The 72,089-nt window shown below is 37.0% G+C and overlaps 1 protein-coding gene and 1 pseudogene across 1 annotated transcript in view; both read right to left on the reverse strand.

Annotated features, from left to right (window-relative positions):
- Positions 1 to 23,112: 23,112 nt before the first annotated feature.
- LOC145128713 (pentatricopeptide repeat-containing protein At3g12770 pseudogene) lies at positions 23,113 to 25,317 on the reverse strand (annotated as a pseudogene).
- A 43,891-nt stretch (positions 25,318 to 69,208) lies between these two features.
- LOC145132539 (kinesin-like protein KIN-5C) overlaps positions 69,209 to 72,089 on the reverse strand; it is a 5,672-nt gene continuing 2,791 nt past the window's right edge. The window contains exons 11-22 of the mRNA XM_079067352.1: positions 71,930 to 72,041; positions 71,755 to 71,841; positions 71,509 to 71,684; positions 71,268 to 71,429; positions 71,059 to 71,166; positions 70,815 to 70,973; positions 70,644 to 70,727; positions 70,354 to 70,559; positions 70,156 to 70,257; positions 69,962 to 70,071; positions 69,730 to 69,881; positions 69,209 to 69,622 (exon numbers count right to left, since the gene is read on the reverse strand). Of these exons, the coding sequence (XP_078923478.1) occupies positions 69,425 to 69,622; positions 69,730 to 69,881; positions 69,962 to 70,071; positions 70,156 to 70,257; positions 70,354 to 70,559; positions 70,644 to 70,727; positions 70,815 to 70,973; positions 71,059 to 71,166; positions 71,268 to 71,429; positions 71,509 to 71,684; positions 71,755 to 71,841; positions 71,930 to 72,041 (1,656 nt within the window). The 3' untranslated portion in view covers positions 69,209 to 69,424. The remainder of the gene's footprint in view (positions 69,623 to 69,729; positions 69,882 to 69,961; positions 70,072 to 70,155; positions 70,258 to 70,353; positions 70,560 to 70,643; positions 70,728 to 70,814; positions 70,974 to 71,058; positions 71,167 to 71,267; positions 71,430 to 71,508; positions 71,685 to 71,754; positions 71,842 to 71,929; positions 72,042 to 72,089) is intronic.

Here is a 72,089-nt window from a genome sequence, read left to right on the forward strand (position 1 = left end):
TCGAGCTCAAGTAAGTTCTCCCAAATTACCCATACATGTTTTTTATGATATGATATGATTATTAGTACTGCATGCTAGATTAGGGCTAATGATCTAGGAAGGATGCCTTATATGTCTGATGTATGTGTATAAGAACTGCATGTTAGATTAAGGCTAAGAATCTAGGAAGGATGCCTTGTATTCCAACTATATGAGCTTATTGAATTACATGATAGTACTGATTAGTCAATGATATGATGGCCTGAGTAGGATATGCTTGGTTTTGGTTACTCTATGCTCGAATGCTGCTTGCTTTGTCCTTTTAGGAGTTCTAGTTATCTTTGACTAGCTAGTAAACGAATATGTTAAGTTACATATTATGAGGACTAAATAATTTCAGAAGGTTAGGTTTAGCCCTATTTCGCAGCTCTCGTCTGAGTCTACCGTTGTAGGGAGTGACCTCTCATTTGAAGAATTATCTGGTCTTAGTAATATGTAATGGTATTCGCGAGCTAGTTAGGGAAAGGTAACAGGGACTTCTTATGTAGTTGGTGGCAGAGAGTGGGACGGAGATTACCCTAGGGCAAGCCTATGATGAGATTAGCAGAGAGCAGTAGTAGTGAAAGGGACTTGGTGGAGTCAAGGCAGTTCTTGAGGAAAGTACGGATAGATGTGGAAGGCAGTATGGGCCCATACTACTGAAAGCAGAGGATTTGTACTCAAGTCAAGGAGGGATGAGATAAAACCATGGAACTTGCGTGTGTGATCCCTCGAGTTATGATGAGTATTCTGATGATTGTTATAGTATATTTTCAGTATGGTGACACTACGTACTAGACCAGTTGGCAGTTCTGGCGCAGGCGAGGGATCAGGCTCGGGCTCTGGAGCCGGGAAGTTCAATGATCAGATGAGATAGTTCATTTCATCTGAGATCATGCGTAGTATCATGGACCAGACTCCTGTGATCTTTGGGACGGTCAAGGAGGGAATTTCGGAGATTCTTGATGGGAGGTTGGGTGCATTTCGTACCGAGATGGCAGCCATGATGGGGGGGCGCACGATGACATTCAGGGAGTTCCGAGCTTGTGCAGGTGGTGGGCGGATGTCGCCAATGCCTTTCGCACCAGCTGTTGTCTCGAGGGAGACAAGGTCCGACTTGCTTCCTACCTCCTGAAGGACAGGGCGTGGGATTGGTGGGAGGAGGTTGGACGAGCTATTGGAGATGATACCGTTATCGATGCAATGACCTGGAGTGATTTCTCGACCAGGTTCAGGGTCGAGTTCACACCTGTGATTGAGGTGCAGCAGCTTGCGCGGGAGTTCCAGGATCTCCAGCAGACGACTAAGACGGTGACTGAGATCACCGCCAAGTTCAGGGAGAGGGCCCATCTTATTCCGCAGTATGTGTCGGGCGAGGAGATGAAAAAGGTCTAATACCATGATATGTTGAGGAGCGACATTCGGCAGTTTGTGAGCCGATCCAGCTGCAAGACACTAGAGGACATGATAGCCAGGGCTCGAGAGAGGGAGATTGATTTAGAGATGGAGAGAAAGAGGAAACCAGATACGGCGTTTGGTGTGGAGGGTTCGGGAAAGAATCCCAAGGTGGATTCCCGAGGGAAGAGCCAGTAGGGTCTAGGCCGTTGCGGCAAGTGTGGGAGGACGCACGAGGGGACATGCAGGGCGGGTAGTTTGGGCTGCTTTAAGTGTGGTCGAACTGGTCATGTCAGCAGGGATGAACTGCTACCACCACCACCATAGTATCTGATCTGATTTGCTTCCAGTGCAATCAGAGGGGCCACAAGAGGTCCTAGTGTCCGATTTTAGTAGTAGCAGGATAGGTGGCGGCACCCACTCCTGCTACATTGAGGATTACCAATGGCCGTCAGAGCTAGACAGAGGCGCCTGTGGCGAAGAGCAGAGCCTTCCAGCTGACCGAAGAGGAGGCACGTGAAGCTCCCGATGTTGTGACGGGATCGTTCTTATTGAACGGTATATCTGTTCTGGTATTATTCGATTCAGGGGCTACCCGATCTTTTGTATCGCTCACGCTTAGCAAGTGATTTTTTGGAGATCCAGGAGAGCTGGACTGTCCACTTGATGTAGAGATAGCAGTTGATAGGACCGTTCGGGCTGCGAGGGTTCATCGAGGATATACATTGAAGTTATTCGATGAGCGATTTTCCGTGGATTTAGTCCCTATTACCCTGCGAGGGAATAAGGTTATCGTGGGTATGAACTGGTTGAACCCCAATGGGGCAGTGATCGACTGCGAGCAGCAGCTGGTACGAGTTAGGACCCCAAGTGGGGGAGGGTTGGTGATTCAGCAGTGTGGACCGACTTTGTGTTCAGCAGCAAGAGTTAGGCGCTATTTTCAGCAGTGTTACGCAGTTTATGTCGCCTATATTATAGATACCGGGGACAAAGGTAAGGCGACAGTGCATGATGTATCGATCGTACAGGAGTACCCGGACGTATTCCCAGAGGATTTGCCTGGGGTGCCTCCGAAGACGTAGGTAGAGTTCAGGATTGACCTAGTTCCTGGTGCGGCTCCGATATCCAAGGCACCATTTTGGTTGGCTCCTCCCGAGATGCAGGAGTTGTCTACACAGCTGTGGGAGCTGTTAGACAAGGGATTTATCAGGCCGAGCAGTTCGCTATGGGGATCCCTGATTCTATTTGTGAAGAAAAAGGATGGGTCACATCGGATGTGTATAGATTACCGAGAGTTGAATAAGGTAACGGTGAAGAACCGTTATCCCCTCCCGAGGATTGATGACTTATTCGACCAGCTTCAGGGAGCATCTTGGTTTTCCAAGATTGACCTACGATCAGGCTGCCATCATATGAGAGTCAGAGATGAGGATGTACAGAAGACTGCTTTCCGGACTCGCTATCTATGGCCACTATGAGTTCGTGGTGATGCCATTTAGGCTCACCAATGCTCCTGCCGCGTTCATGGATCTCATGAATCGCGTATGCAGACCGATGTTGGAGCGGTCAGTGATAGTCTTTATTTATGATATCTTGGTTTATTCCAAGACCCAGGAGCAGCATGAGGAGCACCTGAGGGAGGTTCTGGAGACACTGAAGAAGGAGAGACTTTTCGTAAAGTTCTCTAAGTGCGAGTTTTGGTTGCGTGAGGTGCAGTTTCAGGGACACCTCGTCAACTAGAGCGGGATACTGGTCAATCCGGCCAACGTAGAGGTTGTGATGAAGTGGGAGGTTCTGAGGTCTCCAACTGAGATTCGAAGTTTTCTTGGTTTAGCGGGTTATTATCGGAGATTCATCCAGGATTTCTCCAAGATAGCGGTTCCTTTGACCCGACTAACCAAGAAGTCGATGACATTTCGCTGGGGTCCTGAGCAGCAGGCAGCTTTCAAGACTCTCAGACAACGGTTGTGTGAAGCACCGATTCTGACTTTGCCAGAGGGCATCGACGATTTTGTAGTTTACTGTGACGCTTCGATCACGGGCATGGGTGTAGTGCTAATGCAGCGGGGTCGCATGATTGCGTACGCTTCGAGGCAGTTGAAGCCTCATGAGGCGAATTACCCAACGCACGATTTGGAGTTGGGGGATGTGGTTTTCGCCCTCAATATTGGGTGGCACTACCTCTATGGGGTTCGTTGTACCATTTACACGGACCACAAGAGCCTGAGGTATTTGATGGACCAGCCAAATCTGAATATGAGACAGCATCGTTGGTTAGATGTGGTGAAGAACTATGATTGTGAGATCCTCTACCACCCGGGAAAGGCCAATATGTTGGTCGATGCTCTCAGCCGTAAGGCGGTTGCAGCTCCGATACGAGATATATGCTTGAGGATGACAGTGATTACTCCGTTGTTGGAACGGATTCGGGAAGCTCAAGTTGAGGGTATGAAGGAAGAGCGCCAGAAGTGTGAGCGGATCATAGGTCAGGTGGCTTCATTCGATTATGACAGTCGTGGGTTGTTGAACCTACATCGTAGGGTTTGGTTTCCTTACTGGGGGGTGTATGCCAGGTCCTGATGGAGGAGGCTCACAAGTCGAGATTCTCCATTCATCCCGGGGCGACGAAGATGTATCGAGATCTTCGCCCTGATTATTGGTGGCCCTGCATGAAGAGGTACATATCTTGGTATGTGGAGTGGTGCTTGACTGGTAGGAAAGTCAAGGCCGAGCACCAGCGACCTCATGGAAAGATGCAGCCGTTGGAGATTCCCGTGTGGAAATGGGAAGACATCACTATGGATTTCATCACAAAGCTTCCCTGGACCGCACGTAGAGTGGATTCTATTTGGTTCATCATGGATCGGTTGACCAACAGTGCACATTTTATCCCGATCCAGGAGAGTATATCGTCTGAGAAGCTAGCCAATATCTACATCCGCGAGGTGGTGGCACATCATGGAGTGCCGGTATCGGTTGTGTCAGACCGATATGTTCGCTTTACTTCCAGATTCTGGAAGTGGTTTCATGACGAGATGGGTACTCGTCTCCACTTCTTTACAGTTTTTCACCCTCAAACGGATGGGCAGAGTGAGAGGACGATTCAGACTCTGGAGGATATGATACGCGCATGCGTATTGGATTTTGGTGGGAGTTGGGATACGTATCTTCCGTTAGCGGAATTTTCGTATAACAACAGTTACCAGGCTAGCACAGATCGACCTCCCTTCGAGATGCTCTATGGAAGAAAATGTAGGACCCCAATTTGTTGGGGCGAGGTCGGTCAGAGAGTCATGGGGAGTACCGAAGTGGTACTCAAGACTACGTAGATGATCCAACAGGTTTGGAGCAGGCTCCAGACAGCACAGAGTCGGCAGAAGAGCTATGCCGACAAGCAGCGATCGGATTTAGAGTTCCATGTGGAAGATATGGTTCTCCTGAAGGTGTCACCTTGGAAACATGTCATCTGGTTCAGGAAGTGGGGCAAGCTGGGTCCCAGGTACATCGGTTCGTTCAATGTTTTGGCTCGGGTGGGCCGGGTTGCGTATCGACTGGATCTACCAGCCGAGCTTAGTCAGATCCACAGTACTTTTCATGTCTCCCAATTACGAAAGTGCGTAGTGGACGATTCCGCAGTTGTGCCTTTGGAGGATATTCAGGTGGAGTGTGTGTAAGTGTAAAGAGTGTTTGTGTGAGTGTAAAGAGTGTTTTCTTTGGTGCTTTCTTAAAGGAGCTTGAAGTTTGGTGTTGCTTAGTTGGAGGGAGAAGCTTTGTATCCAGGAATTCCTCAGTTGTGGCAGCCATAATAAGGGATTGAGTAGAGCCAATATCGGGACAGAGACGTTTCAACTATCATCCGACATTTGAGGTGAGTTTCCTCCTGGTTTGTATGGGTCAAAGGCACCAATGTCGGCCCGTGTATGTTATGTGTGCTAATTAGTAGCTAAGACTGGGCAGGGCCCGTATCTTAGCATTACCTGAGTATGGATATGGAATGGATTGGTAGATTTGGTTATACTTGTTTTCTGTGTGATACTTGTATGTGTTTCTTAGTTAGATGAGTGTGGGCGGGGCCCGAATCTCTCTATTAGCCGAGTGTGGGCGGGGCCCGTAACTCCTAGTTAGCCGAGTGTGGGTGGGGCCCGTATCTCCTGGTTAGCCGAGTGTGGGCGAGGCCTGTATCTCCTAGACAGCTGAGTGTGGGCGAGGCCCGTATCTCACTAAGCGTAGGTGGGGCCCATATTTCATAGGGTGGGGCCCGTTATTCGAGTGTGGGCGAGGCCAGTATCTCCTTGAGTGTGGGCAGGGCCCGTACCTCCTAGTTTCATATTATGTGTATGGTATGTGTTAGTTTGGGGGAAATTCACTAAGCTTTGTGCTTACGGATTTCATTTTTGGTTTCAGGTACTTCTGGTAGCAAAGGGAAGAGATCGGGATAACTGTAGTGCACACACCATTATGTTTAGCTTGGGATGATTACTCTGATGTTTTCATTTTGAAACTATGATAATAATGTTTTGAGATATTTTGACTCATATTCTGATGAAATGTTTTGATAATTATGGTTTCATTTAGTAATTAAAAATGAAATTTTTAGACCGTGATTTATGGGTGTTTCACAATGGGCCTAGCCCCATCATACAAATGAAAAAGTCATAAAGACAGTTAAAAAAGATTAAAGATGCCCATTTAAGAACAAGAAAATAACATCGTGATTTGGATTGAATCGCGATGAAAGAATCCATCAATGAGAAGTTAATTGGATAAGTTTAATGAATTGTTTTTTGATATTATACGTTAATAAGGAAAGGATGACAAACTCGTGTTTAGTGAAAAATAAAAGAAAATCCTTTTTTATAAGTTAGAAGGAACTTGCTATGACCTACATAACATACAATGGGCCTAGCCCTCCTGATCCATGGGCATAGCCCAACATACAAATGGGCCTAGCCTGACATATGATGGGCCTAGCCCCACATACAATGGGCCTAGCCCAACGTACCATACAAAAGGTCACAAAGACAGCTAGCATAACAGAACTTAGTGGGCCAGAATTGGTGCCTTCGACCCACAAGTACGGTGAGGAGACTCACCTCAATCCGTTGATAATCAAATAACTGCTCGGGTCGTTGAACCAGATAACCTCGCGCCAACTAACAATAAATACAATCTTAATCAATAATTATCCCGATAACCTAAAATCCGAGGCCCGCTCATAAACCAACTTCCTAAAGGGTAAAATACCATTTTACCCTTTACTTACTTGTTCCATAACCAAGGCCCAGCCCAAATGCACAAAAGCCCAACATGGCAACCCAAAGCCCAATATAGCCCAACTTCCTAACTGGTCCCAAATACTATTATGGGACCAATACCAAGAAAGCCTACAGTCTAACCATGGCCCAAAGTCAAAAGTCCAATGGCCCAACAAGGCCCAAAATAACCATTCTGGGGAGTACTCCCTGCGTACTCGAGACGTACGCCTCGCGTACTCAGACGTGAAGCATGATCTACAAACGGTTGATGCATAAATCTAGCATTACGTTGAGCGTACCCCCACGTACGCCCAACATACTCATCAGAAGCCCAAAACCAACTTTAAGCTCTTAATAGGTTAATCCAAGATGTCCAAAACATAGATATGATCCATAGGCAAGGTCTTAAACAATAAAGTTGCCAACTTTACTCTCCTACAAGTCTTAATGGGTCTCAACACTCAAAAAGGAGCTTAATAAGGATCTTAGTAATTGTATGAACCAAAATCTTGCATAAAGTTTGCATTTTTATGAACAATGGACCTTATTGGAGCTTAGATCTAGCATCCACTACTTCTGGAGTAGATTAAAAGCTCATCTTTACTTCAAGGGACTCAAAAATGCCAAAGAAACACCATAAAGTAGATCCAACCTAAATTACCATCAAGGTATAAGCTTTTTACCTTAGAAAGCTTGCAAATGAGAAGATACTCCTGGATCTACAAGCTCAAGCCACTCTTCAAAGTGTTCACAAAACACCCACAAATCACTTTTCAAGCTTAAAAATACCAAATGTACTTAACGTTTGAATCTAGGGTTTAAAAGGGATGGAGGCTGAAGATATTAGGGTTTGGTGTTGAGTTAAGGAGCTTAAATAGGATCCAAGACCCTAAATTAGGGTTTGCATGAAACCGGAGTACGTCATGCGTACTCCTCAAAGGTGTTGTGATCCTTCTCCCTAGTACGCCAACGTACTCCCTATGTACGCCCCGCGTACTAGGGTTAGCCTTAAACCCTACCAACTTCCAAAGGCCATAACTTCTTCATTATAAGTCCATTTCTGACGATCCTTATATCCACGGAAAGGTAATGAGAAGCTCTATGCTTCTATCAACTCATACTCACCTTAAAACTTCCTGAACTAAAAATCCAATTTCTATAAAAGCCCGAACTATCACTTTACCAATATACCCCTTGGCTCCAAAACACAAACCGAACTCTCGGATCATCTAAATTACATTACCCACACCCAAATAGGTCTAAATCTCTCTTCCCCCAGAGGTCCTAAGCCTTATGATAACCGATCTTTGGGTCACATCCCCGAATTAGGAAACAATTCGGAACAGGGTGTTACACCTGACAAACACCAAATCCATGACTCCCCACTTTTAGTTTTCCCAACTCCAAATGCAATAAGGAGGATTTGGTTATTACCATCCATGCATATTTCTAGGAACATGGTGCCCAAGTATTTCCCTTTAAGGTGTGCTCCGTCAATGATAATAATAGGACGTAAACTTGTTTGAAACGCTCAAACCTAAAAGGCATTTACTATGACATCATTAAATTGAACACGCGTGTAACAACATTAAATATAACGAAGTCATTATATAAGAAATAATATCGCGCAGCCGATAGCCATGAAAAAGTATTCAAATTTGTTGTCATAACTCGTCTTTATATGTGTAACCGTACCTGGATTCTTCTTCTCCAAGTTGTAACAATATAAAGGTAGTCTTTGAAAACTTTCTTAGGGGTCCCTCTTAAAAAATTTAGAGCATACATTTTATCACTCCATGTTTGTCAGTATGAAATATGTACACTAAGACTGTCATTTAAGTTTGTATTCGTTTCCCCCGCAACATATTACTTGTACTGTCAGTCAATATGCACTTCAACAAGTGACCCAATACCTTTTTGTTGGCTTGCCGGTGATGGGGACATAGATGTGTGTTTGAGAAAGTGTGTTTCTCTGATAGTTTAACCACTTGAAATGTAGCAGTAGTATCATGTTTTGTTGCATGTATCCGCCAGTCACAATTATCCATAAAGAAAACAGGTTCAAACCTGTCTTTTGTGGAATTTTTCACTTTATAGTGGAAGCCTTCAATAACACTTTTTAATCCTAACTTAATCTTAAGTTTTTCTTTGCTTTTAAAGAGTTAGAATAACTTCACATAGGAACTATAATTATGGGATGTGGCACATTTACGTTTTTGTTGAGTTAGTTCAGGCAATGGTAAAGGTTGAGGCATAACCCAATGGGTGGTTCGTGTTTCTTCAGAATTGGAAAAATAAAAAGGAAACTTTTCCTGTTGTGATTTCTGGGGTTGTAAGGGCTCAGTTTTCTCCTCTTCACCTTCAATATATTCCCCATAAAATTCAGTGTAAGTCTAAAAATGTTCAATTGGCTCTCCATGTGGAATTATATTACCATCATCAACCAACATCATTATTTTTGCATTATCATTTAAAGATTCATCAACATCAACTGTAGGAGAAGCATCAACAACAGCCTTATCTTTATTCCTATAATTACCCCCATCTATAGGGTCATTATAAGAAGGAAAATGGTCGTTTTTCATAGGCAATAAATTACACATTTGGTTACTTCCAGCACCAGAATACCCATTTCCACCATAACGATTTCCCCAGCAAATCGATGAATACCACTTTCCATAACGTTACTAACAACAAATAGTTTTATTGTGTTGGGAGGCATACTACTAACAAAACTAAGAAAATAGCTAACATCACTATCGTCTAGAATTTGCATAACTATATTTGTTCAAGGACATTGAAAATATAGACGTATTTTGTTAGTGTGTAACCTGAACTTGGAAGCAACTAACGTAATTAACCCGAAGAAGTTGATATCATAGTTTATATCTACATCAAATCATGTGTAGTCTGGAGCAATATATTACATGCATCCTTCGATATGGTGTCATTTTCCTCCACTAGAAACTGACACTCAAAAAAATCTCGTATACATATCATTCTGGAACGTATAATGAAGGTATCAAAAACACTAATATATTGAATATATGAAAATATATGGAACATAAACACACAATACCCTAATTTTATCATTCTGGAACATACCTCCAGAATGTACGGCCATTCCGGAATACAGTCCAAAATACACTTTTTCAGTCTGGATTGTATGGGGTGTCAGATTCCGGACCTAATGCCTACCAACAACCCACAGCTCCGGAACAGCAATAAATGCTCCGGAATATCGTATCCTGCAATATGTTGCCCGAGTCAAGTCCGGATTGTTTTTACGTGCTCATGAAATGGTTATTCCGGAGTAAGTGGTCATTTCTAAAAAAAATAGTTATTTTTATTAATAAAATCGTTTATAAGGGTTCGTTTACTCAATTTTCCTATTCATTTCTATACTACAAAGTTTAACCAAATTTCATTACCATATGTGGTAAATGATAATAAATACAAATCTTGTAAAGATAATTAATGACATTAAAGATTAAAAAGAAATGGCATTGGTCCCATGTATCACGCCTTAAGGTTTGCCCTTGGGCATACGTTACTAATTCAGTTTCTAATGTTTTAAAATATAACATTTTTTTGTCTAGTTATTCTATTGGTTGAAGTAGGCTCGAACAATAAATTACAAAATAATGAAATCAGTAATTGTATTGATTTATATTTTGGTTGATAATGTTATGTGGAAGGTTAATTATAGAATATTAGTAACTAGGTGTGAAACCCGTGTATTACACAGATTTATTAAAAGGTCAAAAAGTAAAGGTGTGAGCAAAAAAATGATCATTCATGCAAGTTTTGATAACCATAAGGACCATGTTCATAAAAAAAATAAATAATGTCAAAAAGTAAAGCTGTGAGCAAAAAAAGGATCATTCACGCAAGTTTTGGTAACCATAAGGACCATGTTCATAAAAAAAACAAATAACAACTGAATTTGTGACATTTGGCAAATCGCATGAACCATTTATGTAATTTCATTTTAATTAATCTATATATTAATAAATTACTTAATATGAATTCACAAATGGGAGTTATTATCTGCATTAATATACATATATATTAACTAATATATTAATAGAAAGAGGAATTCACAAATAGAAAGTTATTATGTATATTAATTGATATATTAATAAAATCTACTCTAATAAATGAAGATCCATTTTGCTACATGTCAATCTCTTATAAGTTTTGACACTTGTCATTTTGTGGTATTTTTGAAATTATTAATATCTACATGTCAATTTCTAGGTTTTTTTAATTTTTAAAATTAAAAAGCTACATAATACATATAGCTATATAAGTAAAGTATTAAATGTAATAAATATGATCTTAAATTGCAATAAATATGTTTTTTTCCTTTCTTATTTTAAAATTTAATTTTAAAAAAATACTTAATTTTTACATTTTGATATTTAATTATTTTTTTAATTAACCCATGTAATACATGAGTCTCACACCTAGTTAATTAATATGAGATAACATTTAATTAGTGGAATTTGAATAAAAAAGATAAAAACTATAAAAATGACAAGTTGATATTAAATAATTAAAAAAATCTAGAAAATGACAAGTGTCAAAATAAAGAAGATGACATGTGTCAAAATCATTCTTATTTATGATGGTAGATATATTGTGTCAAGATTTGAATCATGGATCTCCTATTTTGATTTTTACTCTTCAACCGTTGGACTCTAATCGTTAGGCTATTTGGATTGGTTTTGATTCTTAATAAGTTTGGTCCTAAACTATACTACGAATCACACATAGATTTGAGGTTATCTAACTTTAAAAATATGTAAATATAAACAAGTTGTTATAAATTTGAAATGTATTAATTTTCTTAAAAAACAATGGACCAACAGACCAAACTAGACCAATATTCAAACCAGATAAAACAGGTAAATATCTGTTTTTTTCCAGTTTATAATAGTAATATTTTCTTACTTTCTTGTTAGTCAAAAGTTCACAGCTTTAGAAGTCCCTTGTTTATTTAGTTACCCATTAGTAATTATTATAAGTTTAATTTAGTTACATAAGTTTATAGAGTATCTTTGACATCTCACTAGTAATAAAATTATTATTAAAATTATTATTAAATCACATAGCAAGTTGAATATTATATTTATATCAGAATCATATACATTAGAAGTTGCCTATTATATTAAAAATCTAAAATAATTATAAAATCACCGTCCACTTCTTTTTCTTACGTGTCCATTTCTCATCTTTTCAATTTCTCAAAATATGTTTTAAAAGTCAAAGATCAAAAGTCAAACTCTAGATCTCGTATAATTATTTTTATTTATAACGGAAAGAAGAAAAACAATATTCAACTCTACGCCTACGTAGTAAAAGCATGTTGGGTCGTTTGGCTGGTTGGCTGCAATTTGGGGGTATGGTACAAATTACACATTTATGTTTCAAATTTAGTCAACTTAAAAAAGTTTATATTTATTTTTTATTTTATTTCATTTATCTGTTAAAATTATAACTTTTTTCTTAATATAATTGCAACCGAATCATATATGATGTGATCAAATATCACATGATTGCCATATGATTTTGAGAGTCGCTAGTCAAAACTGAAACTATCTTGATTCGAACGACTTGATCAAAGCATTAATCATCAATAATCAATCGAGGCAAAGAAACTCAACCAACATGACCCATTGTTTATTCCAAGAGCTGAATTTGCTTGTATATTCATTTTTTTTTTTTAAATTCATTTTTTTTTATTTTGTATCTCTTAAGCTTTTTACGTTGCTAAAAGCATTATGGTATATATCAAATTGATGTTATAACTAATTATCTTGAAACTCAAGCTTCTACCGAATTAAACCAATACAACTTTATTTTACTTAAAAATGTTATTTTTGGAACAGGCGGAATTTTATTTAAGCCTAAGAAGGTGCTAGGCAATTAAGAGTATTACTGTATGACATAAGTTTTATGGCATTTAATGGATTTTGAAGCCACTCAATTCAATTGATTTTAAGCTTCTTATTCTGATTATAAAACTAATAATAAAACTGAGTAACCATAAAATCTAAGATAGTCTCCTTTTTGGTTTCTTCGTTCCAAAGATTACTAAGGTATAATGATGAGGAAGGATGACACCTATGTAAACTGATAACAAAATACTTAAAGAGACTATTGTTAGAGTTTATTATTGAAAAGGAAAAAAAGTGAATTACAATGAAAATGAATGACAACTATACATAAGAAAGTTAATTACAGTTAACATAACTAAATGGCTAAATAAAGACCTAATACAAAATAGAGATAAGTCACCACAATAGAATTTAGCACGCTCAAAATAGTGTTGGTGTTATGCAATTTGCCCCAATATTAGAGGTGTGGACTGTTACTTTGTCATTTTCAGTACTTCCACTTTTATTTTTTCATTCTTCTTAAACACTAGTCTCATATATCGACAAGATAAATGATCAATAATTCGACACAAGTTAGATATTCTTTCCAAGTGAAAACTGACATTCCTAAGTATTATTTCAACAAAACTCATCTAATTTAGCTTCAATAAGAATGATTTCATCCAATAAGTTTGTAAAAAAAAAAAAAAAAAAAAAAAAAAAAAAAAAAAACTATGTAAACTCACTATTTAAATTGTCTTAACAATCTCGTAAACAAAAGGGATAGATAAGTGATTATATGAAAGAAAAAACTCACTGTCTTATTGTATTTAAGTCAATAATAATTCATATATGTATGTGTACACAAAACGCATGTGAGACTAATGGACTCAATTACGATTTGTATAGATGTTCATAAAGTCATGTTTTCAACTTATGTTAAATGACAATTATTAGTCAACTAGTTTCTAACCCGTGGAAACCACGGGTTATAAAATTAATTAAACTTTCATAATAAAAATTTATAATTATTAATCATTTATTTTAAATAAATTATTAATTAGAGATGTATCAAATTTTTAAAGTTATTATAACTTCAAATTTAACATATAATTAGAAAATGTAATATTTGAATTTTGAAATGAGTTATCTAATATATATCTACATAACACATGAGATAATATTAATGAGGAGTTGTATTAGAGTGACATTTGGCAAAAGGAGATTAAAACTATTCATTTATTAGAATTAGAATAAGGATTAGATCTAAGGATTGAAATTATTTTGAATCTTCAATAATCATCAATGTATATATATTTTTTTTTAAACGGCGGAAAATATATTAGCCCCTGCCTAAAAGAAAATTTACAATTCCCGAATTTACCCCTATAATTCATCCAATTAAACACCAAAGTGATAGTATTATCCGCCAAAACCATTGAGAAGATCTTCGTGTTATTTGAAATCTCATCATTTAGTTCCAGGCGCACAAAAGGAAACCATAAATGATAGCAACGAGAATTTTACGTTTTTTAGGACACCGACCCCATTGGGTAGCAAAACTCACCAATTTAGTCTTAGAATTATGAGAGAATAAGTTGTTGAGACTTGAGTGTGACTCGGTTTACTTTTCATGATATATAAAAGTCATGAAACAGCAAACATTTTACTAGAATTGTAGCATCAAAATCAATCCGGTCAAATTTGGTGAAACTCTTTATTCTCAATTTAATATTTGGTTCTCATTTATTCGGTTTAAATAATTTGTAATTGTACTTTGTTTATGTAAATGTTTTTTAATAATCGTATTTTTTTCATTTTGATTTTGATTTATAAAATTTTTAATTTTATTCAAAAACCTTTTTTTATTTGATCGGTAATTAAATTACATGATAAACTCTAGCGGAACTCTATTGGGGTTAGAGGGGGCCATGGCCCCTCCGGTTATTAACACTAAATATAGTACCCGGATTAATCTGTCGAAAAATTGAAATACATAGAGTTCGTAAGAAATTATATATATATATATATATATATATATATATATATATATATATCCTCTAATCTAATAAATAAGTACCAAATTGCCACGAATTTCTCAGCCTCCCCCAAATTATTTTTCCCGCTCAAAATGTCTAAGTGGTATTCCGAAATTGCCCTTTTGGTCATTTCAACTCACAATGCATAAAATCAGGAACGTGATCTTCCAAAAAAATTCAAACTCAATTAAATTAAAATGGAAACTTGATTCGTCTACCCGTATTCTCTGCAATTGCCTGATTTCTCTCGATATTTCTCAATTCCAAATCATTCTCTTCTTGATATTATCGCACACTCCTCCTCCTACTATCTCTCAAAATCCTTTCTCGCTCCATTTATCTCTCAAAACACTAATTGAAGACGAGAAGCACCGATGATTCTTCAAGACGCTGTGATTCTCACATGTAAAGTTTGTTATGCACTCTTCTTCTTCTTCATCATCATTTAGTGAGATTAGGTGGAAATCATTATCGACCCTCCCGTTGATTCAACAATCGGTCACATCCTCTCTACGGTAATCAGTCTTAATTCTTAGTTTTCATATTCCTAACGACCATCAATATTGTTAACATAATATATATTCAACTCTACTTGATATTGATGTTGAAGGTCAACGAGTGGCATAACCCTAAGCTTCAATTTTTTTCTCTTATTGATTCTTTTATTTCATTCCTTATATTCGTGTGTTGTCTTTTTTATTATTATTATTATTGCTTTGATTTTATTTAATTGACTTATGTATGTATGTGTCTTTAACTTGATTCTAATTGACTGATAATTTGATTAGGATATATAAATTGAATGATAAATCGATCGGGAACATTCTTCCACATTTATATTTAGAATTGGCTTATTGAATGATATAGAAGTAATATGATGGAACAAAAAATGTGGTAATATGATTACCTGATATAGAATCCAATGCTAATAAATCATAATCTGATACAACCCCAACCTCTTCACACAATACAACTATAAGATGGAATAAAAAAACTATGGAAAAGAGAATAGTTCAAATGGGAATGCAATAATGTTGGATGAAATTAAAATTGATATTGATACTGTTGCTGATAATAGCTTATTCAAATCAAGGAAACATTTGGTTGATTTTGTGGTTGAGAAACAACAAAAAATAGAAAAAATAACGAACTTGTGAGTTCTGAAATTGACCTGCAACTTTTTTTCAAAGATCCCTATTTACCATGCAGTTTTGAGCGATCGTTTTTATTGTGTAAGTGTTATTTCAGCTTCATAGTGAGTAAGGGTTCAACAATTTATCTTGCAAAAATTTAAAGAATTTTTTTTACATAAAATTTGAGTTATAGATCCAATGAATGTTTTATTTCTAATTTTGTTGGAAATTTTAATTTGTCGTTGGGTTCAGGTGTTAGTGGTGGCCGGTTGTGGGTTATAGAGTGGTATGATTGAGGGTGTTTGTGACAATTTCTTCAAATGCATTGATTTTAAGGTCATCTTGATTGTATCTTTGGAGCAGCTATTGGAGGTATGTGTTTGTAAATTCACATTATTTACTATTTAATGTAGCTTTTATGTTGTTTATGAATTAAAATTACAATTTAAAAAAAAAAGAATGAGCTCATCTGTTTCAGTTTTGTATGGAGTTTTCTTTTCAGCTCCTCATCTTATAAAACAGTCAATATATGGTCCTTCAAGGTATGCATCTTGATACATCAAAAGCATTTTTAAACTAGATAATGTCAATCAAGGTTTTGGGAGCCACTTAAAGCAGGCGACCTTCATACAAAAACATGTGAAGCTCAAAAATTGAACATCAAACTGACTTTTCAAGTAAAGAAAGCCAAATTGAAAGAAATGCATCAAACTATCAACATTTTGGAATAACTATGTGGATGTGTTGATTTATGCATTCCCAAATCAAAATAACAAATAAATTTGTAGCTATGTGTGGGTTTATAAATAAACTGTACGTTTTATCAAGGTTTTGGAATAACTATGTGGTTGTGGCGGGTAATAAATGTTGAAACGTGTCTTAATACTTCAATTGTAAATCATGCATGCACACATTATTCATCTACACGTACCATCCTTATTTTGTTAGTTGTGTATAAAAATAAAGATTTATAAATAAGAAGTGATATTTGGCAACCAAAAGCAAGAAGAATAATATAATTTTTTTGATCTGATTCTTCTTTGTAGTGTGTAGAGACCGAACAAACACAAACTGATGCACCAAGAGATGAATATGACGACATGCTTCATGCCCTAAGTCCCTGGCATTAGAAAGGATTCAGATTTAGAAAGCCATGGGTTTTGCATTAGATAACACAGATACTGCTGGAGAGGTAAATATTCCAGTTTCTGTTTCGCATCTGATAGGGGTAAAGCGGTCAGTTATATAAAACCAATGTTTTAATGTATTAGTGTTCCTTTATTTCTTAATCAGCTTTATTAGTTAATGATGTATTTCCAAACAAACATCAATAAATTAGATTTCCCTCTAAATGCTTATTTTTTTTTTCTAACACCTAAAACATAAATTTATTTTGATGGGACAACATGAACACCTGGTGACCTTTTACCTTATAGAAATATAATAATATTATAGAATAAAAATAAAAATAGTAAATATTTATTAAAAAGGGCAATATATTCATTATACTTGAATAGGAACCCAAATTTCTGTAAATCACTTAAACAATGACCAAAATGGAAACTTTTGGAGCTTTTTTATGTTGTTTGACTTCTTCTTGAAAAATAGACCAAGAACCAAAGTTAAAAGTGGTAAAAACAAAAAATAAATTTACAACTTGCTTAAAGCTACTTATGTCATTAACCCCATATAGTTTTTTTACTCGTGGTATAATTTTTTGCTCGGTATGCTAAATAAGGTTTTTTTTTATTTCCTGGTGCAGCTTTTTTGCCTCATTTTGAGGATGTTTTATCCCCAGGTGCATTTTGTTCATTAGCTCAATATGGTTTATCCCACTCCCCCGGTTACATTTTGCATTTTTGGACCATTTTCCATATGTTTTATATAAGATTGTTACTTTCAAATGCAAGATATAGCAATGTACATTCATTTATTGTTTTTAATGTTGCATCCTACTTTTATTTCTTCCTATTGTAGCATTGTACTTTGAAACGATCTACCTCATTATTTCAAATTGCAATTCCTTAAATAAAAGTTGAAAGTAGAATGATGTAATTAATATTAAATAATGTGTATGAACGTATTTATATCTATTTTTAAGTATTATATAGATGTTTTTGCCCAAAATACCCCAGCAAGTGTTGTTGTTTCTGTTTGTGGATTTGTGTAATATATCATCATACTTCATATTTAATGTTATCATCAAACTCACATTGGTTTTTTTTATGGAATTATCTAATAAAAACAAAAACTGTGTTGGTATTATTGGTTGAAAACGCAAGTATGATGCTATTATGGTATAAAAACGAAATTATTATGCTATTATGTGATAAAAATAAAAGTATGATGCTATTATGGGATGAAAATGAAAGTGCGATGATATTATGTGATACAAATGAAAGCATGTTGTTATCATCGGCTAAAAATGCAAATATGATGTCGTGTCCATTCATAAATATAAGTAAGTTTTTATTTTGTTGAAAATTAGAAATATGTTCCTAGATATATGTTAAAACTATTAATTTTAATATGTTAACAGTGTAGTGGTAGAATGGTAAAATTTTTAAAAGGGTAGAATGGTTTTTTTAGTTGTTCTACTATGGGATAAAAATGAAAGTACAATGCTATTATCTGATACAAATGCAAAAATGTTGCTATTAAGTGATAAAAATGCAAATATGATGTCGTGTCCTGAATAAATTAGAATCCTTTTCTACCACTTGTGTTGTAATAAAATTCAAAATTGCTAACAAAGTATTACATTAAAAATTGCTTAATGTTTACAACTTGATATTAATTTTTTTTAAACTCGTGTAGTATACGGGTCTCACACCTAGTATGTGTGTGTGTATATATATATATATATATATATATATATATATATATATATAAATAAATTTTTTATTTTTTCTTAAAAGTATATCAATATGGATGTCTATTTGTAGAGAATAAAAAATCATGAATTTTGGTATATTTAAAATCATTTTTCGATAAAAATAGCTTCTTAAAAATTAAAAAAACGAAAAAAAACTATGATTTTGTATATATTAAGGTAATGATTAGCATAATTTAAGGAAACATGTTTTGTTGGCTGAGAATGATTCCCCCATTTTCAACCTTTTTTATTTTCTCAAATGAACTTATATATATATATATATATATATATATATATATATATATATATATATATATATATATATATATATATATATATATATATATATATATATATATATATGAGAGTTCAATTGAGAAAAAAAAAGATTGAGAATGGGGGAATCATTCTCAGCCACACATTTATTTTGCCGCAAAACACTTAGGCGTACCGTCAGAAATAGATAACGGATAAACATGTGTTTTCTAACCAAACATGTTTCCTTAAACTATGCTAATCATTACATTAATATACACAAAAACATTATTTTTTCGTTTTTTTATTTTTAGAAAGCCATTATTATCGAAAAATTATTTTAAATATATCAAAATTCATAATTTTTTATTCTCTATAAATAGACATCCATATTGATATACTTTTAAGATAAAATAAAAAATTTATTTTTTTTAGAGTTTCAGCTCTCGTTATTCATAAGTGAATAAAAAAATCTATCAGATTTTTATTACAGTATATTCGTTATTCACTTATGAATAAAACGTATGCGTAATTTTTTTTATAGTTTAAGTATCGTTCATATATGAATATGACACGTAATAAAGTTTTCTTACTTAAAATATATTTTTTACATCATCTTTCATCATATATTATATTTATATATGAATAAAACGTGTATTAGTTGTCGTCATATTTTATATTCATATATGAATAAAACATTTATCAGATTTTTGTTACAGTTAATTTGTTATTCATATATGAATAAGTAGTATAGATGATACTTAAACTGTAAAAAAAATTAATTATATATTTTTATTCATAAGTGAATAACGAATGTACTTTAGCAAAAATCTGATGCATTTTTATTCACTTATGAATAACGATAGCTGAAAATATAAAAAAAAAATTATTTTATCTTAAAAGTATATCAATATGGATGTCTATTTGTAGAGAATAAAAAATCATGAATTTTGGTATATTTAAAATCATTTTTCGATATAAATAGCTTCTTAAAAATTAAAAAAAAAAAAAAAAAACTATGTTTTGTATATATTAAGGTAATGATTAGCATAGTTTAAGGAAACATGTTTTGTTGGAAACACATGTGTATTCTTTATCCATTTCCGCTGGTACAACAAAGGCTTTTGCGGCAAAAATAAATGAGTGGCTGAGAACGATTCCCTCATTCTCAACCTTTTTTATTTTCTCAATTGAACTTTTATATATATATATATATATATATATATATATATATATATATATATATATATATATATATATATATATATATATATATATAACCAAAAAACCAATCTAGATATCTATTTCGAAACATAATAACTTAATCTTTAAAAAAAATTACAAAATCCCTAAAAAGATATCGACATATCACCGCGCGGCAGCTCACCACCGGACCACCCCAGTAAACCAGTTCTTCTTGAAGTCTCATCAATCCTCAACGGTCCTCTTCGTCATCTCTATTTTCTTCTTTTGCTTCTGTTTGACGCAGAGAAAATAAGGAAGAAAAAAGGTTTTGTTAGCTTTTTCTTTGACTGGTGCGATGGACATGAAATAATCCATCTTTTAATTTGTTTCTAAAACCAATGCTATATAGATGCAATCGTGAAAGAGAGTAATCTTTCTCTTCTGTAAAGTACTGTTGAGATTAAATGTCAAAAAATTACCTCCATTTTGCTTGTGACTTTACTGGAAAGAGAAGCTAAGATTACTAGCCTTATTTTATTTGTTTTTAATTAATTTTATTTTGCTTATATATCGTTGTTAATTATCTGTTATTTGCCAAATACATTTTAACTTTTAATTATTTAAGATGAATCTAAGGTTGCAATTCTAAAAGGCTACAAAACAATTAAAAAAAAAACATTCACTTGTATACTATTATTAGAATTAAAAATAGTATTTGTTAACACATAACTTGTTGTATTATAAAGAAATCTATTTGTTATTTGTCAAACACATTTTAACTTTTAATTATTTAAGATGAATCTAAGGTTGCAATTCTAAAAGGCTACAAAACAATTAAACAAAAAAAACATTCACTTGTATACTATTATTAGAATTAAAAATATATTTGTTAACCCATAATTTGTTGTATTATAAAGAAATCTATTTGTTATTTGTTATTTTATTTTTTATGTTAATTGTTAGTTAATTTTATTATGTTATACATATTAACATGAAAACAATCTATTGTTGAGGAAATTACTTAATTGACATATAAGTCTTCCTAAGCCATTGTAAATTGTTTTGGATGAAAAACATCCCTAAATCATTGTCTTCGAGTTAATGATAATTGATCCAATAAGAAATTTTATTTATGTTTGTTTGAAGTTTTCATCGGGCACCCTTTAGTTTCGTACTCATGTTCCGCCCCTGAACTCAGAGTAATACTTGTAAATTGTAATTGTCCTTTTTAAATATATTCATAAAATTCACCTATTATAAATTATGAAATAGATATAAAAACAACCATTTTTGTTGTTTTTTGTTTTATTCACCGTCTTCAACCTGCATACTAATAAGACTAAGTGTAAGACCCGTCACTGGTTTATTAATAATAAAAGTTTAATATAAAATTATAAGCATTATGCAATTTTTAAAGCAATAATTTTACATAAATACAAATGATATAATAAATAAAGTAATTAATTTAATATATATTCTAGGAGATTTGAAACAAGAAGAAAAGAAACAAGAACATTTATTTCGATATTTAATATAATACCTTACATATATAAACTTTACTAAAATTTGGATTTTAAATTTAAAAAAATAAAAAAATTCAAAAAATAACAAATCAAAAAAAAATCAAAAAATATCAGAAAATAATATGTGTCAAATTAACATCACATTTTGGCAAAAATGATTTTCTTTAAAGTTTAAACTTTGATGTTTTGTTATTAGGCTTGGGCTGTTGGGCGTATTGTTATTGGGCTCAAACTATATGTTTATAGGCTAGAATAGTTTGGACCTCTTCAAAGGCCTTTTTATAGAACATGAACGGTACTGATACTATTTTGTGATACTTTTTAAACTAATACAAAATTAGAATTTACAATAATTATTTAACTACAATCAAATATATATTTGTAATATATTTTATTATAAATAAAAATAAAAGTAAAAAATATGACAACAATTACAAAAAGGGAAAATACTATATTTGTGACGTTGTTTAGGTCGTCGTTGATATTGTCTTCGCTTATTTCATTTAGATTTATTGTTCATCATTGTTTAGGCCGTTGTTGTATTGGTCTTTTCTCATTAATTAATATCTGTCATGTTTCTTCTTCTTTTTCTTCTTGTTGTTGTGTATTTCTTCTTAACTTTTTTCAATTTCACTTTCAAGTGTAAATATATATTTGTTTCCGCTTCACAACATCTAAATAACCGTTCAAACAAACGCATACTTCCATTGATTGGAGTTTTTTTCTCTATGACAATATTATTGCACCACTAACATAAAAAAGTAGATTTTATAATTTTTATAGAAACTTGCACGTAGGTTATGACAACTAGAATGGGGAAATTGTGAGAAATTAAATTGCCTCCTATTTTTTATGTCTACAAATATTCCTACCCACTAACATTATAACACGTGTCATCATCCAACATTCAATTTAATTTGATTTGGTATATTTCTAATATACTCTTAATGAGATAGTTAAAAAAATATGGAATGATGACACTTGTAATAATGTTAGTGGGTAGTAATATTTGTAGGTATAAAATGTAGGAATCAATTTAATTTCTTAGAAATTATGGTTTATTTTCTTTTACCCAAATCAAAATATCCGGATCCAAACCTGTTTTGAATTGAGGTTTTCAAGTTGGTTTTGCAAATCCAATTATAAAGCACTTCCTAACGCTATATCCTTGAATCGGGAATGCCCGGTCGAACCAATCCTTAAAATCCAGTATTCATCCAAATCGGTTCCGGATCGGTTGTGGGTCCAAATAGGATAACAAGAGATTTAACACCCACATATAGGTCAAACGTCAATACATATTTATAGACTTTTATACATTTGTGTATTTTAGCATCATATCTCCATATCTATCTATTAAAACATCATTACTCGATTCATTTATAACATTGTGTTTTCAATATTTTTCGAATTATAGCAGCTAAAAACTTAAAACTACTTCGTATTAATCGCAATATAATTTGGCATGGTTTTCCAAAGTGTTTTTCTTTTGGAAAACAAGACTTTAGAAGTTCTACCCGGTGATTAGGAATAAACAAAAGTAAGATGCTAATGTAAATAAATCAATGATAATTCATTGATATTTCTTTCATTTAACCCTAAACAAGTAGTGCGTTTGACATGTGTATTTGACAAAAACCGACATAGAGTGATGTCAATGGGACAAAAACTGTGTACACAGAGTGATTGTAAATCTTTGTCCCAACCAAAAAAGTTGGAATAGGATTCGCTTTAAATCTCTCATATGTAAAAAATACATAAATACTCTCATCATCAACAACCAGAACCAACATTCTTTACCAATAGTCACCACACGAACAAACACCTTCCCTAACATGATGAAACCGCTTTGCATCACGGACAATTATCTCCCTCCCTTCAACACGCGATACAACCTTAATAAACGTGTGACAATCACCACAAACCCTAAGATTTTTCGTGACACGAATCGGATTTCCCTCGGGTACACTCATAAGCCCGTATGCAATCGCAAGTTTCTCACTATGTGCAAACAAATTTCCCAATTTAACCTCCTCACTAACATCATGCAACACAAAATCCGTATCCGGAACATACCCATTAACTTCTAATTTCCCAATCAACCCCTCAAGTTTCTCATATATAGCGTTTGATTCACAATGAGTACGATCACCACTACTAAATTTATAAAACGTGTTATGTGCCTCGACCCATGTCAAACCGGGTGTCTTTTTTACGTTTTTTCCATTCATTTGAACACGGATTTTTGCCACGTCATCCCATTTGAATGCTTTTGCGTATATGTTTGAAAGCATGATGTAATGGCTTGGATTGTGGGGATTGATTTCAAGAAGTGATTCGGCTGCTTTTTGTGCCATTTCAACTTGATTATAAACACGACAAGCTGCAAGAAATGCAGACCATAAACCTTCATCTTTTTCAACTTTCATGTTCTTGATCATGGTGAATGCTTCATTAAGTCTTCCTGCACGGCCTAAAAGGTCAACCATGCATGTGTAGTGCTTCACGTCTGGTTTTATGAAGTATTCTTCTTGCATCTGTGAGAAGATTTGAAGACCATCTTTGACTAAACCGGAGTGACTACAAGCATATAGAAGTGAAAGAAAGGTGATTTTGTTTGGTGTGATTTTGTTTTTGCACATGATGGGGAACAATTCGAGTGCTTTTTGACCTTGCCCGTGATACCCATAAGCTGAAATCATTGTGCTCCATGTTATAACGTTTCTTTGTGGCATTTCATCGAACACCTGGCGTGCAGTATCTATGCTTCCACATTTTGCATACATGTCTATCATTGCGGTTCCTAGAATCACGTCAGGTGACCGGTATTGTGTTCGTATAAGGTCATGGATGAGTTTAGCTTTATGCATGGCGCCTAATTTTGCACAAGCATTGACGATTGTCACCATGGAGACCTTATCTGGCACTAAGCCGGATTCTCGCATCTGATCAAATAAAACCAAAGACTCGTTGGCGTTTCCGCTAGCAGCACACGCACCGATCATGACAGTCCATGTTGTAAGGTCTCTCTGTGGCATTATATCGAACAACTTCTGAGCGTCGTCTATGATCCCACATTTTGCGTACATGTCAACAAGTGCTACACAAACGAAAGTGTTCTTATGCAATCCGAACTTATGCGCGATGTGATGAACCAATCTACCCATTTTGAGATCTTTTCTATCCCGACAAACTCTTATTACAGAAGGCAGGGTGTAAACATCAAGATGTTCCCCAGACTTGATATACTCCCTAAACGTCTCAAAGCAATTGGTATAATTACCAGCCTTAGCGAATCCTCCGATCATAACACTCCAAGAAGCCGGGTTTCTTTCAGGCATTTTATCAAACAGACTATAGGCATCGTCCAGAGCATTGTAGCGTACGTACATATACAAAAGTTTGTTAATTAAAAGAAGGTCACTGAGTAGGCCATTAACAGACAATTGGGCGTGAATGGATTTAATCTGTTGTAAATGTTTACAGTTCATTAGGGCGGATACGTAGAATTTCGGGTCCATAGATGGTGTTTCTTGAATTTGGGTACTGAGAATTGAGGTGTTATGCTCATGAATTTGATGGTTTGTTTGGCCACCATCATCTAGAAATTGTAAGGCAGAAGCAACAGAGCAAAACTTTGGACCTTCAATAGATGGATTAACAGTAAACAATCTCTGAAGTTTGAGTTTGAACATGGAGTTTTTCGGAAAAGAGTTTTTGTTTGAAAGTTTGAGTTTGAAGATGGAGGCTCGCTAAATTAACAATACTACAATAACATTGGTTACAGAGATTTTCAGTATTTTTAGTTTTTTTTATTAAAATTATTTACTAAATTGATCATTTTTAGGGTCTAATAATAAGTCAATAACCGCTATCACCACTTTTTTTTTTTTTTTTTTTTTGACGAATACTCAAGCTCGAGAATTTTAAAATGTTAGCCATCTCTTAATATTCTTGGATCTGTTAGAGGGTGTTTGTTTTTTCTCCGCAGATCTGCGTGATCTCTTCTGTCTGCGCGGCGCAGACCACGCGCAGACATAAAGGTTTGCAGTGCATTTGGTTTTCTGAAGTCCGCAGACATAAAAAGGTCTGTGTGAGGTCTTCACCACACAGACATGGGCCAACCACTTCTAAAGTCTGCCAAGTGTTTTAACCTTATAAAAAAAAAAACGCGTTCATTTTTTTTCCGCCTCCATCTTCGATCTAGCACCGCTCGTCTACCATCGATCACCTCCGATCAGCACCAGCCAAGGCCGCCCTCCACTCCGATCGCCGCCCTCTTCTTCGATCGTCGCCTCCTCTCCGATCGCAGGCGTCCCGACGACCACCAAACGAACAGGTTTGTAATCGTTTTTTTTTCACTTCAAACATGAAATTGAGGATTAATCTTGCTGGAAAAACTCTCTAATGCACTAAAAACAAAAGAAAGGCTTGCACCTCTTGTTTCTGATTTAAAAAAAATAATAAAAAATAAGGCTTGTGAAATCAAATTTTGTTGGATAAATATATTATGAAATCAGATTTTTTTTTTCTTGTTATATGGTTGTTGAAATTGTTTTGATTGTTGTTATGCTGCTTAGTATGATATTTGGTCTCAATTTTGATAAATTATGTATGGTTGAATTGATCTAAATGGAGCAGAAATTAGTTGATAATCACAGCACGTCAACTGTTTGATTAAAGTCTTCAAAGATGCTAGACTTTTTATTTCTAGTTATTTCAAAGTTATTTATTTCTAGTCATTTCAAGCACCTGTTGCAAGTTGCATTGGTTATACGATCAAGAACATCTAACTTGGTGTTATCTTTTTTCTAGGACTCAGTGATCTCTCCCAAGGAATGCTAAGACTCTTAAATGCTACCAAAGATTCTTTTCTATTCATCTTTTGTGTTTAGTTTACATGTAAAACAGTCCCAATTTTTGGTGTTTTGAAAGTTGTAATCAATGTAATTGTAACAAAAGTGTGATTTTACTTCAATTTTAATCACCTTTTGATTGTTGATCAAACTTTATAAACTTTATCTTTAACATCATTAGCTTACAAATTTTATATGAGGTTTAACATGATAGTTTGATGTTGTAAAAAAAATTTAAAAAAAATGTTGTTTTGGTTGTAAGAATTATATTTCAGTATTATAAAATTATTTAAATTTTAAAGTTTAAAAACTCTTTTAAGTTCAAAAAAATTGGTTTATTTAAACTTTATTTGATTTTAACAGCCTGCAGACGTATAAAAACAAACAGTCTTCTTATTGCAGACTGCAGACGTTTGGTCCACCTCTTCTGCTGTAGAGGCTTGCAGATGTGGTCTGCAGACTGCAGACATTTTGGCTTCAGAAAAACAAACAGCACCATAATATTCTTGACGAGTTTGGAAAAAGAAAATACAACATTGGATAAGATAAATATTTGTTAAAAATATAAATAAATTATATTTAAATTTATGGTTTAAAAAACAAACAAGCAAAATGTATTTTTTTTAATACTTTTTTTTAAGGAATAACAAATCTAATTTACTTTTAAATTCCGCTTATTTCCTAGACAAAACTTAAACGTCCGCCAAAGTTACAAAACCAAGCTACTAATCATTTTTCCTACAACTTATTTTATTTGGATTTTAACAAGTTTCTATATTAACCAGTTTATACAAAATACGGTTTGAAAATTCACTTCACGGTATGATATGGTTCAATACATATCGATTGAAGGCAAACGGGCAACAAGCTGCGCCGCTAGCCCTTTTTGGATGGCAAAACCAATTCTTTTGAAAACTACATTTGTGGATCTTGGAGATATGACATTAGAATGCATGACCCGTTGGACTCTATTGAGGAGCTCCACCGCCTCTGGTGCGAGAAAACCAAATGTATCGAATGCAAAAGGTACAAACACATGTTGATTTTCTATACATGTATTCTCATGTTTTACCACTTTGCACGCAATGGCTTTCAAAGCGGCATGCCCAGCTGTGAAACCCCTGCTCTCCAAACCAACGAGAGGAGAGACCCCAGTAAGATCCACGCACGCATGCTTCCCTCCTATCCATCCAAAGACCAAAATGTCAGCCGGTCTAAGTGTGGACCTTCCATCCTGTGGGTCCGTCAAAAAGTTCACCGGCGCTTCTTTCTTCACAGAAATACCAGCACGCCGACAAGCATCAAAGAGAACATCCTGAACCACATCATGTCTGTACTTGAAACCAGGGAGCTCTCTACAATGAACCGCGTGTTCCCCAAAGGTATCCAAACATGCCTTGCGGCAAACTGGGCATATCTCGTCAATTGGGAATATGGGAATCATGAGGCGGTAACGAAGGATAGTTCGGTACTCCACAAGAGACATATGCTGGCCAAGACCATCAATAGGGATAGTTAGCAGAAAATCCTGAGCATGAGGTGCCCGCAGACACTCAAAGACTGCTTTCTGTCTAACAGTCATGTCGAAGTCGACTTCCATATCTTGGACGATTTTGCTAAAAAGGGCACACGCCAAAACTTTTTGGGATTTAGGGGGCGGTGTCCTTATTAGTGAAACCGCTACAGTCAAATCCCAGAATCGTATCGCAAAGACGAGTCATAGCACATAGGTAATCCGAGTTCATACCACATACGCCACTGTCACGTAAGATGTGGTCTTGTAATGCCCAAGATTGGGCCCTCGAGGCTACAAATGCGTAGGAGGAAACCTCGTATGCCGAGTACAAACCCAAACCACCAAAACGAATAGGTAAGGAAGCCAAGCGCCACTGAATGTCTCCAAAGAAGGGGCCTCCACATACCACCATATCCTCGATAGACCTGCGCAATCCTTTGTCAAAGAACAAAGCTGCCTCTTCTATGTGTACCGGCTGGCATGTCCTTAAACCAAAGAAAAGTTTTGCAATTCCCATACATGATCGAAGCAAAAGGAGCTCACTTTGCGGGTCACATAGTTGTGGAAGAAGGCCCATCAAATCAACAGCATTGACCGCTCTCTTCATGGCCAGCCCGCTAATAAACCCTGCGTCTTTGCTAACAGCCCCCCCCAAGGAGCTTCACCCCCAAAGAAGGTCTCCCTATATACAAAAGAATAATACTCACTACAAAATTCTAACTTTCACAGGATTGAGTATATTGGTGACTTCGGAACAAAAACATATCGGTGACTTCGAAAAAAAAACGAGTCTTTATCATAATGCCTTTTCACGTCAAAAAAAGATAATTTCACGATTCATATTGTAGGTAGTAATCTGAAAATCCGGTCACATAAATACAATGGACGGAGTCTTTTTTTTCCGACCAACTCAACGAAGGTTCACGTCAATTTTTCTTATTTCTTTCTCTTTCATCTTTTTCAAATTGCAACACTCAACTCATTCAACTACTTGTCACATCATTCTTTTTTATTTAATTAAATTAGAAAATATAAAATAAAATAAAATATAACATTTTTTTTATTTAAAAATAAACGTTTTCTAATTTAAAACAAAAAAAAACTAAAATACTATTAAAAATAATATTTAATTAAAAAACCACACTACAAATAAAAAAATACACGATAATTAAAAAAACACACTTAAAAAAGACAAAATAATTAAAATCTTAAAACGACAATTAAAATTAATTAGTCATCCAAAGTTGGAATGTAACATGTTCAATATAATTAGTAAGATCGCGAAGCTGGTGGTAGGTTTCATCATTGCGCAATTCATGTAGGATTTTTGGACCAGCGACTTCGTCGTTGGGGGGTCGGACTGATGCACAGGAGATATCGCAGTAGCCACATCTTTCAGTATCATATTGTGTAGTATAATACTAGCGTACATAATATTTTTTGTTTTCTTTACCGTCATAGCTCGTGCCGAAATTTTTAATATGTCCCAACATCCTTTAAGAACCCCAAAAGTAGTTATATGTCCTTTCTTGTTGATTCATGTGCCGCCTTGAACCGTTTTTTTTTTGTCGGTTACTGTGTGTAGATATGTCTTCACAAATACAACCCATGTTGGATATATACCATCCGCAAGATAGTAATCATGCTTGTAGTGTTCACCATTCAGATAAAATGAACACTCAGGTCATGTTCCATGATATTTCTCATCAAACAGTGGTGATTGGTAGAGGACGTTCAGATCATTGTTCGAACCAACTACACCGTAATATGCATGGCAAAACCATAAATCTTATGACGTCACCGCTTCTTGAGACATCCCAAAATCAAGGTAAATTTTTTCATTTTTAAAATCATCAAATCCATACATCATAAGTCTCAAAGTCAATCGCAATGCAATGTATCAAATCATCAGAGTAAAATAGTAGTCATCAATGCGGAAGATCATTAGGGGGATAATGATGTGGAGTCAAGTCGGGTCCTTCCCTTTGGAACTGGAAGTAACTGAAAAATTATATGTCAGTTCTAATACCGTAATTAAATGTTTAGAAACCTGAACACATCAAATTTCCTAATTCTAGGTCGGCAACAGACCTTAAATCTAATCAATTAATCGAAATTTAGGCAACCTAAAGCATGTTATAAGTCATTTAGCACATAAGGCAAGTTAGGCATTTTTTCCTAAAGTGAGCTAGTGTTTGTGTCAATTCAAGTGTACTACCTAAGATATAACAGACACACATTTCATGATCATCGCTTAGCATTCTAAGATTAAGTCTAGAAATTCTCTAAATTTCCAGTTCGCTTAAACTAATGCTCTAATACCAACTGTGACACCCTCATTTTTACGACCATAAAAGATCGATTTGTTTATACTTATTAAATCAGAGTATTCTTTTTGGTATACATAGTATACTGTTTGGAAATCCCACTTTAAACACCTCACTAAATCCAGCCTAGACATCATCCCCGTAAGTAGATAAATCAGTATAATGATTTGGAATTACTGATAAATCTTATTTATAAGGTCATAATAACGAGTTATGACTATAAATATAAGTTACACCGAAAGCAAAAGAGTGTATCTTAACTTACAGAGGTTTTAGCGAAAACGAGAAAACGCACGGACATAACTCCAACCCGAATAATTGTTTTCGTTGGGCTCCTAGAGCTCCAGCGTTTCTACTAAAATATTCTAAAAGTTAGGAAGAAAACCTAACTCGAAAGCTAGAGAGGTTAGAGAGAGATTGGAAGGAAATTGGTGTGAAAAGAATGAAAATCGAAGGCTCTATATATAGTAAAGGTGGCGTGCGTCGCTCATGGATATAGGCGCCCCGCTCCTCAGCGCCTTGTTGGCTCCTTTGAGTTTCTGACACGTATCGATCTCTGGTCCTTCCACATCACTCCTTCTAGAAACAGGCCACGTGACCAATTCTTGTGGAGCCACGTATCGCAACCGTGTGGTGCCACGTCACCTTGACTCTTGGGGGAGTGGGCAGCTAACTTGCCACGTGGCGCACTTTGGTGTTGTCACGTCACCAGCACATATATTTTCCTGAAATCTTCGGATGGCCATAACTTTCGCATGTGAGCTCCGTTTTTGACGTTTTTATATCCCCAGAATCCTCTCGACGAGCTCTACAACTTTCATTAGGGTCTCAACATCTAATTCTTGCTCTAACAAAAATTCATTTTTAGAACGGTTTAGACTGTTAAAGTCCGTGCGAAATTCATGACTTCTTCATACAAACTTTGTTCTTGACTGTCTTTATATCAACGGCTTCATATTTACGATATCTTCGATTCTCATTTAGATTGTTTCGGGTAACAATCAACCGATTAGAATTTCGATTTCTATGCCCGTACTTCTGCACTAAAACTTTGAAAAATCATAGCTTCCTCTCATAAAGTCAGATTTTGACGTTCTCTATATGCACGCTCTCAGTTTAACGACTAGTATGACTTTTGTTTAGATCTCTTTGGCTAAAAATCAATTTATCAAAAATTCACTTTTTACGATACACAGAGTCGTGTCGGTTTGATCGCGAAACTTCGAAGAAGCATAACTTCTTCATATGAAGTCGGATTTCAGCATTCTTTATATGTACGGAATCCTTGTCACATATACTACAACTTGGTTAAGATTATTTATCCTAAATAATCTTCTATTAAAAGTGATTTTTTAACGCTTGTTATATTTTAATTGACTTGGCCGAATCTACGAGTGTTACATTAAGCCAATTCCCAACGATCCCACAAGCTCCAATTCTCATATCTGATTTGTCCCAAGGTCTTAATGGATAAATTTTCTAACTTTATCCATTGATACATCACTCTAAGTCAAGATCTCAAGTCAAAGGTCCTTAATGACAACTTTGAAGCATGGAATAACCTATTAAGCACTTAATTCATGAAGTCTTCAATCCAAACCTCCAGAAAGGCTTTAGGGACCCTAATGATCCCTAAAAATACAAAATTTATGTACATACATGCCTCATGCATGTCCTTTCTCAAATCTCGATCAAAAGGTGCAAAATGACCTAAGATCTAAGCAAAATCCTCAAACCACCACCAAAAACTAGATCTATAAGATATGACACTCAAAGGACATAGAGAAGCCATAAATTTGCACACTTCAACACTTCAATCCATTCTAACCACTTCAAAGGAACCAAAACAAGACTTACAACCTAGATCTAAAGAGGAATCATAAAAAGATGGAGACTTGGAGGACTTACACACAATTAATAAGATGAACACAAATGAGAGGTAAGATTTCTTGAGGAAACAAAGAACCATAACTTCTTCTCCTTCCTTCAAAACAACCACAACTTGCAAGGATAAGCTCAAAAGCTTCAAGAGAGCTAGGGTTTGGCCAAAAAGTAGATTTTGAGGTGATGGAGGTTGGGGGTGAAGGAAACCATATCCCCTCGCTTCCTTTAAATAGTGTCCAAGTCTGATATTTAGGTTTTTCAAAAGATCAGGTGTCACGTCGTGATCCTTTCGAAACAATGCAGCCATGCCACGACGTAACGGTGCTTCCCTCATGTTGTGACCACCTTTAAACTCATATGTTTACTTAATTTTTCGTACCTCGAGGATCCGGATGTTACACTTATAGTATCATTGTTGGATATTGATGGTCACCCGTCATGTATTGGGCTCTCAATTATGTTGGGCAGTTCCTCCAATTACAATGTGTGTAGTCAATGCTACTAAGCATTCCAGGAATCCATGTCTAACTTCATGTGCTTCATACAAAAGTTGAATATCAGTGGATGTTGGACGGTGTAAATATCTAGCCTTATACATTTGGACAACACCATAGCAAAAGTTTTCAAGAGCTTCATGAGAAGTTCTTTCTCAGATAATTAGATACTCATCTAACGAATCTAGGTTATAACCCTTCGCTAATTTACGTATTGCTGAGATGCATTATTGTAGTGCATTGAAACTTCTCTGATTTGTTGCATCCCATGTTGAGCTTTCATTTGTTTATTGGATTGGAAAACATGTACTTTTTCTTCCCGGTACCGTTGTCTCAGATCCACTTCTCTGTTGGTTACAATGTGGATGCCGGAAATTTGGTTGGCGAGATCAACCATTTCATTTTTTGTTGACGATGCCAATGTCGCATTCTTTTCGTTTCTTTTCTCTGAGGTGGTGAGTCATCAACATTAAATGGTTGTTGTTGTTGGGGGAATCCGGGAGGATATTATGCATCGAAAGATGTTATGTAGGCGTTGGATGAAGATGTTTTGTGTAATGCCTGGTTTCTGGTATGAATTTATTTCCAACTATTTGCATTTTTCCTGGAGGACTCGTCGAGTTGGAAGCCTCAACTCAACGTGTCGAAGATGTTTTGGCCGCGAGGTTTAATGAGTCAACTCGACGAGTTAAGGTGCCTCAACTCGGCGAGTTGGCAGCTGGGAAGGAAACCCTAATTTTAGGGTTTTGCACCCTATTTAAACACCTTAAGTCCCAGGTGTTGGCCTCATTCCCAGCCTCTATAGCCCCTAACCCTAATCTTGAAACCTTAGAGCCTCTTTGAGTTTTATGAGCTCATTGTGGGTGTGTTTTGGTGTGTTTGAAGCTCATTGAAGGAAGAGAAGCTTGGTGAAAGGTGGTGGTTCAAGTAGGAGCTTTCAGATCTTGATTCTCTGCTCCATTTCCAGCACATTTCGGGTATAAAGTTCTAACCTTGCTTAATATTGGCTTAGATCTCTTTTTCGGTTAGTTTGTATGCTTTTAGCCATGTTTGGGTGGTTGATGGGGTGTAGGACGTCCCAAGTGTTATTCTTTCAGATCTATGATCTCCATGAGCTCTTTTGGCATAAAGGTGCCAACTTTATGGTCTTAAGGGCTTCATGCATTTATTAAGTCCTTCTTATGGCTTCTTTTGAGTATTTGAGCTTCTCCTAGTCATGCATGAGTGTAAAGTTGGAAACTTTACGTATTCATTCAGCTTTTAAGGCCAGGTCTACAGTTTAGGGTTATGCCTTTGGTGATTAAGTGCTTAATGATTAAGCCTTCACCTTTTTAAGCCTAGGGTTTGGGTTTTAAACCTATTTTGGTGGTTCTTAGGGGTAAAGTTGGAAACTTTACCCTTCTTGAGGCCATTTTCAGTTAAGATTTGAGATATGAAGCTCTTAGTTTCGATAAGGTTGGCTTAATGAATTAAGATTTTGGATTTCTGGCGAACTCGGCGAGTTGGATCGGTTTCTTCCCGACTTTGCAAACTAATGGATAAACTCGGCGAGTTGGGTCAACTCGGATAGTTGACTTTGACTTTGACTTTAGTCTTTGACCAAGTTTGACCTATAAGGGGCTTTTGGGTAATTTGTGTTGTACTTAAGGAAACCTTTTATGTTTTGGGGTTGAGTAGAGTCGATATTCGGAGCCGGGATACATTCAACTACCTTTCTGCATTCGATGTGAGTTTCCTTACCAGGTTCAGCGGGTCTAAGGCACCAAGGCCGACCCTCGTTTGGTCATGTTAGTGTAATTGTTATCTGTGTGATACTTGTATGTGCTTGTATATGTATGTCTATTGGGCGGGGCCCGTTATATGAGTGTGGGCGGGGCCCGTATCTCATTCCTATCCGAGTGTGGGCGGGGCCCGTATCTCACTATTACACGAGTGTGGGCGGGGCCTGTATCTCATTGGGTGGGGCCTGTTATCCGAGTGTAGGCGGGCCCCGTATCTCACTATTATCTGAGTGTAGGCGGGGCCCGTATCTCATTATTGCATGTTATGTATGGTATGTGGTATTTTGGGGAAACTCATTAAACTTTGTGCTTACGGTTTTCAGTTTATGTTTCAGGTACTTCCGGTTCCAATGGGAAGAGCTCGGGATGACTGCATCGCACACACCATTGAGATTATGTTAGGATGTTTTACTCTGATTTATGGCAAATTGATACATTGGTTTTATTCAAATGTTTGGATGTTATGGGAAAATACTATTTTATCTATTATTAAATTGAAATTTTTGGGACCATATTTTTGGATGTTTCAAGTTGGTATCAGAGCATTGATTTGAGGGATTCGAGCACACTCTCGGGTGTGTCTGAACTCAAACTAAGGGCTTGGTAGAAATTTTCAAAAGAAAAACATTTTTATAAAAAGGATTTCTAAAAGAGAAAAGGGTGTGGTGCGTGCAATCAGCCGAGCTCAAGTTATCCCAAAATACCTATACATGTTTATATATGATATGAATTGTGAAATTGTGAATCGCATGCTAGATTAGGGCTAAGGATCTAGGAGAGATGTCTTTGTATGCTTGTTATATGAGCTTATAGATTTGCATGCTAGTACTGATCAATCAGTGATAGGATGGCCTAATTAGGTTATGCTCTGTTCTGATTACTTGGTGTTCGAATGCTGCTTGCTTTGTGCTTTTAGGAGTTCTTGCTAATTTCAACTAGTTAATAAGAGAATATGATAAGTTACATATTATGGAAACTAAATAATTTCAGAAGGTTAGGTTTAACTCTATCGGGCAGCTCTTGTTTGAGTCCAACCGTTGTAGTGAGAGACTTCTCATTCGAAGAATTATCTAGTTTTTGTAATATGTAATAATATTCATGAGCTAGTTAGAGGAGGTTAGCGTGAGTTCCTTCTGGATCTGATGGCGGATAGTGGTGTGGAGGTTTCCCTAGGAAAACCTAGGATGAGAGTTAGTGTTGGGAGCCTTAGTTGTGAGGGATTTGTTGGTTATAGAGAAATTTGGTTGAGTTAAGGCATTTCTTGAGGAAAGTACGGATAGATGTGAAAGGTAGTATGGGCCCGTACTACTGGAAGCATAGGATCCGTACTCGATTCAAGGAGGGTTGCAATGAAGCCAGAGAGCGTGTGTAGTTATGATTTCCCCGATATGCGCATTGATGCTTATTCTAATAGTTTTATGGTCTATTTTCAGTATGGTGGTATTGCGAGGCAGGCCAGTGGGCAGTTCCGATGTCGGGGAGGGTTCAGGATCAGGTTCTAGAGTCGGGCAACTTGATGACCAGACGAGGTAGTTCATCTCGTCTGAGATTACGCGCAATATCCCTGATCAGACTCCTGTAATCTTTGGCACGGTCAAGGAGGGTATTTTGGAGATTCTTGATGAGAGATTGAGCGCATTTCGCGCTGAGATTGTGCTTTAATCGGGACGCACTCTCTGACCTTCAGGGAGTTTAGGGCGTGTGGAGCGTCAGACTACCATGGGGCCCAAGGTGGTGGATTCGAGAGGGAAGGTCCAGCAGGGTCGAGGCCTCTGCAGCAAGTGCGGCAGGTAGCACGAGGGGACGTGCAGGGTGGGTGGTTCTGGCTGCTTCAAGTGCAGCCGGACTGTTCATGCCAGCAGGGATTATACTGCTACCACCACCATCACCCCGGTATCTGATCTGATTTACTTTCAGAGCAATCAGAGGGGCCACAAGAGGGCCCAATGTCCGAGTTTGGCTGCAGCAGGACTGGTGTCAGCACCTAATCCTGTGACATTGAGGATTACTGACAGCCGTCAGGGCCGGGCAGATACGCCAGCGGTGAAGAGCAGGGCGTTCCAGCTGACGGCGGAGGAGACGTGTGCAGCTCCCGATGTTTTGACGGGTATGTATCTTCTCCTTATCTATTTATTTATATTGATTTGTTGCTTATGTTTATGTGTTTTATTTTAGGATCGTTCCTTGTGAACGGTATCTCTACCTTGGTGTTATTTGATTCGGGGGCTACCCGATCTTTTGTGTCTCTTTCGCTTAGCAAGAGATTTGTTGGAGCTGGGAGCTAGATCATCCTCTTGATGTAGAGATTGTTGATGATAGGACGGTCAGGGTCGTGAGGGTTCATCGAGATTGTACCCTTCAGTTTTTCAGTGAGCGGTATCCAGTTGATCTGGTTCCCATTCCTTTGCGTGGGAACAAGGTCATCGTGGGCATGGATTGGTTGAGCCCTAATGGGGCGATGATTGACTGTGAGTAGCAGCTAGTGCGGGTTCGGACCCCAAGTGGGGGAGAGTTGGTGGTTCAGGGTGAGATACTGCAGCATGGGCCGATTATGTGTTCAGCAGCGAGAGTCAGACGTTATCTTCATCAGGGATGTTAGGGTTTTGTCGCTTATGTCATGGATACCCGGGATTTAGGTAAGGCGACCTTGGACGATGTGCCGATTGTGCGGTAGTATCCAGACGTATTTCTAGAGGATTTGCATGGGGTACCTCCAGAGAGGCAGGTGGAGTTTAGGATTGAATTGATTCCGGGTGCGGCTCCTATAGCCAAAGCACCATATCGATTGGCTCCTCCTGAGATGCAGGAGTTATCTACAAAGCTGCAGGAGCTATTAGACAAGGGATTTATCAGACCGAGCAGTTCGCCTTGGGGAGCCCCGATTATGTTTGTGAAGAAGAAGGACGAATCCCATCGGATGTGTATCGACTATCGGGAGTTGAATAAGGTAATGGTGAAGAACCGTTTTCATCTCCCGATGATTGATGATCTTTTCGACCAGCTTCAGGGTGCATCTTGGTTCTCCAAGATTGATCTGCGATCGGGTTATCATCAGATGCGAGTAAGGGACGAGGATGTGCAGAAGACAGCTTTCCGGACTCGCTATGGCCATTGTGAGTTCATGGTGATGCCATTTGGGCTCACCAGTGCTCCTGCCATGTTCATGGATATCATGAACCGTGTGTGCAGACTGATGCTGGATCGGTCTGTGATAGTCTTTATTGCTGATATATTGGTCTATTTCAAGACGCAGGAGCAGCACGAGGAGCACTTGAGGGAGGTGCTGGAGATATTGAGGAGGGAGAGACTTTTTGCAAAGTTCTCCAAGTACGAGTTCTGATTGTGCTAGGTGCAGTTCCTAGGGCACCTTGTCAATCAGAAGGGTATTCTGGTCGATCCGGCCAAGGTCGATGTCGTGATGCAGTGGGAGGTTCCTAGATCTTCATCTGAGATTCGGAGTTTTCTTGGTTTGGCTGGTTATTATCGGAGATTCATCCAGGATTTCTCCAAGATTGTTGTTCCTTTTGATGGGTTTTAAGCATTACAACATTCATATGGTGCACATGCAACCCTAGTGCTTTGGATCTAGGTTTTTCTCAAGTTATACATGCAAGTAAATTATATAAAGCAAAACCCTAGATCTAGCATATACAATTCGAAATTTATGTATAAAAGTACTGTTTGATCATTACCTCACTTGTTATGTAGTAATAACAAGAACCACCTTGAATCTTGAAAGCTTAGTGCCCCAAGTATTTCACCTCTAATGGAGTCACAAACACTCAACACAACAAGGATGATTTGGAGAGATGATGAAATTGGCCAGGTTCTCTTAGAATCACATGGGGGTAGAAATCCTTAGGGTAGGAGGGTTTATATAGTTGGATTTATTAGGGTTTTCAGGTGGAAAACCTAATTGATGGGTTATTAGCATAACATCATTCCTATGGTGTACATGCAACCCTAATTTCTTTGATCTAGGTTTTTCTAATTTGAACATACAACATTGAATACCAAAGCAATAAACCCTAATCTAGCATGCTTATTTCGAAATAGACATAATAAACAAGTTAGAATGATTACCTCAACTTGTTATGTAGTAATAACAAGAACTCCTTGACCTTTGAAAGCTTAGTGCCTCAAATGTTGCACCTCTAATGGGGTCACAAACACCACTAGCAACAAGGACGAACAAGAGAGAGATGAGAGGCTCAAAATCAGCTATGGAATCCTTCTAGGGTTTCTAGTGGCCGATTTTGGCATGCCCAAGGGCTCCTTATATAGCTGAGCGATTAGGGTTTCAGTCAAAACCCTAATCCAGTTGCTTAGTCCTTAAGCAACCCAAAGGATCCTTCCAGAAGGCCCCTTGGATGATTTCTATATGGACTCGCATATAGAATTCGTCCATTGCTTCCTTATGGATCCTAAGCCCAACTTTGTAACTATCTTATAATTACAGTATCGGTCCCCTTGATTTAATTAATCTCTTTTGACCACAAAACTAATTCTAAATTGATTCTTGATCAATATTAATTAAACCATATGATTTCTCTTTTAATATATTATTCATATAATATATTAATAAATCACAGTTAATCCTCTTTCTCCATAATTCATCCTATCAGTTGCTTAGGTGAAGGTAACCCAAAAGGACCATGCTCATAATCGGGCCAAGTACATACCAAAATAGTTATGGGCTTAGACACCTAATCCAACAGTCTCCCACTTGTATAAGTCTAATAACTATTTTGCAAGTATGACTTCAGAACCTGATTAGCAATCGTAGCTTTCAAAAGTCGTTGTCGAAGTCTGATCTTATCAGCAACACGTCCTTTAGATAAGGGATCATATATTCCTCCATTCTAGATATCGTATAGACATGAGACATGTATTTTAATCATTCTCTCTGTCTATGTGTTGTTTTCCGATTTCAGATTTATGACGACTCACAACAGACTACAATTGAACACATCAACTTAGTCCAGGCTTGGCCAAGCGCTTAGGGTGTCATCACTAAATCATCGAGGGGCCCACAGATATCGCTTTTATCCCTCTTAGGGTAAAAGGAACGGATAAACTTCGACTCAAATGCTCGCTTGTACTTACTCATCAAAACACACAACAATATGTTTTATAACACCAAGTTACTAGTGCGTTTACATATGTAAATGTGAAACCGACTTGCAAACTACAACTCACACATCTCCGTTTCAAGAATATAAGATATTATCGTCTCACTAATTACTCGTGATAAAATCCATGAAGTGATTTAAGTGAGTGTGGGTTTAATCCAATACTCAAATCTTATTTTAGGAGCACTCATGAACACTGCAACAGACTTTTTCTATGTCTAAACACTTCAGACAATCTACAGTCGGATTCATGACAGTCTAGCTTCAATACCTACTTCCAAAGTATTTATCGAATGTGGATGGTTTAAATAATCTTATTATTCGGGAAGTCAAAACATGCAAAGTGAAACACGAGAATAATACTAATCCTATATGGCCCCAAAGTTTTGAGTATAAATAAACCACCTTTATTTAATCACCATATTGATTACTCATTATTCATTGTATAATGTTTCGGATAATCAACTTATTACTTGAATTATAACAACAGTTGTCCCATGCTCCAAGCATGCACACTATGTTTACCTATGGTCCATACTTTGTGAAATAGATCAATTGAACACATTTCCAATGATACTCATTTCACAACTCCTAATCCTTGTCATAAGTGTAAGAATACCAAATTCTTGCCACTATTAGAATATGTTAGATTTTAACATTTTATGCAACGATCCTTTCGTAATGTCACAGCACCAAAGCCACCAAGACTTTGCCAATGATATTACAAAGTGCTCTATTGGAGATTGTTACAAGGCAATTCCATATATATGAAGTCTTACATTCAAAGTACATTCCTTTGAACATCCTTCTTGCATAAAAGTTTCTAATCTAGACATAGATTCCTGATATCCAACTCCCAATATGGAAACATTTCCATATTTGCCATACGACAACTCATTATTAATAGAATCATATTTAATCATAATAATGTCATTATGGTCCATTCGTTACTATTCTTCCAACTGCCCACAAGTGACCAATCCTTGGCGAACCTTAGATTGTCCTTGACAGTTGTTTAATTATTTTAGTCATATCCGGTTCTGGTCCTTTTCCCTCTTAATGTCCTAAGCATTTGGAAAATTTAGAACGGTCGAATATTACAGCATATGCAATCGATCCTATACCAAAAGCGTATGGGACACGATTCTTGAAAAATGTGATACTTTACCAGTTTCTTGCTATAATATTGTCATATATAGAATTCTTTTAAGTTGAACCTTTTCAACATAACATCCATATATTTCCTTTGACTAAATTTAATTAAAATTTCTAGATCCAGTCTTTTAGATTTTTGAAATGAAGTATAATATTCTCTCCCTTAATTATAGCAAAACAACTTTTCAACCCCTGCAACTTTGCAAAGTGAAACTTTTGTTTTCTATAATTAATATTGCTAACTTGAAACACTTAAAATAATAATCATGCTCCTACTAACATGATAATTATATCCATACCAGCATAACATTTATGCTCCCACTAGCTTTGACACGTATTCATAAAACAGTCGGACTTCTAGAAATCAATACTTATTGACTTCCAAAGTTCATATTTCTAATATGATATGTTTCGATAAGCGTTTATCTAAGCTTCTCAAACTCATACACCTTTCCTTAGATAACTCATATGTGTGTCTAACATTTCAGAACTTACAACAAATAAGTCTTAAATGTTAAACTAATTGCCAAATCTCACACTTCGAACTATGAAGAGGGATGTCGTAGTCATAATCGAATTTGAGAATGCAATTTACACAATCGCTATCTCCTTAAAATCTTCCTAGTGAAAGCGTTTCCTCACAATCATTTTCATGAAGCGGAAAGAAACCTTATCACTTAGATTTTATGGTGTATGCGTTTCTATCCATGCGAATTTGTCATAACCATTATCACAAGACAATGTTTAAAACCAAACTCATATGGACTGAACTTGTTCAATCTTTATTTCTTGTCATCTGGCAGGACAAGGGCCTACCATTGCTTCAAAGTTGTTCAGGAGCTCACCCGTACAGATCAATGAACTTTCATCGATTAAGGTGCTTTGCCTTTATGCATTCAAATGAGAACTCATAGAACTCACATGCATAGTCAACTCAACTGGAATGACACAGAAACAAGAATACGTCAACACGACAGGTTATAAACCTCAAGTCATGTGCTAGTGTTTAACAATAGGTTTACTCTTGGTTAGTTCTTGAAACTTTTCAAGATATTTTAAAACTCCCACTGACCTCGTGACATATAAGATTCTTTTGTCAAGAAACATTTCTTGTCAAACAAATATTCAAGAGTAAGTGCGGTTTCTTATCAAGATAAACACCTGGCACAATTGGTCCTAGTTGGTCTTTGTCTTATCTAAGACATCACAACTTACCAATTTCAAATGTACTAGAGTAAGAATAACCATATTTACTAAACGTTTTAACATTTGATGAGTTTTATAAACCTTTTTAACATGATGTCACTCAAGCCACAATCTTGGAGTACGACTCTAAGATTTGATTTTGGAACGAAGTATGATTCACCTTTTGATTTAATCATTCGAACAATTTCTGATTCCTCTTCTTAGCCATACTAGTGCACTAAGGTGTTCTTAGAGGATCAATTGTGACACGGTTTCATAATCACTAAGTTAATCATACAATACGATACTTAAGTACTCTCCCTTCTTTTCAGATTGGAGAAACTTTTATCTTTCTGCCTAATTGATTCTTCTTATTCATTTTGCTATACATTGAAACTTTTTCAATGATTCAGAATTACACTTAATCTTGTAAGCATAACCATATTTACTAAACTTTTAGCAAATCATGGCGAATATTCTTATCGTTCTTTGTGGCGGACTTGACCTAGTGCACAACAATGCGTACTAGATCTCCTAGTCCTTCACTTGACTCACATACTTATGTGAACAAGGAATTAGTCTTAGTTTCCAAAATACGAAGGTTCTCATTCATCATACAATACAAGTTGCATGATTCCAAGTTTCTGTCCAATTGAGACTTGGGTGATGAGAGTCTTACTTATTAGTAAATTTCTGACATTACCACAAATAACATAACTAAGAGTCACATCCTTTTCAATATTGCTTTCAATAGAAACATACAAACATCAATTTTCATAAATGCCATTGCAAGGATATATAAATAAGACAAAACAAAATTTATTTTATTTATAAAAACGCGGAAAAAAAACTTGTCCTTACAACGCAATTCAAATGAAAACTATGCTATTGCATACTCCTAAGCAATCTATCATAACTCTAAGCAGCAGCTCAAAAATCTGATCATCGAATCATGCGATCGAAATCCATTTATTCGTGATTAGACCCAGCTCACTTCTTCCTTTAAGATTCCTTTCTTTTCTTCGATCCTACAACACATCAAAATCCAATATTATCACATCATGTATTAAGAATCTAAAATAGAAAACTTAATAGAGTTAGATAGTGGATTTTACCTGAAGCAGAGTCATACATATTGACTCTCCCATCTTCGCGATCTCTCGGGTAAATCTGGCAGCTTCGTATCCAATGCCCTTTCTCTTGGCAATAGAAACAAATGGACTCTTTTGGAATGGTACACGAGACAATCTCAAACTTAGCCTTTCTCTTGCCTATAGAAAACCTTTATGTACTTCCAATGTTGCCATTGTCAATGTCCATGGAATTTTTGGACATTGATTTACCAGACAAATTTGCTTGACCAGTGCGCCAAATCATCGCTGATTCAGCAGCAATAAGCAAATAAGTCAAATCAATGAGGGTCATGTCGTGGTCCATCATATAGTACTCTCTAATGAACTCACTATATGAGTCGGGAAGTGATTGAAGAACCCAGTCAACAACCAACTTCCTTGAGACTTCGACACCCAACTTTCCCAATTTGTCAAAATGCAACTTCATGTCCAAGACGTGAGCACATACAGACTTTCCATTTTCATGTCTTTTTGCCAACAGGGCTTGAGTGATCTTGAACTTTTCAAGTCTTCGAACTTGTGGGTTAGGGAGAATAATTGGAGGAAGTGGAGGAAGTGAAGTTCCACTTAACCATAAACAAGGGATTGATCTTTCACCTTGATCGTTACATGGACTTCCACTTTTATGAGGAAAACTTTTTCCAAGGGATTTGGGAAGACCATAGTTGTCATAACTAGACATCTACAAAACGGGAGAAATTCAAGTTAGTTGATTCAATCCTTAATATAACACCCAAATAAAATATTAGGCTAGGACCCAACACAATATTCTACAACTTGGAAGAGGTATGTCGTAATCCAGTTGCAGAATATTTGAAGGTAGGTAAATGACGATTTACCAATTTCCACCATGAAAAACGAAAATTGAAAATTAGGTTTAGATGAATTGAAACTCCTAGATCTTTTGAGATTCATTGAACTTTTCAATGGCATGTTTAATCTCGATTATGCCCTTCAAGTTTGTGACTGGGATGCTGAGGATCACAAACAAGGTGTGGATAACCATGCAAATTAGCTTGGTACTCTCGAAGATGTCTTTCACCTAATCAATGTGTCGTTTAACCACGCACGCTCCATTGATCTATGATAATCTACGAGCTACCCATTGTCATCCTTCATTGGTCCCATATTAGTGTGCGGGTTAACCACACACGCTCCACTAACGACCAACAAGGTGCAATGTGCAATTTCATGGATTAGCACCAACTCCACATTTTTCCTAAAGTAACTAAGATTTGGGGATTTATAAAAGTGTTTAGTTACTTCGTATTTCATTATACTTATAATGGAAGGTTGTGTCCTATCCTACCCGTTCGGCTAACGACCATCTACTAGTCGAGGGTGCGGTGGGTAAGAGTGGATACCCAATGGTGGTCATTTTATAGGCCGCTTCCTTATACACCCCATATAGACCAGTTTCGTGAATGAGGCCTACTAACGGTAAGACTGACATTTACTCATACATATATAATATTAAACTTTTAATTTTATATAGTATAAGGGTGTATTTTATACTTTTAAAATACTAGGTGGTTTAATCCATTAATAAATTAAACTTTTAATTTGATTAATCTTAAACCATATAATTATGGAATTATTAATTATCTCTTTTAATTAAACTCTTAATTAAATTAATAAAACCATAAGGGTGTAATTTGAACTTTTCAAAATACTAAGGTTCTAGAATTTAATATTTCAAAATTAATACCTTTTAATTAAATTTTAAATTACAAAACTTGAGGACAAATTTTGAAACCTTTCAAAATATTAGGGTTTAACTATTTAAATTTCAAAAACTAAAACTTTTAAGTTCAAATTTAAACTATAAAACCTAAAGGGTGTAAATTGAAACTTTTCAAACTTACTAGGTCAAATATTTGACTCATAATTATCCTATATCATCCATATTTAACCAAAACCATTAATTTTGATAAGGATAATCATTCCAAACATAAAAAATCGATTTGAGGCAATAAAAACGAGTTTTGGTAATTATCCTTAACAAAATCTGCTCAAAAAATCGAAAATCCCGTCAACAGCACCTTGGACTCGCTAAGTCCACTGATGGACTGGCCGAGTTCATGCAACTCGTCGAGTCCACTGATGGACTCGCCGAGTCGGCTTCGCAGACAGCAAAAATTCAACTTTTTGATCCTTTGGCAGTTCACTTTTGCATCTATTCAACTAGAAAAACGACCTAGGCTCCGATACCACTGATGGGTTATGAGCATAACATCATTCATATGGTGTACATGCAACCCTAATTGCTTTGATCTAGGTTTTTCTAATAGAACATACAACATTGAATACCAAAGCAATAAACCCTAATCTAGCATGCTTATTTCGAAATAGACATAATAAACAAGTTAGAATGATTACCTCAACTTGTTATGTAGTAATAACAAGAACTCCTTGACCTTTGAAAGCTTAGTGCCTCAAATGTTGCACCTCTAATGGAGTCACAAACACCACTAGCAACAAGGAAGAACAAGAGAGAGAGGAGAGGCTCAAAATCGGCTATGGAATCCTTCTAGGGTTTCTAGTGGCCGATTTTGGCATGCCCAAGGGTTCCTTATATAGATGAGCGATTAGGGTTTCAGTCAAAACCCTAATCCATTTGCTTAGTCCTTAATCAGCCCAAAGCATCCTTCCAGAAGGCCCCTTGGACGATTTCTATATGGACTCCAATATAGAATTCGTCCATTGCTTCCTTATGGATCCTAAGCCCAACTTTGTAACTATCTTATAATTACAGTATCAGTCCCCTTGATTTAATTAATCTCTTTTGACCACAAAACTAATTCTAAATTGATTCTTGATCAATATTAATTAAACCATATGATTTCTCTTTTAATATATTATTCACATAATATATTAATAAATCACAGTTAATCCTCTTTCTGCATAATTTATCCTATCAGTTGCTAAGGTGAAGGCAACCCAAAAGGACCATGCTCATAATCAGGTCAAGTACATACCAAAATAGTTATGGGCTTAGACACCTAATCCAACACTAATTTCCTTGCTTAGGCCTTAAGCAGCCCATGGACCTCCATAATAGAAGCCTTGGACGAATTCTATAAGGTCTCCTATAGATTTTGTCCAGTCCTCCCACAGGAGTCCATCAGCCCAACTTTGCAACTATCAATGATTTGCAAAACCAGTCCCTCCATTATTAATCAGTTCCTTTAATCCCAAAATTAATATAAAAATTAATTTTTGATTAATTACTAATTAATAATATGATTTCCAAATAATATATTAATCTTATAATATATTAATAAAATCATTATGAGTACCAATTTATTATTCATATAATAAATCCTACTCTTTCTCTCTCTCTCTCTCTAGTCGTCCTATCAAGTTGCATGAGTGAAGGCAACCCAAAAGGACCATGTTACATATCAAATCAAGTACATACCAAATATAATTATGGGCTTAGACACCTAATCCAATAGTCTCCCACTTGGATAAGTCTAATAACTATTATTGCAAGTATGACTTCAGAATCTAACTAGCAATCATAGCTTTCAAAAGTCGTTGTCGAACTCTGATCTTATCAGAAACGCGTCCTTTAGATAAAGGATCAAATATTCCTCCGTTCTACAAGATATCCTATAGATATGAAACATGGATTTATAATCATTCTCTCTGTCCAAGGTTTGTTTCCCTATTTTTGATTTATGATGACTAACAACAGACTACAATTGAACAAATCAACTTAGTCCAGGCTTGGCCAAGCGCTTAGGGTGTCGTCACTAAATCATCGAGGGGACCACAGATATCGCTTTTATCCCATTTAGGGCAAAAGGAATGGATAAACTTCGACTCATATGCTTTTACTATTTACTTATCAAATCACACACAATAATATGTTTTATAACATCAAGGTACTGATGTGTTTACGTACTATCAATGCATGACCGACTTGTAAACAACAACTATATGTCTCCGTTTCAAGAATATAAGATATTATCTTCTCACAATCACTCGTGATAAAATCCATGAAGTGATTCAAATGAGCGTGGGTTTAATCCAATACTCAAATCCTATTTCTGGAGTACTCATGAACACTATAGCAAACTTGTGTTATTGTCTAAGCACTTAGACAATCTACAGTCCGGTCCATGACAGTCTTACCTCATTACTTACTTCCAAAGTATGATCGACTGTGGATATTTGAATAATCTTATTATTCGGGAAGTAAAACATGTGAAGTGAAAAACAAGAATAGTCTAATCCAATATGGTCTCAAAAATTTTGAATATAAATAAAACACTTATTATTTAATCACCATATTAATTAGACCTTATTCATTGTTTACTGTTTCGACTAATTAACTCAATACTTGAATTAAAACAATAGTCATCCCATGATCCAAGCATGCACACTATGTTTATTTATGGTCCTTCCTTTGTGAAATTAATTGAACACATTTCCAATGATGCGCATTTCACAATTCCCTAATCCTTATAAGTGTAAGAATACAAAATTATTGCCACTAATAGAATGTGTTAGAGTCTAACCTTTCATGCAATGATCCTTTTGTAATGTCGAGGTTCCAAAGTCACAGAGACTTAGCCAACGATATTACAAAGCGTTCCATTGGAGATTGTTACAAGACAATTCCCCGGATTTGACGTCTCACATTCAAGGTACATTCCTTGAACATCTTTCTTGCATAAAAGTTTCTAACTTACACATAGATTCTTAACATCCAACTCCCATTATAGAAATATTTCCATAATTACCATATGTCTATCCATTCTCAATAGAATCCTATCTATTCAGAATTATATCAACATGGTCCATCCATTACTATACTTCCAACTGTCTACAACCAACCAATCTTTGGTAAACCTTAGATTATCCTTTGACAGTTGTTTAACAACTTTAGTCATATTAGGTTATATTCCTTTTTTCCCCTTAATGCTCTAGGCATTTGGAAAAGTCAGAACAGGCAAATATTATAGCATATGCAATCGATCCTATACCCGAAGCATATGGGATACGATTCATAATGTCTTACATAAAGACATGATTCTTAACCAGTCTCTTGCTAAAATATTCCCATATATAGAATTTCCTATGTTGAAACATTTTCAACATGACATTCATATATATCCATGACTAAGTTCTAATAAAATTTCAATCTAAGATTTTAGATTCGAAATGAAGTTTAAGTATCCTCTCCCTTAAATCTTCCTATAGGGAAACAATTTCCAAACTCTACAACTTTGCAAATTTGCAACCTTTGTTCCTATGAATAGCATCGCTAACTTGCAACACTCAACATAGCAATCATGCTCCCACTAGAATAATAATTATGTTCTTTTTAGCATAACAATTATGCCTCCACTAGCTTTGACAGGTACCCAGAAATCATCTGGACTTCTAGAAATCAATGTCTATTGACTTTCTTACCAAAGTTCAGTTTCTGATACGTGGTGCTTCGATAAGTCTTTATCTAGACTTCTTAAGCTCATATACCTTTCAATAGATAGTTTATGTGTGTGTGTGTCTAAACCTTTTCAGAACTTATAGCGATAAGTCCCAAATGTTCAAACTATTTGCCATTTTTCACAATTCGAACTATGAAAAAGAATGTCGTAATCGTACTCGAATTTGAGAACGCAATTATCACAACTGCTAACTCTAATCCTATAAAATCTACAAGTGAAAGCGTTTCCTCACAATCATTTTCATGAAGTAGAGAGAAACCTCTTGCCACTTAGATTTTATGGTGTATGTGTTCCTATCCATGTGAACTTGTCATTTCGAACCACTATCACAAGACAAGGTTTATGACAAGTTCAAACTCATATGGACTGAACCTGCTTATTCTTAATTTCTTGTCATCCGGCAGCACAAGGGCCTACCAGTGCTTCCAGGTCATTAAACAGCTCACCCATACAGATCAATGTACTTTCATCAATCAGGTGCTATGCCTTATGCAATCAAATGAGAACTCATAGAACTCACACACATAGTCAACTTAACTGGAATAGGCATAGAAACAATAATATGTCAACACGATAGGTTATCAACCTCAGGTCGTGTGCTAGTGATAACTAAAAGGTTTATTCTTGATTAGTTCTTGAAACTATTCAAGACCATTAAGACTCCCACTGACCTCTTGACATATAAGATTCTCTGTCAAGGAACATTCCTTGAAAAACAAATATTCAATATTTAGTGTGGGTTCTTATCAAGAAACACTTCATATAATTGGTCTTAGTTGGTCTTTGTTTTAGTCAAAAACATCACAACTACCAATTTCAAACGTGCAAGAGTAAGAAACATTTCTACTCCACATTTAATGAGGCGTTATAAACCTACTTATAACAACATGTCACTTAAGGTACAACTTGAAGTTACTAGAATATGACTCTAAAACTTGTTTGGGAACAAATTATGACTCATCTTCGTGATTTAACCATTTTAACAATACCCGATTCCTCTTCTTAGCCATATAAATGCACCAAGGTGTCCTTAGAGGATCAATTGATACATGGTTCCATAATCATTAGGATGATCATAAAACATGATACCAAAGTACTTTCTTTTCCTTTCATATTGGAGAAACTTTTATCTTTCTACCTAGTTTGATTCTTCTTATTCGTTCTGCTATATATTGAAACTTTTCAATATATCAGAATTACACTTAAACTTGTAAGTATAATCATATTTACTAAATTATCAGTAAATCATGACGAATAGAATTTATCGTCCTTTGTGGTGGATCTGGCCAGTCCACATCAATGTGTACTAGATCCTTTAGTCTTTCTACTTGACTCACATATATATATGTGAACAAGGAGTTAGTCTTAATTTCCTAAAGATAAAAATTCCCATTCATCACACAATTCATATCGTATGATTCCAAGTTTCTGTCCAATTGAAACTTGGGTGACGAGAATCCTTCCTCACTTGGCAAATTACGACACTACCACAAACGATATAACCAAGAATCAAATCCATTTTCAACATTGCTAATAAAAGAAATATAAACACCAATTTTCATAAATGTCATTGTAAGGAAACATAAATAAAACAAACAATTCATTTTATTGATAACGTGCGGAAAACTTGTCCTTACAATGCAAGTACAAATGAAAACTATGATACTAAATATTCCTAAGCAATCTATCATAACTCCTAAGCAGCAGCTCAAAAATCCGATCATCGAACCATGTGATTAAAATCCATCTCTTCACGATCAGACTCATCTTACTCTTCTTTTCAGCTTCCTTCCTTTTCTTCGATCCTACAAAACATCAAAATCAATCTTATCACATCATGTATTAAGAATCTATAAATAGGAACTTAATAGAGTTAGATAGTGGATATACCTGAAGTAGAGTCATACAATTTGACCTTGTGATCTTTCAGGTAGATACGACAGTTTCGCATCCAATGCCCTTTCTCTTGGCAATAGAAACAAGTGGACTCTTTTGGAATGGTACATGGTTCTAACATACACGTTTTGAAATCGTGTTTTAAGTAAATAATATTATGAAATATTATGTGATATTGAGTATTGAGTTCTAACAGATAGTTTTTACTAGAAATAAAGTAAAACTATGTTTAGAATCACTCATAAAATATTGTAAGTCTTATGAGATTCAAATTAAAAGCCAAATAGTGGAATTTAGCAAAAAATATAAAATTTGAAATAAGTAAAATTTTATTATTGAAAGTTGTAGATAATCTCGTTAGAAACATGTAGGCGAAAACCTCGTCGAAATCCGAGTTATAACGAAGAAGTTATGACCAATCGAAGATCTGCGACAAAACCGGCACGGTGCTGAATGACGTAAAAAGTGAGTTTTTGATAAACTACTTTTTAGCCTTAGTGATATAAATTAAAGTCGTAGTATTCGTTAAACCGAGAAGTTCGATAAAAAGAACGCCAAAATCTGACTTCGTATGAGGAAGTTATGATTTTTCTAAGTTTCAGCTTAGCAGTAGACAGCTAAAAACTCGAATTTTAGATCGAGTGATTTTCAGCCGACACAACCTAAACGAGAATTGAAGGTCTCGTCAATATTAGTATAACGGTAAAAAGTCTGACGAAAACGGACGTCGGATGAAGAAGTTATGAATTTTTAACAGATTTTCCAGTCCCGGTCTGTTAAAAATAATAATATAAAAATAAAGTCAAAATTTTCCGACGAAGTCTAAACGAAAGTTGTAGAGCATAATTTTCTCTACGCGTGCATATAAAGAACGTCAAAAACGGAGCCCGTATGAGAAAGTTATGGATTTTACAAGATTTGGCACAATTTTCGAGAAATTTCGCAAGAGTCATCTTTGGACACGTCACCCTCGCATGCGAGGCTTCCACGTGTCGGACATGTGCTCGCTGCTGATTGGACCGCAGTACGCGTGTCACCCGTTGATTGGTCCGAAGTGTTGGCCCGAACCGAGGAGTACCGTGTCATCCGGCCAATCTGAAGCTCGCAGGTGTCCATCCGAAGCGCGCCACCTGCCAAGTCCGAGCCTCGCCCTTCTGCCGCGTGGCCTTCGCACCAGCTGCCTCCTCACATGCGAGCCACGTGCTCACTTCTCATTGCCTCGGATCCCAGCCTTCAGACCTCCTCCCCTATAAATAGGAGCCTTGCGAGATTACCCGGGTATTTTGAGAATTTTGCCATTATTCACCCATTATTCCATATTTTTACTATTTTGACTTCCCCCGAAGCCCCGGGATTAATTCCAATGCCCGAAACACGCCCCGAGATTCCCGAGAAGCCCGAAAAATTTATCTTTTCGGTTTCAAAGCCCAACCCTCGCAGGGCCCGGTTTTCAACGACGAAAGTCAATTTAGAGCCGAAATGCTGCACAAATTATTATTTTGACCCCCGGTTATTTCAAGGTGAGTTTAATACATAGGAACAATTGTATGTTATGTGTTATATGTGCTATGTGCTTTTCCATGTTATCATCTCGAGTTTTTGTTTCTGCTATTTAATAGCAAGGCTATACCTCTGACTTGAAGTGTATGACATAGGCATCACTTGGGTATTGGTATGAACCGTTGACCATGAAGTGTATGACATAGGCATCCCTTTGGCTTCGGTAGTATGCTAAGATAAGGCTGAAAGCCTGGATATTCTAGCAAAATGATATTCCTGAGTATTTTTCATGCTATTTTTATTCGTTATTCTTTTTAATAGCAAAAGAAATACCTTTGACCATGTGATCAGTGAAAGGACTTAGATTCATATTGGTACTGGTATGTAGCCTCTGGCCATGTAGAGCATGTCTCCGTAAGAGAATGATTTCTATTCTATGGTATTGGCAAAAGGTTAGACAGGGCTATAGGCCTGAAATCTACCAAAATGTTAATCCGAAGTTGTATGTCTTCTGTGCCATTTGGGCCAAAGCTTTATTGATGTATATCAAGTATGGAAAGTTTGTCACATGATTCACGTATGCCTTTGTTGTTCCTTGTTCCTCTTTGCTTCTGCCATATTGAAGTATATATATAGCATAACGTTATGTTGTATCTATTATTGAACTCACTAAGCGTCACCGCTTACCCTCTCAATGTTTAACAAATTTGCAGGAGATAAGTAACCAGTGTAGTCATATACTGTTGAAAGGCTTAGAATAGTTTGTAATAGTACTTTTGTACTTCAGTTTATGTTTGTATAGAATTACAATATCCTGGGTAGTTATGTAAAATCTTAAAACATAGTCGGTTTGTATCCAATCTTTTGTAATCGCTTTATCAATGTAAGATATTGTTTTATAAATATGCATGTAGCATGCTTTGGAATAACTATATTGTTAAGTATGAAAGTTTGGGTCTTTCAAGAAAGGGTCCTTTCAATCATGGTATCAGAGCAGTGGTTTAAGTGAACTAAATTCCATGGATTGGTATTTAGACTTAAACTATTGGAAGTTCAATATATGAACTGAATCATTGTAAATATATGGATACAAACCATAGGAAACACTTAAGTGGGGTATTGGGTAGTGATAAACCCAAGTATTCTAAGACATTAAGTTACTTCAAAAATTTTAGAGAATTAGTTTATGTGAACTAGGAATTTTGAGAATTTCTAGATTTAAACATGAATTGTTAAGTAATGATACAATATGTATCTGGTATACTTTAGGTTGGATACCTAATGGACACAAGCACTAGAATATTAAGATGAGATATGCCTTATATTCTAATATGTGCTAAATGATAAGTAAATATAGCATGCTTTAAGTAAATAAAGTCAAAGTTTTCCGACGAAGTCTAAACGAAAGTTGTAGAGCATAACTTTCTCTACGTGTGCATATAAAGAACGTCAAAAGCGGAGCCCGTATGAGAAAGTTATGGATTTTACAAGATTTGGCACAATTTTCGAGAAATTTAGCAAGAGTCATCTTTGGACACGTCACCCTCGCATGCGAGGCTTCCAAGTGTCGGACATGTGCTTGCTGCTGATTGGACCGCAGTATGCGTGTCACCCGCTGATTGGTCCGAAGTGCTGGCCCGAACCGAGGAGTACCGTGTCATCCGACCAATCTGAAGCTCGCAGGTGTCCATCCGAAGCGCGCCACCTGCCAAGTCCGAGCCTCGCCCTTCTGCCGCGTGGCCTTCGCACCAGCTGCCTCCTCGCATGCGAGCCACGTGCTCGCTTCTCATTTCCTCGGATCCGAGCCTTCGGACCTCCTCCCCTATAAATAGGAGCCTTGCGAGATTACCCGGGTATTTTGAGAATTTTGCCATTATTCACCCATTATTCCATATTTTTACTATTTTGACTTCCCCCGAAGCCCCGGGATTAATTCCAATGCCCGAAACACGCCCCGAGATTCCCGAGAAGCCCGAAAAATTTATCTTTTCGGTTTCAAAGCCCAACCCTCGCAGGGCCCGGTTTTCAACGACGAAAGTCATATTTAGAGCCGAAATGCTGCACAAATTATTATTTTGACCCCCGGTTATTTCAAGGTGAGTTTAATACATAGGAACAATTGTATGTTATGTGTTATATGTGCTATGTGCTTTTCCATGTTATCATCTCGAGTTGTTGTTTCTGCTATTTTATAGCAAGGTTGTACCTCTGACTTGAAGTGTATGACATAGGCATCACTTGGGTATTGGTATGAACCGTTGACCATGAAGTGTATGACATAGGCATCACTTTGGCTTCGGTAGTATGCTAAGATAAGGCTAAAAGCCTGGATATTCTAGCAAAATGATATTCCTGAGTATTTTTCATGCTATTTTTATTCGTTATTCTTTTTAATAGCAAAAGAAATACCTTTGACCATGTGATCAGTGAAAGGACTTAGATTCATATTGGTACTGGTATGTAGCCTCTGGCCATGTAGAACATGTCTCCGTAAGAGAATGATTTCTATTCTATGGTATTGGCAAAAGGTTAGACAGGGCTATAAGCCTGAAATCTACCAAAATGTTAATCCGAAGTTGTATGTCTTCTGTGCCATTTGGGCCAAAGCTTTATTGATGTGTATCAAGTATGGAAAGTTTGTCACATGATTCACGTATGCCTTTGTTGTTCCTTGTTCCTCTTTGCTTCTGCCATATTGAAGTATATATATGGCATAACGTTATGTTGTATCTATTATTGAACTCACTAAGCGTCACCGCTTACCCTCTCAATGTTTAACAAATTTGCAGGAGATAAGTAACCAGTGTAGTCATATACTTTTGTACTTCAGTTTATGTTTGTATAGAATTACAAGATCCTGGGTAGTTATGTAAAATCTTAAAACATAGTCGGTTTGTATCCAATCTTTTGTAATCACTTTATCAATGTAAGATATTGTTTTATAAATATGCATGTAGCATGTTTTGGAATAACTATATTGTCAAGTATGAAAGTTTGGGTCTTTCAAGAAAGGGGTCCTTTCAATGGTACTATCTCAGAATCAGCCTTTCTCTTTCTACTGGGAAGAGAAAAATTTTCTTGACTTCCAATGTTGCCACTGTCAACGTCCATAGAACTTTGGAAGATTGATCCTTCAGACTCTTTTGCTTGACCAGTGCTCTTCAGCATTTCTGCTTCAGTAGCAACAATCAATTATGTTAGATCAATAAGGGTCATGTCGCGATCTTTAATATAGTAGTCCTTTACAAACTGACCATATGAATCGGGAAGTGACTGATGTAACGACGTAATTTTTCAAACCAATTTTTCATTTTTAATTCACATAAAACTCATATATTATATTTCATAAAAATCATAAGTGTCTCAAAGTCAACATAAATCCACAACAAAAGTCAAATTCCAGAATCCTCAACATAATCTCGAACAGGTGTGTACAATCACGTCGGTACCTTCCCGCTATCCTCTGGAGTACCTGAAACACATAACACGTAACATGGTAAGCATAAAGCTTAGTGAGTTCCCCAAAATACCACATACAACACATTAGCCACTTGAGGCTATGACTCTATAAGACCCTCCGGTCAATGTGTCTCAGTGGGACCCTCCAGTCCCACGACTCTGATGGACCCTCTAGTCCTAACTCTGTGGACCCTCCGGTCCTAACTCTGTAAACTCTGAATAACACATAGCATAAATCACACAGACATAATGCTGTAATATCACAGTACTCAAATAAACACATAAGACCCTCTGGTCACACATAGATACCACGCTAGGTAAAGTATAGAGAGAAGACTCACCTCGTAAGCTAGCTAGTAAAATCTCGTGCTCGAAATCCTCGATCTAGCCTCCGCCTAACATATTAGATAAGTATCTCTAATCAATATCCCACTCTTACTCAAATACACTAAAATTTCTCTTACACTCTTTCTAACCCTTGGAATGGGTAAAAGACCATTTTACCCCTTCCTTGTCTCAAATGCTCATACTTGACCCAACCATAAAGTCAACAGAAGTCAATACGAGTCAACAGTCAGAGTTCACCTGACTCGTCGAGTGCACTCTTGTGACTCGCCGAGTCCACTTGTATCCTCAGAGCTCTTCCTAGGGCTTCACTCAGCTCGTCGAGTTGACCCCCAACTCGATGAGTTGTCACTGGGTCCAGAACGCTGGGGCAACCCGCTCCGACTCGCCGAGTCATCTCATAGACTCGACGAGTTGACTCATTCGGATTTCTCATTTGGGCACCTGAGGTCAGATCTACAACTCCAACCTCTAGATCTGGCCTCCTAATACCCAAAAGTCACGTAAAGGTCCGATCTTGATGACCATGCATGGCATATATTGCTCTATATGTCATCACTACTCCATTAATGCTTCCAAAACATAAAAATCTTTGGTTGATTCACTAAGGCTCTAAACTTTTGGACTCTCTGGACCTCACAAGGTCCAGATCTGAAGTCTAAACTCGAAAAGGGGCTTGATGCATCCATAGCCCCATCAAGAAGGTGTTACAAGCCCTAAATCTCAAGAACATGAGATCTAATCATCCTACAAGAAAGGTAAAATCTTTTTACCTCGATCTGAAGCTTGAGATGAAGAAGAAACAGATCCACTGGCCCTCCCTTCTTGATCTTTGAAGAACCTTCCTTCCTCTTCAAGGAAATGAGCCAAAATGAACACAAGATTAGCTATCCTCACCACTCTAGCTCACTATGGACGTTAGGGTTTCTCTCAAGGGTGTAAGGGTTCTGGTGAGACGAAATGGAGGCTATAAGTGCCCTTAAATAGGTCGCAAGCCCAAGAATTTAGGGTTTCCTTCAGCAGCGCTGACTCGGCGAGTCACCTCACAGACTCGTCGAGTTCATTCATTAATCCACGTCACTAGTCGCGATTCTACTCGACGAGTTGAGGCACCAACTCGTCGATTCACTCCACAAATCTCAAATTAAATAATCAAATATTATACCTGGGTATCCGGATGTTACAACTGAAGAACCAAGTCAACAGCCAGCTCCTTTGGGAAAACGACACCCAACATTCCCAGTCTGTCAACGCGCGACTTTATGTTTAGAACATGTGCACATATAGAGTTTCCATCTTTATGTTTGCATGCCAATAGGGATTGAGTAACCTTGAACTTTTCAAGTTGACGAACACGTGGGTTAGTGAGAATCACTGGAGGAGGTGGAGGAAGAGGAGTATGATTTCTGGTTCCACCAATGCACAAAGAAGGGATTGATCTTTCACCTTGATCGACACGTGGAAGATCATCTTTAGGAGGAAAGCCTTTTCCAAAGGATTGAAGAAGACCATAGTTGTCAGAACAAGGCATCTACAAAAAGGGGAAAAATTCAAGTTAGTTGATTTAATCCTTAATATAACACCCAAATGTAATATTAAGGCTAGGACCCAACACAATAATTCACAACTTGGAAGAGGGATGTCGTAATCCAATTGTAAATTATTTGAAGGTAGGTAAATGACGATTTACCAATTCCACCACGAAAACGAAATTTTAAACAAATTAGGTTTTAAATGAAACTCCTAAATCTTTTGAGATTCATTGAACTTTTCAATGGAATGTTTAATCTCGATTATGTCATTCAAGTTTGTGACTGGGATACCGAGGATCACAAACAAGGTGTGAATAACCATGCAAATTAGCTTGGTACTCTCGATGTCATTTACCACCTAATCAATGTGTCGGTTAACCACACACGCTCCATCGATCTATGATAATTTATGAGCTATCCAGTGCCATCCTTCATTAGTCCATATTAGTGTGCCAGTTAACCACGCACGCTCCACTAACTGACCAATAAGGTGCAATGTGCAATTTCATTTCATTAAACTTTTTCCTAAAGTAACTAAGATTGAGAATTTATAAAAGCATTTAGTTAATTTGTATTTTCATTATAGTTTTAATGAGGATTTAAGTGTCCTATCCAAGGTTCTAAATAACGCGAGGCGTGGCTTGGCGGCAATGTCAAAGTTAAGCCATGACAAGCTTTGGCGAGCCATGGCGTTTTTCAAGGTGTGACTATTTTATATATATTAAAAGAGATAAATCATATAATTATTGAATTTTATCAAGTATATCAAGTTTTTAGAAGTGTTATATTAGTATTTAATATAAAAGGTTAACAAAAACTCATTTATTTTAGGACCGATAAAAAAACCAAAACAAAAAAAAACTCGCGCCTTGAAAAAAACTCGCGCCATAACGCGATAAAGCGCGCCTTGACACGTTATTTTGGCGCCATGCTTAACAAACCCGCCTTGGACGTTTTCGTAACGGCTACACCACGCCTCACGCCATGGCACGCCTTGAGGCGCGTCATGGCGCGCTTTTTAGAACCATGGTCCTATCAAACCCGTTCGGCTAATGACTCTCCACTGGTCAAGGGTGCGGTAGGTAAGAATGGATACCTAATGGCGGTCATTTTACAGGCCGCTTCCTTAAACACCCCTTATAGACCAGCTTCATGAATGAGGCCTACTAACGGTAAAACTGACTTTTCTCTTATATATATATATATATATATATATATATATATATATATATATATATATATATATATATATATATATATATATATATATATATATATATATATATAAATAAAATTAAACTTTTAATCTTATATAGTATAAGGGTGTATTTTATACATTTAAAATACTAGGGGTTTAGCCTTTTAATAAATTAAACTTTTAATTTGATTAAATATAAACTTTTTATGGATATATTAATTGTCTTTTAATTGAACATTTAAATAAATTATTAACAACATTCATAAGGATGTATTTTAAAACTTTTAAAAATACTAGGGTTTTAAAATTTAATATTTCAAAATTAAACTTTTAATTAAATTTTAAATACCAAAACTTGAGGGAAAATTTTGAAACTTTTCAAAACTTCTAGATCAAATTTAAAACAATTAAATTAATCATATAATTTTATCTTTATCATATATTTGACCTTATCTATTTTACTTGGTAAGAAAAGTTCAAATCAAATTTTACAAATAATTAATTTATCACATAAACTCATAATTATCTTAAAATTTGACAATTATCTTTCAATTAGATGAGGATATCCATTACCATATCAGAAAATTCGAATTTAATTAGTAAAAATATCTTATGGTAATTATCCAAATCTAATTTAGGCCAAAAATCTGAAAATCTGCCAACAGACGAGTCTCTACGTCGTGTCATGACATAACACGTCGTGTCATGACATAACACGTCGTGGAATTCTAACACGTCATGTTCATCTATGAACACGTCGTGTTCATCAGGCAGAGACAAAAACGATTTTTCTTTCAGCTTTGAACAAATCATAAATGCATCAAATTTAACAGAAAAACACCCTATGCTCTGATACCACTGATGGGTTTGAAGCATTACAACATTCCTATGGTGCACATGCAACCCTAATGCTTTGGATCTAGGTTTTTCTCAAGTTATACATGCAAGTCAATTATCCAAAGCAAAACCCTAGATCTAGCATATACAATTCGAAATTTATGTATAAAAGTATGATTTGATCATTACCTCACTTGTTATGTAGTAATAACAAGAACCACCTTGACTCTTGAAAGCTTAGTGCCCCAAGTGTTGCACCTCTAATGGGGTCACAAACACTCAACACAACAAGGATAACTTGGAGAGATGATGAAATCATCCAGGTTCTCTTAGAATCACATGGGGGGCTGAAATCCTTAGGGTGGGAGGGTTTATATAGTTGGAGTTATTAGGGTTTTCAGGTGGAAACCCTAATTTCCTTTCTTAGGCCTTAAGCCGCCCATGGATCTCCACAATAGAAGCCTTGGACGAATTCTATAGGGCCTTCTATAGATTTCGTCCAGTCCTCCCATAGGAGTCCATCAGCCCAACTTTGCAACTATCAATGATTTGCAAAACCAACCCCTCCATTATTAATTCGTTCATTTAATCCCAAAATTAATATCAAATTAATTTCTGATTAATTACTAATTAATAATATGATTTCCAAATAATATATTAATCTTATAATATATTAATAAAATCATTCTGAGTACCAATTTATTATTCATATAATAAATCCTAATCTCTCTCTCTCCTCTAGTCATCCTATCAAGTTACATGAGTGAAGGCAACCCAAAAGGACCATGCTACATATCAAATCAAGTACATTTAAATATAGTTATGGGCTTAGACACCTAATCCAACACCTTTGACCCGGCTGACCAAGAAGTCGGTGACATTTCGTTGGGGGCCTGAGCAGCAGGCAGCCTTTGAGACTCTTAGACAGTGGTTATGTGAGGCGTCGATTCTGACCTTACCAGAGGGTGTCGATGATTTTGTGGTCTATTGTGTTGCATCGATCACAGGTTTGGGTGCAGTATTGATGAAGCGGGTCGCGTGATCGCCTATGCTTCGAGGCAGCTGAAGCATCATGAGGTGAATTATCTATCGCATGATTTAGAGCTAGGGGCAGTGGTTTCGCCCTCAAGAATTGGTGGCATTACCTCTATGGGGTTCATTGGACTATTTAAACGGACCACAAGAGCCCGAGGTATTTGATGGATCAGCCGAACCTGAATATGAGACAGCGTCGTTGGTTAGATGTGGTGAAGGATTATGATTGTGAGATCATGTACCACCCAGGGATGGCCAATATGGTGGCCGATGCTCTTAGCCGCAAGGCGGTCGTGGCTCCGATACGAGATATATGCTTGAGGATGACAGTGATTACTCCATTGTTGGAACGGATTCGGGAGGTGCAGGTTTAGGCTATGAAGGAAGAGCGCCAGAAGTGTGAGTGGATAGTGGGTCAGGTGGCTTCCTTCGATTATGATAGCCGCGGACTGTTGACCATGCATAGGAGGGTCTGGGTTCTGTATTGGGGAGGGGTGCGCCAAGTTCTGATGTAGGAGGCTCACAAGTCGTGGTTCTCCATTCATCCTGGGGCGACGAAGATGTATAGGGATCTTCGCCCTGATTACTGGTGGCCCTGCATGAAGCGGGATATAGCATAGTTTGTGGAGCGGTGTTTGACTTGCAGGAAATTCAAGGTCGGGCATCAACGACCTTACGGCAAGATGCAGTCATTGGAGATTCCCATATGTAAATGGGAAGACATCACGATGGATTTTATCACGAAGCTTCCCATGATAGCGCGCGGAGTGGATTCTATTTTGGTCATCGTGGATCGATTGATCAAGAGCGCGCACTTCATCCCGATCCAGGAGAGTATATCTGCAGAGAAGCTAGCCGAGATTTATGTTCGTGAGGTGGTTACACGTCATGGGGTGCCGGTGTCGGTGGTTTCCGACCGGGATGTTCATTTTACTTCCAGATTTTGGAAGCGGTTTCATGACGAGATGGGTACTCTTCTCCATTTTAGTACAACTATTCATCTGCAGACTGAAGGGCTGAGTGAGCGGACGATTCAGACTCTTGAGGATATGATGCGTGCGTGGATATTAGATTTCGATGGGAGTTGGGATACGTATCTTCCGTTAGCAGAATTTTCGTATAACAACAGTTATCACGCTAGCATTGATTGACCTCCTTTCGAGATGCTCTACGGGAGGAAATGCAGGACCTCGATTTGTTGGGGCAAGGTTGGTTAACTAGTCATGACGAGTACCGAGGTGGTACTCAAGACTACTGAGATGATTCAGCAGGTTCGGAGCAGGCTCCAGACAGCTCAGAGTCGGCAGAAGAGCTATGCCGACAAGTGTCAGTCAGATTTGGAGTTCCAAGTGGGAGATATGGTTCTCCTGAAGGTGTCACCTTAGAAAGGTGTTATCCGATTCAGGAAGCGGGACAAGCTAGGCCCCATATATATCGGTCCCTTCAGGGTTTTGGCTCGGGTGGGCCGGGTTGTGTATCGTCTAGATCTTCCAGCCGATCTCATCCATATTCATAGCACATTTCATGTCTCTCAGCTGCGGAAGTGTTTGGTGGACGATTCCGCAGTTGTACCCTTGGAGGATATTCAGGTGGATGACCGCCTGAATTATGTTGAGAAACCAGTGGCAATATTAGATAGGAAGACGAAAACCTTGAGGAACAAGGTAGTGGAGCTAGTGAAGGTGCAGTGGCTACATCGTAAGGGGTCGGAGTGGACTTGGGAGCCTGAGGAGGAGATAAGGGAGCATTATCCATGATTGTTCGAGACAGCGGACTTCGAGGACGAAGTCTGATTCAAGTGGGGGAGAATTGTAACGCCTGGTTTCTGGTATGAATTTATTGCCAATCATTTGCATTTTTCCTGGAGGACTCATCGAGTTGGAAGCCTCAACTCGACGTGTCGAAGATGTTTTGTCCGCGAGGTTTAATGAGTCAACTCGACGATTTGAGGTGCCTCAACTCGACGAGTTGGCAGTTGGGAAGGAAACCCTAATTTTAGGGGTTTTCACTCTATTTAAACACCTTAAGTCCCAGGTGTTGGCCTCATTCCCAGCCTCCATAGCCCCTAACCCTAATCTCGAAACCCTAGAGCCTCTTTGAGTGTTGTGAGCTCATTGTAGGTGTGTTTTGGTGTGTTTAAAGCTCATTGAAGGAAGAGAAGCTTGGTGCAAGGTGGTGGTTCAAGTAGGAGCTTTCAGATCTTGATTCTCTGCTCCATTTCCAGCACATTTCGGGTATAAAGTTATAACATTGCTTAATATTGGCTTAGATCTCTTTTTGGGTTAGTTTGTATGCTTTTAGCCATGTTTGGGTGGTTGATGGGGGTGTTGGACGTCCCAAGTGTTATTCTTTCAGATCTATGATCTTCATGAGCTCTTTTGGCATAAAGGTGCCAACTTTATGGTCTTAAGGGCTTCATGCATTTATTAAGTCCTTCTTATGGCTTCTTTTGAGCATTTGAGCTTCTCCTAGTCATGCATGAGTGTAAATTTGGAAACTTTATGTAGTCATTCAACTTTTAGGTCCAGATCTACAGTTTGGGGTTATGCCTTTGGTGATTAAGTGCTTAATGATTAAGCCCTCACCCTTTTAAGCCTAGGGTTTGGATTTTGAACCCATTTTGGTGGTTCTTAGGGGTAAAGTTGGAAACTTTACCCTTCTTGAGGCCATTTTCAGTTAATATTTGAGATATGAAGCTCTTAGTTTCGATAAGGTTGGCTTAATGAACTAAGATGTTGGATTTTTGGCAAACTCGGCGAGTTGGATCGGTTTCTTCCCGACTTTGCAAACTAATGGATAAACTCGGTGAGTTGGGTCAACTCGAATTGTTGACTTTGACTTTGACTTTAGTCTTTGACCAAGTTTGACCTATAAGGGGATTTTGGGCATTTTGTGTTGTACTTAAGGAAACCTTTTCTGTTTAGGGGTTGAGTAGAGTCGATATTCGGAGCCGGGATCCGTACAGCTACCTTTCTGCATTCGAGGTGAGTTTCCTTACCAGGTTCAGCGGGTTCTAAGGCACCAAGGCCGACCCTCGTTTGTTTATGTTAGTATACTTGTTGTCTTGTATATGTATGTCTATTGGGCGGGGCCCTTTATATGAGTGTGGGTGGGGCCCGTATCTTATTCTTATCTGAGTGTGGGCGGGGCCCCTATCTCACTATTATCCGAGTGTGGGCGGGTCTCGTATCTCATTTGTAACATCCCGACTCCCAGATAAAATATTTATATATTTATATTGTTGGGGTTGACTGAGTGACTCGTCGAGTTGTATGCCCAACTCGTCGAGTAGAGTCGAATTGGCCACGTGGGTTTAATGACCAACTCGACGAGTCAGAGAGCCGACTCGCCGAGTTGGCGCTGTGTGAGGAAAACCTAAATCGTCGGGGTTGGGCCCTATTTAAAGGACCTTAAGCCCTCATTTCCGCCTCACCAGCCACCCTACTCCCCTTTGTGAAACCCTAATCGTTTTTAGTGAGCTAAGAGAGAAAGAGAGCTAATCCTTGGGCATTTTGGTGCACTTCGTGAAGAAGAAGAGAAGATTATCAAGCAAGGAACGAGAAGAGGCTGTTGGATCTGGTGTTATTTCATCTAGAGCTTCTGTTGAAGGTAAAAAGTCTCTACCTTGCTCACTAGTTTGACTAGATCTCATTTTATGGAGTTTTGGGGCTTATTCCATCTTCTTGAGGCTTTGAGTGTACCAAGTGATTTAGACTTCAGATCTAGACCTTGTGAGGTCCCTAGAGTCCAAAAGTCCCAGCTTTATCCAGCTAATAGAAGAGCCTTCATGATTAAGACCCTAAATGAGAGTTGTTTTGGCATATCAATCCCTAAGTGCCATGCATGGACGTAAAGCTTGCAGCTTTACGTGGTATATCAGCTTTGGGAGGCTAGATCTAGAGTTTGGGGTTGTAAATCTGACTTAAAACGTCTGAATGAGAAAAGGGTCTAGAGGGACTCGGCGAGTCGATGAACTGACTCGACGAGTCGGCTAGGGTTTTCCCCGATGAGTCTGCACATGAGTAACTCGGCGAGTTGATGAGACAACTCGACGAGTTGAGATGAGTTTTTGCGACTTTCGTGAAGGAACAAAGGGACTCGACGAATCACATAGGTGCACTCGACGAGTCGGGTCAACATGGACTGTTGACTTCAGTTGACTTTAGGGTTTGGTCAAGACAGGGATTCTTGAGACCATGGAGGGGTAGAATGGTATTTTACCCATTCCAAGAGTTAGAGAGAGAGAGAGAGAGAGAATAGCCTTTGGTTTAATTATAGTTATGATTTGAGTGTTAATTAGAGATAATTATCACATGTGTTAGGCGGAGGCTAGATCGGTGATTCGTGTACGAGATTCATTTGCTTGCTTACGAGGTGAGTCTTCTCACTATACTTACTTAGAGTGGTAACCTTTGTGTGACCGGAGGGTCCTATGTGCTTATATTGAGTATTGTGATATCCTGCATTATTTCTTTGTGATTGATGTTGTGTATTATTCTGAGCTTACTGAGTTAGGACCGGAGGGTCCACCCGAGTTGTGGGACTGGAGGGTCCCACTGAGACACATTGACCGGTAGGGATGTCAACGGGGGAAAATGGGACGGGGAGTGCATCTCCCGCCCCCTCCCCCGAAATTTCCATGTTCCCCGTTTCCCCGTCCACGCCCCCGCCCCTAACATGTCCAGCCTTCTTACCCCTGCCCCCGAATACCCCTTATTACCTCCGCCCCCGCCCCTGTTCCCCTGCCCTCGATTGATTTTGGGCTACATTTTTTGGGCTAAAAGTAGTTGTTGTTTGGGCTAAAATAAGCTATTTTTTAGGTAACGAATAATTATTTATAGCAGAATTTACATGTTAAAAAAATGGTTATGGCATCTTAAAAACATTATACTAACAACTTATAAAACATGTTTTTTGTTGAATTTTGGAAGCTCAAAATCATGTTATTGTTTATTATATTTATATAATTAATAAATGTAAATATATGCATAATTTATTAACGGGGCCCCCATTGAGGTTTCAGGACGGGATTTCTCATCCCCGCCCCAGCCCCCGAAATTAAAACGGGTGTTAACATTGCCCCCGCCCCCGTCCCCGCCTCCGATTTTTTTTAACAAATATCCACAAACGGGACGGGGCCCCCACGGGAACGGGGTCCCACAGGACTTTTTGACATCTCTATTGATCGGAGGGTCTTATTTGAGATATAGCCATGAGAGGCTAACGAGTTATGTGTGGTATTTTGGGGAACTCACTAAGTTTCGTGCTTATCGTGTTATGTGATATGTGTTTCAGGTACTTCTCAGGATCGTGGGAAGGCGCCAGCTTGATTGTACACACACTTGAGATGGAGTTTATGTTTTGTGGATCCTGGATTTTATCAAACGATTTATCAAATTTGTGTTTTGACAATTTGACACTTGTGGTTTTTGGAATATGATATTGAGAATTATATGTTTTTAAAAATGAAAATTTTGTTTGAAAATTTACGGTGTAACATCATTGGGCGGGGCCCATTATCCGATTGTGGGCGGGGACCGTATCTCACTATTATCTGAGTGTGTGGGCGGGGACCATGTCTCATTATGCATGTTATGTATGGTATGTGGTATTTTGGGGAAACTCACTAAGATTTGTGCTTACGATTTTCAGTATATGTTTCAGGTACTTCCGGTTCCAAAGGGAAGAGCTCGGGATGACTGCATCACACACACCATTGAGATTCTGCTAGGATGTTTTACTCTGATTTATGGAAAATTGATACATTGGTTTTGTTCAAATGTTTGGATGTTATGGGAAAATACTATTTTATCTATTATTAAATTGAAATTTTTGGGACCATATTTTTGGATGTTTCATTTTGGTTCGTTTTGAAGAATGAGGCGGGGAGTCTTCATCAACTTTTGTAACCAACGCCCATTTTGTGTGGTCTTTCAACCACTCCCAAGCTTTCTAATAGTCATCTGATACTCACTTAGTGAAGCTTTTAAAACATTAGTCTCAGATCTCTCGTAGCAGAGTGTGATTCCATCTTACCAGTTATCCGACGATGGGTGTTCAGACTGAGAATGGATATGGTAAACTGTGGGGTCTGAGGGCCATGTTAGTTGAGCTTCGACAAAGTGTAACTTGCGAGGAAAATTGAGTTTAGATCCCAAGGATTTTGACGGGTGAGCTGCCAGTTGGAGTCGCAGGACTTGAGGAAAAATGGAGATGATACGTTGAGGAGAATTGCGGTATGGGTTGAGTGATCGACCGATGGTTGAGATGTCACATCCTGTGACGAGAATTACACTATTTTTGCTTCTCGTGTGAAGCGAACGAGATAACGAGCTTCTGGCTTCAGAGTTTGGAAGTAGACCCGGTGGGGTAGCATTTAGTTGAGATATTTTCACCAGAGTATGTGTGGTATGTCTGCTGCGAGGTATTCATATATCGTGTGAGAGTCACCAGAGGGGACTGAGATGGATGAGGACAAGGATATGCCTTAGATGAGTATAGTAAGGCCCATTTTTGCAGCAATTCCAGATAATCAAGAGGAGTATATCGGGGGTGACGACCCTCGTTGTTTACGTTGTATATCGACTTTGAGAGTGAGGTCTCTTGCTTCTATGATAATTCACACGATGGCATGGTGACTGAGGAGTCAGAGATGAGGTGGGTGTGTAATAGTTCATTACTCTCAGGTTGAAGGTCGTAACTAATTCGGGACGGTCGAGATGTTCGGTGATGTGTCGTTATGAGATTTTGGGTGACTAGAGACAGTCACATTGGGAGGATTTTGATGTTTTCATCCGAGATACGGGATACTCGGAGCTATTTGGTCATTATCTGGAAGATCATTGAGTGTTGCGTGGTACGTTCCGTGAGTCGGGAATGGTACATCCGGTGAGCCAATCTGTAGTGTGGTTGTTTGGTATGTCAAGGGATGATGGTTCGAACCCTAAGTGGGGAGGAACTGGGTATTCTGCGGGGAGAATCCTCAATAAAATGTGGTACGGAAGTTTGGGTTATGAGGATCTGCAGTCCGAGTATATGAAACGGGAGTCATGTGATAGTCAAGGAAGTACAGAGCAAGAGGATGCATGTTGCATAGGCCCAGGGGAGAATGAGTGTCTTCACGGCAAGTGTCCGTTAGAAAGGAATCTAATTATGGTCCGTGTTCTTCGGGTTTGCCAACGTTGGAGTTTCGAGAAAGTCGGGTTGCTGAGGTCAAGTTTCGATTGTTGATAGATTGATAGTTTGACGTATGGATGGTTATCTGTACTACAGGAAGGGCAGCAATGGAGTTTTCAATCAACTACAGAGTCGGTATGAGTAGTTTCGCATAGTTTTGATCAGTAGAGGATGGGGTTTCGGATTGTCGTTAACGTGTTCTCAGTCATTGACGATTCCTCCGTGCTCCAATTGTGAGTTGGAGTATTTCGAGGTTACGAAATGTGTGAGTGGAAGACCAGTGGTTGTGGCAAGACATTGTGAGACTCTGAGATGGTGTATCGCGGTATCCGAGTATAATGTCATGAGTGGAAGATCAGTAGTTGAGGCAAGACATCGTGAGATTCTGTGATGGTGTACCAAGGTATCCGAGTATGATGCCACGAATTTTTGGATTATTTTGAGACTCGAGTTTGTGAGATGGCAAGTGGAGTACCGAGTAACTATTGTTCCAGTGGGAACCCATCAGCTAATTGTCATCGGACGGGATCGTCCAAGAATGTGAATCGTACCAAGGGAAAGTGATTTGTTGCGGCGATGGTCGTCAGAAGTAGTGATGTTTAATCTGTGTGGGTGCGTGTACTTGTCCATGATGGAGCGCGGAGCATGAGTTTAGTGAACATATTATAGTGATGGATTAATGATGAGATTGTGGGGTAAGAGAGTGGAAGGATCCAGGTGGGACTAATCAATTAGGAGTATCAGGGAAAACCATGGGGTGAGCCCATGGCGAGTGAGATAGTATCGTAAGCCTGCGGGGAGCCGTAGCATTCACGAGTCAGTGAGAGAGTGTCATAAGCCTGCGGGGAGCCGTAGCATTCACGAGTCAGTGAGAGGGTGTAATAAGCCTGCGGGGAGCCGTAGCCTAAATGTGTCACTAGGTAATATTGTTGTGTCATGGAATTGGAAATTCTCGGGTTAAGAAGATTGGAATTGGGTTTCAGAAACCCTTTGAGAAAACTGATTACATGGATTATAACTCGGATTTTCTTCTGAAAGTCTAAATGTGTTGTAAGATTGTTGCACTAGGTAATATTGTTGTGGATATTTTGGTTTTGATGGTAGTTTTGGTATTGTTGATAGTTTGGGTTTTAAAAGGTTGGAGAAGAAAATAAAATATCTTGATTTGTACCGCCTTGCATGGATTTGTATCTTTGGCTAGAACCGGGTTGTTTAGCTTTATATCGGGAATCCATTGAAGGTAACTGAATGAATTGAACGAAGTACAAAAATTCTTAGAGAAAATACACTACAAATGAGTGAATTGTATATTCATCTTTATAAACTTATAAAACAAAAATGATAAATAATAAATAAAAAAGGACCGGTATGAAGATTGTCAAAAGCTCACATGCATTAAAATTAAAGTTGGCAAGGAATCAATACTCTCTGTTGCATGCATTGAATTGTCAAGGAAAGGTCACATGCATATGTACAATACTCATGGGTTGGTGAACCCGATGGAATCCAATGAACACCCCAAACTACTAAACCCGTTCAGAGCTAGGTGACATCTTCCGGTAGTACCCTAGCCCATTACCAAACCGCCTCACTATACAGTATACCCCCTCCCTAATAGACCAAAGTATGGTTATTTTAGTGGATTGCACTTTTTATTGTCTTGAGTTTGATTTTTGATATTTTAGTTTTTCAAAACTAACTCATCCTCCAAACATAAATTTTTGTTCGATTTTTCCAAGCAACCATTTTGTCTACAAGTCATTCATCGTCTTTCATATAATAAACTCGAGTGAACAAAAATTGAACATTACATAGCACCCAAAAAGACAAGAGTTGGAAGAAATAACATACAAAATGAATCTCTACTACATTCATCAAAATATAATAAAACATAAAAAATCCCAAGCAGGGATTTTCACAATATACAAAGTAACAACTTATAGTTTTTCACTTTGAATCATTCAATTGATCTCTGTAAGAGGCGAACGTTCATTAGGAGAAATCTTCACTTCCTTTCCTTCAAACATTTCAAACGAATGATTTTCCCTAAATTCCTCCAATAATGTCTCCATTGGCATTGCTCTAAGCGACTCTATTGTCACCTTACTAGGGACATCCGGTTCACATCTTATTGGAGTATTTCCAGATGGCTCATAATCCTACAAACACAAAAATAAATAATTAAAATTTCAAATACAGAAAAACCAACTTAATACAAACAAATATTTTTTAAACATCATTCATGATTCATCCAGACTCATCTTACCATGTATTTGTGGTGGAAAGTATCACGAGCTTTTTGTTCTATTGCGATAGATTGAGTTGAGTGGTCTTTTCGTAAATTTTCAAGAACCGTGGATTGGGCCTTTGTGGTTTCCAATACTCCATTAACTGCCTCTTGCTCTTCTAGTGATGTACCTAAAAATGAATATTTGTGTATTATTTTAGAGTTTCTAACAAAGAAATGGCAAAACTAAAAACTTAAATTCCAAGATTACCCTCAATGTGCTTGATTATGTCCTCGCTGTTCTTTGAGACGTCCACCTCAGCAGTGGCCCTTGCAGAACTTATCTCACCATCATGATGCTCGTTGCTTTCAGAAGCATTTCTATATATTTCAATTTTATAAAAAAAAAAAAATACAATTTGTTACGGATGATGATGATTTTGTTAAAAAAAAATTAAATATTACCTGACAAGGGTATCGATTGCTGAGACATGTTTTTGACCCATGTCAGTCACGGATTCATGTGTCTTTTTTGAATGCTTCAATGCCATTTCAGTAGTATCAACACTGGATGCAAATAACAACTTTTAGTTAAAATGGCTAATTACATCTCTTTACAAAAAAGGTATTATATTTTATTCTGCTAAAAAGATTGAAGGGTACCATTTTTGTAAGAGCAACTCGATGCGACAATGTTTAGCAGCAGAAAAATCGGCATGATCTTTTGCATCATTTTCTGCTTGTAAAGAAAACTCTTGCCATTTTCTTTTGGCATCTGTTGTGATTCCTTCAACTGAAGAAACATGTCCATCTAAAAATCTCTTACTTCCACCACAAGTTTCTCTGATTCCAGCTAATCGTGCATCCACCTGTTTCACAATCAACCATTAATCAATCACCTTCAAACAAAAATATTTTTTTTAAAAAAAAAAGAGTAAAACAACATAAAATACCATCTCTTTTTGGCGACTGATATGACTGGATACTAAACTTGTGACATCAGCAATAAGCCTCTCTGCTTCAGATTTTGATTGCTCCTGAAGAAAAATATATTTTTTTCAAGTTTGAAATATTGGATGCTATTTCATATTTTATATTTGAATTTAGAAATGTTATGAATGTACCTCATATGCCTTTTGAAATTCATCGATACTCTTTGTTTGTATCTCATCGACTTTATTAGCATGAGCACCTAGCTCCTTGGATTCTTCCATTAGTTTATCAAATATACCATTTATAAATTCGGATATATTTGTTGTATGGTGGATGCTTTCATTAAATCTCTGAAAAAAATAATAAACCAAAAAGTTATTTAAAAGAATATCAAAAATTCTAAGTACTCATTTTATTAAAAGAAAAAAAATAAACCTTTCGAAGCTCTCTAGCAAAAAGTGAAATCTCTCCTTGTTGGGTTGATAATGTTCCTTGAAGCTCATCAAATATAGATTGCCCTTGTGCAGATTCTTCAGCTAAAAGCTAAAAAGAAAAAATATATATACACATACTCAAATTATGTAATAATAAATAAAAACAAGTTTTAAGGATTTTAACACTTAAATTATAGTTTGTTAACTTACTTCTTCAACAGAACGAGCATTGGAAGAAGCCATGGCTGAAATATCTTCTAAACTTCCATTAGCACTTGCCTTGTGCAACCTTACAACGTTTTCCAGAGCTTCAATATGAGATATATACAAATTCTTCGATGCAGAAACTTTTTTCTTTAACTCAGCCATGGCCTACATCATAAAACCATATAAACAATCAAAAAGATAAACAAAACTAAAAACAAGTAACTTAATTTGATGAAAGTAGAACCTGATCATTAATGTTGATAAAAGTGTGACAGAATTTCTCAATGCATTGAAGTTGTTCATTTTGTTGAGATACAGAAGCAGCCACCATGTTGGAAAGAGAACCAACATCTTGTGCCAGCTCAGACTCAAATTTATTTACAACTGACCTATTTCCCTCATTTAGTTTATCCTCTCTTGCTGCATAAAGTTGAGTAGATAGTTATAAATTGAAATAAATAGTTTATATATTTTATAAAAGAATGCATACCAATTTTCATAAACAATGATGCATTGTCTTGAAGAGATTTCTCTAAGTCAGACCGGAGTACACAAGCTTGATGAGTAAGCGCGTTTTCTGTAAAACAATATTCAGAAAATATATAAAACATACAAAACAACAAATATATAAAAAAAATATTGACATATTTATAAAATAAGCACACCTGCTTTTTTCTGTTCTTCTATGATAAAATCTCGCTGTTTGAGAGCATATTGACATTTCTTGAGTGTTTCTTCAGTGTTAGCCAACACATTATTGGTTTGGTTCAGTTTGTTCTGCATAGAAAAAAAAATAAGAAAAAAAAATAGAAGACATTTATTAAA

This window comes from Lactuca virosa, chromosome 8, assembly GCF_052849685.1.
Source record: "Lactuca virosa cultivar CGN04683 chromosome 8, Lactuca_virosa_CGN04683_v6, whole genome shotgun sequence".
NCBI classification, from domain to species: domain Eukaryota; kingdom Viridiplantae; phylum Streptophyta; class Magnoliopsida; order Asterales; family Asteraceae; genus Lactuca; species Lactuca virosa.